The sequence below is a fragment of the Leptodactylus fuscus genome, chromosome 8 (genome assembly GCF_031893055.1).
Source record: "Leptodactylus fuscus isolate aLepFus1 chromosome 8, aLepFus1.hap2, whole genome shotgun sequence".
Classification (NCBI taxonomy): domain Eukaryota; kingdom Metazoa; phylum Chordata; class Amphibia; order Anura; family Leptodactylidae; genus Leptodactylus; species Leptodactylus fuscus.
This window is the reverse complement of record NC_134272.1, coordinates 23,203,829-23,275,917: the sequence shown is the minus strand read 5'-3', so window position 1 is coordinate 23,275,917 and position 72,089 is coordinate 23,203,829. Positions and strand designations below refer to the sequence as shown.

The 72,089-nt window shown below is 43.3% G+C and overlaps 2 protein-coding genes across 2 annotated transcripts; both read left to right on the top strand.

Annotated features, from left to right (window-relative positions):
• Nucleotides 1-17,867: 17,867 nt before the first annotated feature.
• Nucleotides 17,868-49,488, top strand: LOC142216527 (putative methyltransferase DDB_G0268948). The gene is made up of 7 exons (XM_075284401.1): nucleotides 17,868-18,275; nucleotides 25,166-25,317; nucleotides 30,051-30,214; nucleotides 31,207-31,420; nucleotides 36,604-36,704; nucleotides 42,069-42,206; nucleotides 48,519-49,488. The coding sequence occupies exons 2-7, from the start codon at nucleotides 25,207-25,209 to the stop codon at nucleotides 48,604-48,606; spliced, it is 816 nt and encodes a 271-aa protein (XP_075140502.1). The 5' UTR covers nucleotides 17,868-18,275; nucleotides 25,166-25,206; the 3' UTR covers nucleotides 48,607-49,488.
• A 10,096-nt stretch (nucleotides 49,489-59,584) lies between these two features.
• LOC142216531 (uncharacterized) lies at nucleotides 59,585-69,343 on the top strand. Its single transcript, XM_075284405.1, has 6 exons — nucleotides 59,585-59,695; nucleotides 61,358-61,521; nucleotides 61,612-61,825; nucleotides 62,964-63,070; nucleotides 66,320-66,457; nucleotides 69,256-69,343. The coding sequence occupies exons 1-6, from the start codon at nucleotides 59,585-59,587 to the stop codon at nucleotides 69,341-69,343; spliced, it is 822 nt and encodes a 273-aa protein (XP_075140506.1).
• Nucleotides 69,344-72,089: the final 2,746 nt, after the last annotated feature.

Sequence of the window (72,089 nt, the reverse complement as noted above, 5' to 3'; positions counted from 1 at the left end):
TGAGTATGTGACGTGGGAATACCCCCTTGAAAGTGTTTATGGTGTAGGCATTACAGATGGGTGATTCGACAAAAATATTCCAAATTGATCGGTTTTTAACTAAACAAACAATTTAGACACTGTCTCGGATGAGCTAAAATGTCCACATGGTAAATTATTACAGAGTATAATAATTTAGAGCTTTGTGATGCCCAGTCGCAGGCCTCAATGGTGACTCTTGGCGCATGACTTCGGGTTTGAACTGCACCGAACCGGGAGTCACTTTGTCCAAGTACAGGAAGAAATGAGACTTCTTGGGTTGTCCATCTTTAGTAGGCTCCTCATGTGGAAATTTTTCTCTACATTTCAATATGATAAATCTATGACCATATACAAGATTTGCAGACAGAAAACAAGCTGTGATCATCCAGACTCAATGTAGGAGCTACAGCTCTCAGATTAGATATATTGGCATCACAAGCTCATTTAGGAAAAATGAATTGGGGCGTGGGTATGACAAGCAATGTGACAGAAGCAAGACAGTGCTCCTACTAGCCATGGTCATTCTTGTATTTCAGGCACATCTACAATTAGCACCTGGACAACTTGCTGGTGGTGCAGTTGGTGGCATTCCAATTATTAGGTTCCCCTCTCTTTAGGCAACTAATGGTGCACACTCAGCCTTGGTGTAATAAATTTGGTGGGGTGATAACTTGTAAAAAAAAAAAAGCTTGAAGTTGGTGTTATGCATGGTCCGGAAAATGTCTGGGCATTAGAGCCATTCTTATTTGGCTACGCCTTCCCTTCTGGATTTGCAGTAACAGAATGGTCTGCCTCTTCACCACTTGATGTACAACTCATTGGAATTTTGCGTGGTATATCTGCGACCACCCCGGGAGAACCGTACAGGAAGCTGGACTGTCACGGTGACCTTATAGGCACCAGAACTCCCTGGAGAGCTGTACAAGGTAATAGGTAGAGTCAGATGTGATGCCAGTTGGAGCAATGAGACACACGCAGGTTCCAGGACTGAGATGGTTGGTGTCAGTGCTCCCCTCCAACTAGGAGCTTGTGCCCAGGGCTTAGCTGCAATGTCCAGGCCAGGATCAGTAGAAGTATTTACTTCTTTATTGTAACAGGTACCTGCTGGTTCACTTGTTCTGTAGCAGTGAGCTGTGGCACATTGGCTTTTAGCTAGCTGAAACCTTCTCTGCTTTTCAAATCTCCAGTGCCGCCTCTATCTGCGCTTGGAACGTCCTCTCCCTGCGTCTTCTTCCGGCGCTGGCTTCAAACTTTTAAGCATGCGCAGTTGGCTCTGCCGTTGGGTCTCAGGCAGAGCCAACTGCGCATGTTTGCAGCTATTTTCTTGTGGCCACTTACCCCAGATTACTGTGTAAGCAGCCACAAGAAAATGGCCGCTTACACCAGTTTACTGTGTAAGCGGCCACAGGAAATTTGCCCATGCTTCCTGGGTGATGTCAGGGAGTGTGGGGACTGTTTTAAGGGAGATGTCAGTGGTGTAACTAAAGTGTTGTGGGCCCCGGTCACAGTTTTCCCCAGGGCCACCAACTCCCTCTCTACAGCGAATTCTTGACTTGAAAGGATTACAACTATAAAACCCATAACAGCTATTATCAAGAATAAGATGAGTGACCAGCACAGAGCCCAGCATATAAACAATCCAGGGACCTGTGTTCTCTGGGAAACATCTGATCTGTGGCGGTCCTAACAGTCAGACCCCTGACAATGCAAATTTAATGGCCTATATTAATGCTAGACCATACATTTTTAAAAGGTGGATAACCTTGTGGCTTTCCAGTTCTTTTGGATTGATGATCTGTCTTCCAGATAGGTGATCAATAAGAGATCAGTCTGGGTCCAGCACCTGGGACCCCTGCTGATCAGCTGTTTGAAGGGACCGCTTTGAGTTTACTAAGACTGTGACACACTATTTACATTGCACAGTATCTGTTTCATAGAGGCCGTGCAATGTAATTACAGCCTGTAGTAACATTGCGCAGCTGCTAGAAAACAGATCTTATGCCAAGTATTGTGAAAGGGTCATGTTCGCACGAGCAACAAAGTCTCTTCAAGCAGCAGATCATCAGGGATCCCGGGTGTTGGACCCCCACTAATCTCTTATTGATGACCTATCCTGAAGATGTGTCATCAATAGCAGCTAATAGGAATAACCTGTTAGAGCAGACCTGGGCAAAGCATTGCCCCCGGGCCATATCCGGCCCTCTGACTGATTCAGACCGGCCCGCACAGCTTGTCTAGGGAGGCGTGTCTAGGGGCGTGTCTTAGTGCCGGCAGGACAGTGCTACAAGATGGAGACGTGTGGTGTGTGTCATAAGGTACTGAGGGGGGAATGTGAGATGCAGGGTGGAGCGCGTGTCTGTCTGAGCGCGTGTCTGAGGGGCAGTGTGGAAGGTGTGAGAAAAGGGTGAATGTGAAGGGTGTGGCTGAAAAGTGGAAAGTGATATAGAGGGAAGTATGTGAAACACAGTGTGTGAATTGTTACATAGAAAAAGGTAACACCTGATATGGAATGCATCAGAATAAAATATGTTGAATAAAAACTTAAAAGATACTGCCCATAAGAAGTGTTGTGATAAATTACACATAACAATGTAAAGTGAAACATTTCAACAACGATAATACAATATATACAGTCTAATAATATAAAAATGGTACATCATATATCCAATCAACAACAAAGCTGTGCGTGTATTATGTGACATAAGTCAATCTAAACCCCAATCAAGGAGTTGAAAAGTGAAATATTTTATTAATGAATGACGGAATAAAGATAAAGATAAAAAAATGAAAAAAATAAAAAAAATAAACATGGAAAATTGATAGGAGCGGTCTGGGAATTCTGCCAACATCCGGACAAAAAGTTTCATACTCTGTACAACTTTTTTTGTACATTTATCTGTGTGTTACTCGCATCATCTATTTTGTATAACTTTTTAATGTGATACTATTAATGTTTGTATATTCTTATTACGAGTTTTGGTCTATTTTTGAGCTCACTATTTTGAGTGTCTGTATACCTATTTCTTTGTTTTGTCTATTAGTTTGTGGTATAGACACGATTTTGGATGTAGGACCCTACTTTGGGAACATACTATGTGTCTCAAAACTATATTTAGTTTTTCCCTCTTATGTGCTAGGTTTGTTTTTACCCTACGGTTTAATGTCTGCTTCCAGCTTCCCAATTTTAATGTCCCCCTCTAGTTGCCCCCAGTTTCATGTCCCACTCCAGCTGTCAATTTATTGCCGCCCTCCAACTACCCCCACTGTTTAATGTCCCCCTCCAGCTGTCCCAGCTTCATGTCCCCTCTAGTTTCCACCAGTTTAAACTGGGGCACCAGGAGAGGGACTTAATACTGTGGGGCAGTTGGAAGGGAACATTATAATGTGGGGACATATAATGTACGGGTGACTGTAGGAGGATTATACTTTGTGGGGGCACATGGAAAGATGATTTGGAATGGGCGGAGTCAACATAGAAGTGGGTGGGGCTAAATTTGCAGTGGCGCGGCCCTCTAGCATAGTTTCAATTTCTTATGCGGCCCCATGGGAAAATTAATTGCCCACCCCTGTGTTAGAGGGTTTATTCACTGGGGCTTCCTTCGATTGTTGTTCTACTTCATGACAACAGTCGAGGGAAAGCCATGACTTCTTGTACCTCCATGTCACTTTTGCCCTCAGTTTGGCTGGCTGGATGTTTGGTGATGGCCATGTTCTCACGGCATGTGCCAATTACTAGAGATGAGCGAACAGTGTTCTATCGAACACATGTTCGATCGGATATCAGGGTGTTCGCCATGTTCGAATCGAATCGAACACCACGTGGTAAAGTGCGCCAAAATTCGATTCCCCTCCCACCTTCCCTGGCGCCTTTTTTGCACCAATAACAGCGCAGGGGAGGTGGGACAGGAACTACGACACTGGGGGCATTGAAAAAAATTGGAAAAAGTCATTGGCTGCCGAAATCAGGTGACCTCCATTTTAGACGAATAGTGGATTTCAAATCCGGGTCATATGAGAATGTGAACTTTGTGACTATGAGACAGGGATAGCTGTACAGGCAGGGATAGCTAGGGATAACCTTTATTTAGGGGGGAATGTTATTAAAAATAACTTTTTGGGGCTCTATCGGGTGTGTAATTGTGATTTTTGTGAGATAAACTTTTTCCCATAGGGATGCATTGGCCAGCGCTGATTGGCCGAATTCCGTACTCTGGCCAATCAGTGCTGGCCAATGCATTCTATTAGCTTGATGAAGCAGAGTGTGCACAAGGGTTCAAGCGCACCCTCGGCTCTGATGTAGCAGAGCTGAGGCTGCACAAGGGTTCAAGCGCACCCTCGGCTCTGATGTAGGAGAGCCGAGGGTGCACTTGAACCCTTGTGCACCCTCAGCTCTGCTACATCAGAGCCGAGGGTGCGCTTGAACCCTTGTGCACACTCTGCTTCATCAAGCTAATAGAATGCATTGGCCAGCGCTGATTGGCCAATGTATTCTATTAGCCTTATGAAGTAGAGCTGAATGTGTGTGCTAAGCACACACATTCAGCTCTACTTCATCGGGCTAATAGAATGCATTGGCCAGCGCTGATTGGCCAGAGTACGGAACTCGACCAATCAGCGCTGGCTCTGCTGGAGGAGGCGGAGTCTAAGATCGCTCCACACCAGTCTCCATTCAGGTCCGACCTTAGACTCCGCCTCCTCCGGCAGAGCCAGCGCTGATTGGCCGAAGGCTGGCCAATGCATTCCTATGCGAATGCAGAGACTTAGCAGTGCTGAGTCAGTTTTGCTCAACTACACATCTGATGCACACTCGGCACTGCTACATCAGATGTAGCAATCTGATGTAGCAGAGCCGAGGGTGCACTAGAACCCCTGTGCAAACTCAGTTCACGCTAATAGAATGCATTGGCCAGCGCTGATTGGCCAATGCATTCTATTAGCCCGATGAAGTAGAGCTGAATGTGTGTGCTAAGCACACACATTCAGCACTGCTTCATCACGCCAATACAATGCATTAGCCAGTGCTGATTGGCCAGAGTACGGAATTCGGCCAATCAGCGCTGGCTCTGCTGGAGGAGGCGGAGTCTAAGGTCGGACCTGAATGGAGACTGGTGTGGAGCGATCTTAGACTCCGCCTCCTCCAGCAGAGCCAGCGCTGATTGGTCGAGTTCCGTACTCTGGCCAATCAGCGCTGGCCAATGCATTCTATTAGCCCGATGAAGTAGAGCTGAATGTGTGTGCTTAGCACACACATTCAGCTCTACTTCATCAGGCTAATAGAATACATTGGCCAATCAGCGCTGGCCAATGCATTCTATTAGCTTGATGAAGCAGAGTGTGCACAAGGGTTCAAGCGCACCCTCGGCTCTGATGTAGCAGAGCCGAGGCTGCACAAGGGTTCAAGTGCACCCTCGGCTCTCCTACATCAGAGCCGAGGGTGCGCTTGAACCCTTGTGCAGCCTCGGCTCTGCTACATCAGAGCCGAGGGTGCGCTTGAACCCTTGTGCACACTCTGCTTCATCAAGCTAATAGAATGCATTGGCCAGCACTGATTGGCCAGAGTACGGAATTCGGCCAATCAGCGCTGGCCAATGCATTCTATTAGCCCGATGAAGTAGAGCTGAATGTGTGTGCTAAGCACACACATTCAGCACTGCTTCATCACGCCAATACAATGCATTAGCCAGTGCTGATTGGCCAGAGTACGGAATTCGGCCAATCAGCGCTGGCTCTGCTGGAGGAGGCGGAGTCTAAGATCGCTCCACACCAGTCTCCATTCAGGTCCGACCTTAGACTCCGCCTCCTCCAGCAGAGCCAGCGCTGATTGGCCGAATTCCGTACTCTGGCCAATCAGCACTGGCTAATGCATTGTATTGGCTTGATGAAGCAGTGCTGAATGTGTGTGCTTAGCACACACATTCAGCTCTACTTCATCGGGCTAATAGAATGCATTGGCCAGCGCTGATTGGCCGAATTCCGTACTCTGGCCAATCAGCACTGGCTAATGCATTGTATTGGCTTGATGAAGCAGTGCTGAATGTGTGTGCTTAGCACACACATTCAGCTCTACTTCATCGGGCTAATAGAATGCATTGGCCAATCAGCGCTGGCCAATGCATTCTATTAGCGTGAACTGAGTTTGCACAGGGGTTCTAGTGCACCCTCGGCTCTGCTACATCAGATTGCTACATCTGATGTAGCAGTGCCGAGTGTGCATCAGATGTGTAGTTGAGCAAAACTGACTCAGCACTGCTAAGTCTGCATTCGCATAGGAATGCATTGGCCAGCCTTCGGCCAATCAGCGCTGGCTCTGCCGGAGGAGGCGGAGTCTAAGGTCGGACCTGAATGGAGACTGGTGTGGAGCGACCTTAGACTCCGCCTCCTCCAGCAGAGCCAGCGCTGATTGGCCGAATTCCGTACTCTGGCCAATCAGCACTGGCTAATGCATTCTATTAGCGTGAACTGAGTTTGCACAGGGGTTCTAGTGCACCCTCGGCTCTGCTACATCAGATTGCTACATCTGATGTAGCAGTGCCGAGTGTGCATCAGATGTGTAGTTGAGCAAAACTGACTCAGCACTGCTAAGTCTGCATTCGCATAGGAATGCATTGGCCAGCCTTCGGCCAATCAGCGCTGGCTCTGCCGGAGGAGGCGGAGTCTAAGGTCGGACCTGAATGGAGACTGGTGTGGAGCTATCTTAGACTCCGCCTCCTCCAGCAGAGCCAGCGCTGATTGGTCGAGTTCCGTACTCTGGCCAATCAGCACTGGCCAATGCATTTCTATGGGGAAAAGTTAGCTTGCGAAAATCGCAAACTGACAGGGATTTCCATGAAATAAAGTGACTTTTATGCCCCCAGACATGCTTCCCCTGCTGTCCCAGTGTCATTCCAGGGTGTTGGTATCATTTCCTGGGGTGTCATAGTGGACTTGGTGACCCTCCAGACACGAATTTGGGTTTCCCCCTTAACGAGTTTATGTTCCCCATAGACTATAATGGGGTTCGAAACCCATTCGAACACTCGAACAGTGAGCGGCTGTTCGAATCGAATTTCGAACCTCGAACATTTTAGTGTTCGCTCATCTCTACCAATTACTCATGTGAACTTGGAGGAAATATGAGTATGTGCTCTTGCAACTGTTCTCCACCTGAAGCTTATCTGTCCCTCATTAGACTTCTTTAAAAGGTTCTATCAACCATTGGAGACACCAACCCCTGATGAAGGCGTAGTTGAAACGCACAGCAGGAGTGGTGCCAAGGCTCACTTTGGCACATCACCTGCTCAGTACATGGGCACTGTATGTTCTTTGAATGTTCCCTGCAGGTATTTTCTAATTAGATTTTGTTGTTTAACTGCTGAAATAGCTTTTTTAGTCTGGCTGGATAGTCAAGATACATATTACTAATTGGCATTTGCTGTGGGACATATCTATAGCTCTGATCTGCAGAATTACAAATTTACATCGCTTTAGCTATAATTTTCTGGTCATTGTGAAATAATTGCACTTACTATAGAACAACACTCATCTTGGCATATATATGTATATGAAGACTTCCATGATTTATTTCTGCAGTTTATGGGTGTAGATGTTTAACCCTTTAATGTCCGAGACAACTTTTGTTTTTGTATATCGTTTTTTTTCCTCCCCTCCAAAAGCCAAAATGTATTTTTTATTCTTGGGGTCCACCGTCACGTGATGGCTTATTGTTTGCAGGACAAATTTTACATTGTAATGGCACCATTCAATATGGGAAGCTGGAAATAATTAAATATTTAAAAAATTCAGAATGAGGTTGAATTGGAAAAAAAACACATTTGCGTCAGTTTCTTATAGGTTTAATTTTTATGGCATTCACTATGTGGTAAAAATGTTATCTGTATTCTGCAAGTCAGTACGATCACGGCGATACCAAATTTATATAGTATCTGTAATGTTTTGATACTTTCTAAAAAATGAAAAACTCTTTCCCTAAATCACGTATAAAAGTCAATAAACTAAAGTAAATGCGTTATAATGCCCAAACTATTAAAATATTTTTTCAACATGGTAAACGACATAGCCACAAAAAAAGGAAAAAACTAAATAGCAAAATTGCGTGTTTTTCAACTCTTTGCCTCCTATAAAAATTTGAATAAAAAGCGATCAAACCATCAGATCTTTCCCTAAATGGTTTCAGTAAAAACACCGCCTTGTCCCGCATAAAAGATACCTTACCCACCTCCATACATGTAAAGATGAAAAAGTTGCAGATGTCACAATATTGGGATACAATTTTTTTTTCTATTTTGTAAAGTTTTTCATCCAAACATTATAAATTTTATATAAAACTGGTATCGCTGTGTGCATACTGACCTGCAGAATACAGGTAACATGTTTTTACCACACAGTGAATGTTGTAAAAATTATATTCATATGAAATTGACACAAATGTATTTTTTTTTTCGAATTGCACCTCATTCTGAATTTTTTTCCATTGCACAGCAATTTGAATGGTGCCATTACGAAGTCCCGCAAACAATAAGCCATCACGTGACTCTGTGAGCTGAAACATTTAAAAAGGTATGGCTCTTGGGATGGGGGAGTAAAAAATGGATAAGCAAAAATAAAAATTGGCTGTGTACTTAAGGGGTTAAACTGAGGACAGATGAAGGAAGGACACTAAACTGGGGGAGATGAAGAGGAACATAAAACTAGGGGGCAGCTGAAGGAGGCATTCAAGTTGATTGTGTTTCTAATTGTTTCTTACTTGAGTGGGACTTGGCAGTTAGCCATTTCCCTAATCTGTTATTTTTGGTTTATTTATCATATACTCCTTTATGTAAAAATTAGAGATGAGCGAACAGTAAAATGTTTGAGGTTCGATATACGTTTCGAGTAGCCCCACAATATTCGACTACTCGAATCGAATATCGAATCCTATTATAGTCTATGGGGGGAAAATGCTCGTTTCAGGGGTAGGCAACATTCGATCAAATAGAACTTACCAAGTCCACGAGTGAGGGTCGGGCTGGATTCTCCGAGAAGTCTTTTCCATGCAGCGTCCCCGCGGCGTCTTCCGTCTCTGAATTCACTCTGCCAGGCACCGGGGCTGGGCAGAGCCGACTGCGCATGTCTGCACTAAAAGAAAATGGCCGCTTACAGTCAAAGCGGCCATTTTCTTGTAGCGTGGGCATGCGCAGTCGGCTCTGCCCAGGCCCGATGCCTGGCAGAGTGAACTCAGAGCCAGAAGACGCCGCGGGGAAGCTGCACGGAGAAGACTTCTAAAGGTAGGAGAAGAACCAGCGTTGATTGGCCGACTGTATAGCATTCGGCCAATCAACGCTGGTTCTGCATTGAATTTTTCCATTCGAATAGCGAGTAGTATTCGATCGAGCACGAGTATTTCGAATACCGTAGTATTCAATCGAATACCTACTCGATCGAATACTTCTCGCTCATCTCTAGTAAAAATCTTTCAATAAAAATTACAGTAAAAAAAAAAATGGAATTCCATATCTCTTATTTACAAGAAACTAGATCACACAGATCAAATTCATCTAAACGTTCCTCTCAGTCATATGGATCATTGTTCTCAAGAAGCCCAGTCCTGAGTGACAGAATACTAGAGGCCCACATAAATGCAGAGCAATCCAAAGTGAGACATTCCTACATTGAAAAAGAAGCTCTTGCAAGAGCAGAAGCAGAGACTCGGATAAAGATTCTTGAAACAGAGATGGAAGAGGAAATTGCATTGACTAAAATGAGACTACTTGAGCAGGCATTGAGCCAAGGTCTTAATCCCGTCTGCTCGCTGCCATAGGAGATAGACGATCCAGTTGACTGCACCAGTGACTATGTGCTGAAGCAGCTGACTGCGCTATCCCCTGTTTCCAGTAGTATCCAATCCAACAACGCTGAAACCTCCAAGTTAGCTCTACCTATGGTGCCATCGGCACCCACAGCACCCGAGCAAACTAAGAACCGCCACCTGGATATGCCTTCTTAAGGACAATTATTACAGCAAGATTGAATTCAGGTGTTTCCTGACCTACCTTCACAGCTCAAGCAGCAATCGTCAGAAGCTATAAAGGCTAAACCAGGGGTCCTCAAACTGCGGCCCGTGAGCCACATGCGGCCCGCCAAGCACTTCTGTCTGTCCCTGTCGACAATGCCGGCAGGCGTGCATTTATAATGAAGCTCCTGGGGAGCTCGGGCCAGGCCATGGAGCGCACTTCACTTTACCTATTGGAGGGCACCGCTCCCGATGTCTGTGCGACCTGCTCTGCCTCCGGCCCACTGTTTAAAAAGTTTGAGGACCCCTGGTCTAAACCATGGCTCAACTCTGCAGCATCATTCCACCCAGCAGCATCTCATCCTTTCAGACTTTTAGAGCAGCATGAGCGTCAGAAAGACTAACCTACCTGCAGTACCCACATATAAACAGTGCACTACCTCCTCAGGAGACAAGTCTTTCAACTGTGAATGTCCCATTTATAAAATAAAAAACCAAAGTCACTGAACAAATGCAGAGGGTTTAGATACAAAACCATACAGGAGCACAAAAAAGTCCTCACCAAGCTCAGGGTATGTTTCAGATGATGCACTTCATTGGAGCATATGGCCAGGAAAGACACCAACAGGACTGCATCAATACCACTACTACCAAGACTATTACAGCATTGTATTATCACTTGTCTCTGTTCTTGGGTCAATCAAACCCACGATGGTTCGTATAATTGAGTCTATGTTTGAATCCATAAATCTAAGCTCTTGCTGGTCCGGTCTGCTCCACTACTTGGATACGAAGGTAGGAAAGTCACACGGCCACTATCAGTGGAGACAGAACACAGCTTTGACCAGGGGGTCAAAGCGTCCAGGGGGTTAATGCCTGCAATGAGTCCGGGCATCAATCATGGGCATTGGTACTGGATCTTTGTTGTATAAAACAGCAGAGATCTGATGGCTATGATCGCCACTCAGCTCCCAAGTGGCTGCCATATTTAAATACCCGACATCCGCCATACTAATACAGTGGCTTTGGGAAGGGGTTAACAAAGATCTTTCACTGTCTGTTAAAACCCATTCCACAAGAGCTGTTGCAGTATCCTGGGCTCAGAAATCAACAGCATCTCTTAACCCTTTCCCGACATCCGCCGTAATAGTACGGCGGATGTCGGGTGTTTAACTATGGCGGCCGCCCAGGAGTTGGGCAGACGCCATAGCCGCCGGGTGTCTACTGTGTTACATAGTAGACAGCCAGCGGTAATGCCTCTGATCGATCCTGGACCAATTGGAGGCATTAACCCCGCCGGCGCCGTGTAAAGGCTCCCGGCTTGTCTGCAGTGATTTCCCTTTGCAGGCTGGTCTATGCAGCCTGCAAAAGAAATGATGATTTTTTTTGCAATGCATTAGCATTGTAATGCATTGCATTAGTGATCAGACCCCCTTGGGTTCAAGACCCCTAGGGGGTCTAATAAATGCAAAAAAATAAAAATAAAAAAAAGTTAAAAAAAATATAACATTTTTAAAAAAGTATTAAAAATTTAAATCACCCCCCTTTCCGTAGAACACATATAAAAGTAGTTAAATACTGTGAAACACATACATATTAGGTATCCCTGTGTCTGAAATCGCCCGCTCTACAAATTTATAAAAATATTTTTCCTGTACAGTAAACGCCGTATCGAGAAAAATAGTCAAAAATGCCAAACCGCCGTTTTTTTCACAGTTTTAATTCTGATAAAAATTTGAATAAAAAGTGATCAAAGCAATAACATTTCCCGAAAATGGTAGAACTAAAAAGTACACCCAGCCTCACAAAAAAAGACGCCCTATGCATCCCCGTACACGGATGTATAAAAAAGTTACGGCTGTCAGAATATGGCGACTTTTAGAAAAAAAACATTTTTTAACACAGTTTTGGATTTTTTTAAGGGGTTAAAATGTAAATAAAACCATATAAATTTGGTATCACCGGAATCATACCGAAAAACAGAATACAGGGGACATGTAATTTTGGCTGCACAGTGAACGCCGTAAAACCGAAGCCTGTTGCAGAAATGCATTTTTTCTTCAAATTCACCCCATTCTGAATTTTTTTCCTGCTTCCCAGTACATTACATAGAGTAATTAATGGTGGCATCATGAAGAAAAATTTGTCCTGCAAAGATTAAGACCTCATATTGCTCTGGGAGCGGAGAAATAAAAAAGTTATGGGGTTTAGAAGGAGGGGAGTCAAAAACAAAAAATGCCATCGCGGGAAGGGGTTAAACAGAGATGCAAAGCAGCAGTGTGGTCTACTCCCCATACATTCTTCAAGCACTGCAGGCTGGACCTGTCATGGTCTCAAGATCTCTCCTTTGGGCGTAAGATCTTGCAGGCAGTAGTCCCTCCCTAATTATCTGGCATTTCTCCACTTTTGTTGCTGTCATGGTGGCTAGGTGAAAGGTGAAATTATGCCTTACCAATAATTCGATTTCACAAGCCACCATGACAGCACCTCTGAATCTCCCTCCTTTGGATATATTATGGTACTCTATATGGGTGACCCTATTATTTATAAAGCCACTGAGGAGGTGAGGGGGGAGAGTGCTTTTAATCTCTGTGTCCCTGTTGCTCTAAGGATAAAGGGTCAAACTAAAATATAAAAAATATATTGTGCCCGACTTGTATCATAGATGAATGCTCTAAAAGCTGTTGTGCCCAGGATACCTGCTTACCAGTTTTTGGAGTGTCTCTGCTGACATAAGTTGGGCACAACATATCGGGCTCTGAAATGGCAAATCTCTGGAAAATTTTCATTTTTAACTTCTCATTATCAGTTGCGATTTCATTTCTGGAAACTAAATAAATGCAACACTCATAAAAATGCATTCTACGCCACTTGATAAATTCCATCAGTGGGGTAGTGTCCAAAATAGGGTGACATGTCTGCGGATTGCACTTTATTGGCTATTCAGGGGCTTTACAAAACTGGCATGATGTCCAAAAACCAAACTGTGCTCCAAAAAACAAAATAGCGCTCCTTCCCAAACTGCAGTTTATGCCACAATTGTGACACTGGTGTACCCGGGATAACGTACATAATGTCATATGTGGGTATAAACTGATATTAGGGCAGAGACCGGACACAGAAGGGAAGAAGGGTTATTGGGTTTTTGGAGCACAGACGGTTTGGTTTTTGGATGCCATGACACTTTTGCAGAGACCCTAAACTTGCCCCTACAGAATGGGGTTTACAGTTACCTCCAGGTCTCTCCAAAAGCAACAGGGCCCCCAGAAAGTCCCTCTAAATCTGTACCCCAAAAGCTAAAAAGCGCAGTGCTCCTTCCCTTCTGAGCCCTGCTGTGTGCCCAAGCAGCAGTTTACACCCACATATATAATTTTTTGCCCCTCAGGATGGCACACTTAATAGTTTTAGGAGTGCAGATCTCTGACAACACAAAGTAGGTGCAATGTATTGGGCACCAAAATGGCATATTTCTTCTTCTTTCAATTTTCATTTTGCACATTAATTTTTGGGAAGCATTTTAGACACAAAATGATAATGTCAGGATACGGAGTCGCCGCGGTCTCCTTGCTGCGCGGCGTCTCCCTGGGAGACGTGTTAGGAGTTCTATTGGGTGTGCTTAGGTCATTAAGGGTTAATCTTTTCCTTGCCTTCAGTCTCCATGCCATTAGCCATCAGGTGTGTTTCTCTGCTGCTATTTTAACCCCACCCAGGCATGGATCCTTGCCAGCCATTCACTTTGGGTTTCCTGGTCCTCTGCTCAGTCAGATTCCTGTCTGTTCATCTTCTGTCTGTTTTCTTGGTTTATTTACCCTGCTTGTATTTTTGACTATCCCTTGTCTTTTGATTTGGTACCTTTATTATATCTCCTGGCTTGACCTCTTGCTCGTCTGACCTCGCCTTCTCTTCTGTGTCTTGCTGGGACTTGTGGTCCTCCCTGGTTCCATGCTGTTTAGTGTTTTGTTTTGCATTGCATTGACACTGTGCTTTCTGTTTAGGTGTGACCCCGTGACTCCAGTTCCTAGGACTTTCAGGGCCTCCTCTCCCGTTATCCTAGCCGCCGGATAGAAGGTTAGGAGCCGTGGTAGGCGCACTTCAATTAGGAAGTAGGGTCAAAATGTTCACTATACCCCTTGATGAATTCTGTGAGGGGTGTAGATTCTAAAATGGGGTCACTTTTGGGGGATTTCCATTGTTTTGGTACTCTAGGGGCACTGCAAATGAGACATGGTGCATGAAAACTATTCTAGCAAATTCTGCTTTTCAAACATCCAGTGTCGCTCCTTCCCTTCCATGCACTGCCGTGTACCCAAAAATCAGTTTACACCCACATGTGGGATATTTCTGTGCACGGGAGAAATTGCATAACAAAATGTGAGATGCATTTTCTCCTTTAACCCTTTGTGGATGTGTTAATTTTAGGTCTAAATGAATGTATTAGTGGAAAAAAATGAAATGTCTAAATTTCACCTCCATATTATTCTTATTCTTATGAAATGCTTAAAGGTTTAACAGACATCCCAAATGCTGTTTTGAATAATTTGAGGGGTGTAGTTTTGAAAATGGGGTGATTTGGGGGTGTTTCTATTATACAGGCCTTTATAATTCCTTACAGAACTGAAGCGGTCCCTAAAAAATTGGTTTGGGGAATTTTCTTGTGAATCTAGAAAATTGCTGTTACAATTGTAAGCCTTGTAACATCAAAAATAAATTAAAAGACAATCAAAAGATGATGCCAATATAAAGCAGAGATATGGGAGATAATATTTATTCATGCATTTGGGTGGTATGACTATCTGCCTGAAAAGCAGAGAATTTCACATTTTGAAAATTGCAACTTTTTCAAAATTTCCATCAAATTTCCTAGTTTTTTTTATAAATAAATACAAATATATTGATTAATGTTTACCACTAACATGAAGTATAATGTGTTACAAAAAAAAACATTTTCAAAATCACTTGTGTAAGTTAAATCATCTCAAAGTTATTGCCATTTAAAGTGACACATGGCAGTTTTGAAAAAAAAAAGGCCTGGTGTTTAACATACTTTTGGGCCCGGTCCTTAACCGGTTAATAAGGATTGAAGTGCCAAAACTCGTCACTCCTGTTTGTTTGATGGATTTAATAATAGTATTTGCATAAATATTCAATACGAATCTTTCTGGAAGCTTAAAAGATGCTGAGATTTGCTTAATAGTAACTGGGAGGCTGAAGTGCAGGTTGGTAAGTACACTAGTACTTGGATTTTTCTGAGTTAGTATATTTTTGTTAAATAATACACATTAATAGCTTAATATATGTTTTTGGATTATTTTATTCACTGTACTTACTGATAGAATGGATCTAATTATATAATCTAAGTATATATTTAGATTTATTGTCTCTTTCAAATGGCGTCCCTCAGATATTTATTCATTAATGGGGAGTATCTTAGCCCATTCTGTGACTTATGTATCATAAGTGGAGATGAGTGAGTACTATTCGAAACAGTAGTTTCAAAAAGCACGCTCCCGTAGGAATAAATGTTAAGCGGCAGGACGCTGGCCCAGGCTGCCTGCCGGCTGCGTTCATTCATTCCTATGGGAGAGTGCTATTCGAAACTACTGTTTTGAATAGTACTCGCTCATCTCTAATCATAAGGACTAGAGCGCCTCTTAGGAGTAAAATCTGTCAATGTTTTTTCCCCTCCGTTCAACTCTGTTCAGAAGAATCTTAAGGAGGTATATACAAATACAGTGGAACCTTGACATATGAGCTGCTCCACATACGAGTAATCCAAGTTTACGAGCCTCGATGCGAGCAAAATTTCTGTTCAAGACACAAGCTCAAATTCGGGATACAAGCCCATGTGTGTCCGACAGCTAGTGTCCGCATAATCTTGTGCGGATATTAGCATCGGACACTAGCTGTCGGACACTGACGCTAGTGTGAACACTCCCTTTGTCCTGCAGTCAACTCGTCCTTCCTCCCCCTGACTCGTCGTTCCTCCCCCTCCCCCCTCCGCTCGTCCTTGCTCCTCCTTCCTCCCCCCCTCCGCTCGTCCTTCCTCCTTTCTCCCCCCTCCGCTCATCCTTCCTCCTTCCTCCCCCCTTGCTCGTCCTTCCTCCCCTCACTCCGTTAGCCACACTTGTCTTTCGCCAATGAAAGATTACAGCACTGTACTGTACCGTGTACATTTAATTAAAAATGTGGTTTTTTTTCAGCATTTTGGCTAATTTTTGGACTTTTTAGAGGGTTGGAACCAATTAGATTTATTTACATTATTTTCTATGGGAAAAGTCCGTTCGAGATACGAGTAGCTCGACTTACGAGCTCAGGTCTGGAACGGATTAAACTCATATGTCGAGGTACCACTGTATACTAAATGGTAGACGCTGGTATTTGAGTGGAAAGCCGCACATTACTCCAACTATACATTCATAATGATTCAGGGTGCACTTATTGACCAATTGGAGAATTTAGACATAGATTTCATGACAATGTGGGAAACATCCTTCGGGAGGAGGATCGACCCCTCATTACACTTATGTGGGAAAAGCATAACAGGACCCACGCTCCTGGTGGGGAAGGGCACATCTACAATTAGCACCTGGACAACTTGCTGGTGGTGCAGTTGGTGGCATTCCAATTGCCAATTGCCTTAAGGCAACTAATGGTGCACACTCAGCCTTGATGTCATAAATTTGGTGGGGTGATAACTTGTAAAAAAAAAAAAAGTTTTAAAGTAGATGTTATGAACTCTGTACAAGAATCCAGGGACGTCATTTAAGGCTCAAGGGCCTTGGTGCAAAAGCTCAGCTTTGGACCCCCTAACCAAATTCTCCTCATGACCATTAGCTGCATCATCTGTACATTTTAGCAGCACAGCATTTATATTTCCTTTTCCTTTCTCTATCTTGCTCAGTCTGCCATGAAGACTTGTTTACAACATATCCATGCACACAAGTGGGAAGCAGCTTCAGCCTAGTTACAATGTCTGCTTCCGGGGTGACGTCAGGGAGTGAGGGGACTGTTTAGAGGGAGATGTCAATAACTTCCAGGAAGCAGTGGTGTAACTCAAGTGTTGTGGGCCTGGTCACAGATTTCACCGGGGCCACCTATCCCCTCTCTACAGTGAATTCTTGACTTGAAAGGGTTACAACTATAATACCCATAACAGCTGTTATCAGTGACGTAACTAGGAATGGTGGGGCCCGTGGCAAACTTTTGACATGCCCCCCCTTCCCCAACTGATGCTGAAGACCCTGACCGACCCCCTCCTCCCGCATTCCTGCACGCTCTATTATGTCCCATAGTGGCCCCTGTACACACTATTATGCACCATAGTAGCCCCTGCACACAGTATTATACCCCACAGTGGCCCCTGCACATAGTATTATGCCCCATAGTGAGTCCTGCACATAGTACTATGAACCATAGTAGCCCCTGCACACAGTATTATACCCCACAGTGGCCCCTGTACACACTATTATGCCCCATAGTGAGTCCTGCACATAGTACTATGAACCATAGTAGCCCCTGCACACAGTATTATACCCCACAGTGGCCCCTGTACACACTATTATGCCCCATAGTGAGTCCTGCACACAGTATTATGCCCCACAGTTGCCCCTGCACATAGTATTATACCCCATAGTGCCCCCTGCACATAGTATTAAGATCCATAGCGACCTCTGCACACACTATTATACCCCATTGTGAACACCCATGAACAATTATTATACTCTGGGTTGTGAAAAGACCCAAGAGTATAATAATTGGAGACTGAGAAGGGGTACTCATGTAAGGGTGTGATGTAGTAAACTGTCAGTAACTAACTTTGGTCAGTAGGTGGCAGCAAATTAATAAATGCCCATAGGGAATTAATGCAATTAATTCTTCAGAATGTAAATATTGTTCGAGGTTGCAAACTCTGATTACAGATAATTACTGGGACATTTTGGACTCCTACAAGTCTGGCAGTGTGCTGGGATTGCAGTTTTGATACCTTGCACTGGAGATAGTCATTTGCATCATCCATTACCAGGAAACAGGAAGTAGAGTTCTGTGGAGAGAAGGGTCCTGGCTGGAGGTGATGTGCTGAGGGGACAGTGGAGACCTGACATGCTGGAAGGCAGCCTGTGCTCTGCTGGATGGAAGAACTGCCATGCTGGCTGTGGACTGAGTCTGGAGACACAGAGTCTGTGGTGCTACTTTTGGGACTGAGTCTGGAAAGCTCTGAAGCTCAGAAGGTAAAGGAGACCACATGAGAGGAAGGCCTCAAGGACTTGTAAGTACGGCTTGGCCGCGTCCACGTGTTCCACGTGGTGATATATAAGGGACTCTTACGCTGACACCTTATCATCTGGGAAATTGGCCTGTCTGTTAAGTGGAGAGCTGGAGCATAGGATATAACTGTACTTTTATGTGAAGACCCCATTTCACTGTGGATTACAAATAGTATTGCGCAATACTTAGGGTGCGCCCCAACGAGGGACCGATCCAGGAGAACCGTGTTCTTAAAGGACTTGTATCTGTTACCTGTTACGTAACTGTGGGAACTAGGAGTATAGTGTTAGTTTGCTGCAATATTCTGTTGCATATTAGTTTGTATTTCTTCTCTGTTTATACCGTGTTACATGTTTTCCCAGATCGCTATTCTGTGACTTATTCAGTAAACTTTGTCCTGGGGATTAAAACACTGTGTGCGTCTGTGTGGCATCGTGTACCTGCTGAACCTGTGGGCCCAGCCCTTGGTCCTCTTTCACTAACATAAAAAAAACACTCTTATTTACCTCTCCCTGGTTCCGCTGCACTCCTTGGTGGTGTCGGCCATCTTTAATGACGTACGGAACATCGCATGACCGGGGACACAGGCCCCGGTCAAGTGATGTCAGGGACGTCACAAAAGTAGGCCTGAAGCCTGTTTGGAACCCGTAGAGGTAATTAACAGTGTTTCTTATGTTCCCTTACCTCTCCCGGGCCTCCGATCATTGTACTCGGGGGTCTAAAAAAAGACACCTGAGTATAATAATAGTGTTTGTGGGGCCCGCGGCGTCACTTATCAATCCCGGCCCCTATCAGGATCGATAAGTAAATAGGGCCCATTACCGGCTGGAGTAACTCCATCTTGTCTGCGACAGTGTTCGTTAACAATGGATATCATTATTACTGTGTAACACAGCCCTTTCCGGTTTACTCTTTGCGCTTTAGTTCCACTTTTATATAGTAGTTATAGTACATGTATGCCATCCATTCTGAAATTGGGATTATAAATAGCACTGATTCATAGTGGTGATTTTGGTAATTCATCTACTTAAAGGGGGTTTCTCACTGTATGCACTGATGATTCTAATAAACTACTTCTACTACGGTTTCTTCTTTTTTTTTTACATGTATTCCATGTGTGTGTGTTTTTTTTTTTTTGTTTTTAAACCTAGTCCTACATGGAAGCATAATGTGTAAGGGACATGACTTGCCAGAAAAGTCTCAATTTAACCCCTTAAGGACGCAGGGTACTTTGGGCCTTAAGGCTCAGACCCTGTTTTTCAAATATGACATCTTTTACTTTATGTGAGGATAGCTTCATATTGCATTTACCTATCCAGGTGATTCCAAGATTGTTTTTTTGTGACACCTTCTACTTTATGTTGGTGGTAAATTTTGGTCATTATACTTTGTGTTTGTTTGTTAAAAAAAGGACAATGTACTGAAAATTTCATAAAATTATCAATTTTGAAAGTTTCTGATATTCTTGTAAAAAAACAGATCACACAAAAGTCTTCCTAATTAACATTTCCCATATGTCTACTTTATATTGGCATTGTTTCTTCAATGTCCTTTTACTTTTCTAGGAAGTTAGAAGGCTTATAACTTTAGTAGCAAATTTTCAAATTTTCAAAAAAATTTCAAGATTGTGTTTTCTAGGGACCTATTTAGTTGTGAAGTGACTTTGAGGGGCCTATATAATAGAAAACACCAATAAATGACCCCATTTTAGAAATTATAGCCTTCATACTATTCAAAATTGTATATAGGAACTTTGTTAACCCTTTAGGTGTTCCACAGGAATTAATGCAAAATGGAGGTGAAATTTCCAAAAGCCACTTTTTTTATGCACATTTTCCATTTCAAACTAGATTTTCCAGTAACAAAGACAGGGTTAATAGCAAAACATACCATAATATTTATTACTCTGATTCTGAAGTTTGTAGAAATATCCCATATGTGGCCCTTCTGTGTAAGTTGACTCAAAAACAGCCCTCAGAAATGAAAAAGCACCTTTGAGGATTTTGGTGCAGCAATTTCATTAGGATAGTTTTTAGACACCATGTTGCATTTGCAGAGCCCTAGAGGTACCATAAAAGTGGAAAACCCCCAAAAGTGACCCCATTTTGGAAACTAGACCCCTTAAGGAATTCATCTAGGGGTCATATGACCATTTTGAACGGCCAGAATTTTCACTGAACTTCTTTGAATTTGGCCGTCAGTTTAAAAAAAATGATAATTTCTACAGTTATATGCACTTTTTCATATTTTCTTTCCCTTTTACCAGGGAATAAAGTAGCCCATCTTTTTACCCAATTTCTCTCGAACACAGAAATGCCCCATTTGTGGTCAAAAACCGCTGTTTGGGCACAGAGGAGGGCTGAGAAGCAAAGGAGTGTTATTTCTCTTTTGGAGCTCTGATTTCACACAAATGATTTATAGGTGCCATGTTGCATTTGCAGAGCCCTAGAGGTACCACAACAGTGGAAAACCCTCAAAAGTGACCCCATTTTGGAAACTAGACTCCTTAAGGACTTCATCTAGGGGTATAGTGAGCATATTGACCCCACAGGCTTTTCCAAATGATACTGCATAGCAGACGGTGCAGAGTGAGAATTGCAATTTTCAAACCATATATGCCATTTCAGTGCCCTATATATAGTGCCCAGTACATGCCACAGGAGACATTGACCCCATAAAATGTAACATAGGTTCTGCTGGATATGGCAATACCCTACTTGTGGCAGTTGTATAATGCCTGATGACACGGCAGGGCTCAGAATGGGAAAGGACCCTGGATTTGGTAGCAGAAAGATATATCAGCTAAGGCATTTACATAAGGCCCCTGAGGTACCAGTACAGTTGAGACCCCCAAAAAGTGACTCCATTTTAAAAGCATAACCCCTTTAGGTACTCATCTAGGGGTATAGTGAGCATATTGACCCCACAGGCTTTTCCAAATGATACTGCATAGCAGATGGTGCAGAGTGAGAATTGCAATTTTCAAACCATATATGCCATTTCAGTGCCCTATATATAGTGCCCAGTACATGCCACAGGAGACATTGACCCCATAAAATGTAACGTAGGTTCTGCTGGATATGGCAATACCCTACATGTGGCAGTTGTATAATGCCTGATGACACGGCAGGGCTCAGAATGGAAGGGCCACTATTTAGACTACTGGAGCATGGACGTATTTTCAAAAGGTATTGTGCAGCAACTGGTGCACAGTGAAAATTGTAATTTTCGAATCATAAATGCCATTTCAGTGCCTGATATATTATGCCCAGCTTTTATTACCATAGATTTTCCTGGAAATGGCAATCCCCCATGGCTGCTATGTGATACCTGGGCACACAAGGGAAAGAGAAGGGAAAGAGGCAGCATGCGGCAAGGGGATAAGCTGTGCGGAGTGCATCAGGGTAAAATTAAATATCAAGGGATGTATGATAAATGCGAAAACATTCTTTCATACAGAGCCCTGGTTTTTCAGGACACGTATCACACTGGTATATAGTGTCCTTCCTTATCCCCCTCTTTGCACAGACTCGGCACCTCTTTTGATTCTTTCCCTTCTTGGAAGTTTGAGGAACTTCTCCTGGAAAGTGTTGTCCTGGAACTATGCGTGGGGCCTCGCTTCCAGATGTACTGGGTACCGTCCCTTCCTGGTCTCTAAACAGGAGGTTCTTGATAACCACCTCTTGAAAATCCAGGAAAGTTGCCCTCTGGCCTGCACATCGAAATAGCACGTACGCATTGTACATTGCCATCTCTACAATGTGCACAGCCAGTTTTTTATACCACACCCTTGATTTGCGCATGGCGCTGTAGGGCTTCAGGACTTGATCTGACAAGTCTACCCCTCCCATGTACCTATTGTAGTTCAGGATGCAATCTGGTTTGGGAGTCTCTGTACTGGTACCTACCTCGTACTGGTACATGGGTGCTGGTGTGGCCATGTATTGTTGTCAATACAAGGACGTCTCTCTTGTCCTTGACACACAATACATTGCTGGTACATTGAGCCCTGCTCTCACCCCTTCTGAGCGTTTGCCCAAGCAGGGTCTTAAGGAGGCCTCTCTGATTTTTTCGGACGGTGCCGCATGCTGCAGTATTTCTGGAGGCGAGGCTATTGAAGAGTGCCACGCTGGTATAAAAATTATCCAGGTAGAGGTGGTAACCCTGGTCCAGCAGTGGGTGTAGCAAATCCCACACAATTTTGGCACTAACTTTCAGGAAGGAGGGGCATTCTGGAGGATCAATTTTGGTGTCCTTCCCTTGGTATATCCTAAATCTGTAGGTATACCCTGATGCACTCTCGCACAGCTTATACATCTTCACGCCATACCTTGCCCTCTTGCTTGGCAGATATTGGCGGAATTTAAGCCTCCCTTTAAAATGTACCAGCGATTGATCAATAGAAATATACTTCTCTGAGGTGTATGCTTGGACAAACCGGGCACTGAAATGGTCTACTATGGGTCTCAATTTATATAAGCGATCAAAACTGGGGTCATCACGGGGTGGGCACTGTTCATTGTCTGCATAGTGCAGGAATCGAAGTATAGCCTCATAGCGCATCCTGGACATTCTAGTGCGATATAATGGGGTGTAGTATAATATGTCCGTGCTCCAGTAGTCTCTAAGGGACGGCTTTTTTACAAGCCCCATGTTTAACAAGAGTCCCCAGAATATGTACATTTCATTTACTGTTACAGGTGTCCACCTGTGGGGTTGCGAAAGAAATGCACCAGGGTTTTTGGTTTTGTACTGTTCGGCGTACAAATTCGTCTGCACCACCATGAGCTCTATGAGGTCCTCAGAGAAAAAAAAATTAAAGAAATCAAATTCTCTGAGCCCTGCCGTGTCAAATTTAATCCCTGGGGTGCCTGTGTACTCGGGGATCTGGGGAACATAGTTCTCAGGAACCGAAGTCCAAATGGGGCAACTTTCCTCTGGGCAGAAGATTCGCTTTCAGAGGCGAGAAATTGATACGCCTCTTCAGCAGTAAAGGAGCGTTTGGACATTTTTGTACGTAATGTGTGTTCACAGTTTATTATATTTGTGTGTTCACAGTATACAGTATATTGGTGTGTTCACAGTAAACTGTATATACAGTAAAAACTGTATAAAGAAAAAAAATAATATACCCCAAAAAATCAGGTATATAAATGAAGATTGGACTTCCCTACACTACACTAAGGATTCCCTAAACTACACTACACTACACTACACTTAATTTTATTTATTCCCTGATGCTAAACCTAACTAACCTAACTAAATTTTTTGCAAATTCCCTGACACTGACTATAATAATAAAAAAAAAAGACAGACAGACAAGATGCAGGGGGTAGACAGACGGTAAACGCACCTAACTAACACTGAACTAATCCCTATTACTAAAACTAAGGTGACGGGTTCCTAACACTAATCTACTATTACTGTATTATTATTATTATATAAAAAAAAAAACACAAAAACCCACAAAAAAACAAGGACAAACAGACAAAGATGGGACACAGGTAAGGAGGTGGACGGACGGGGAAATGCAGGTGGTGCAATAAGGAGGTGGGCAGAGGGAGAAATTCAGATGGAACACAGTGGGCACAAACGCACAGGAACAGAGTTTTCAATATATCTCAAAATAGCACAGCAACCACTAGCAACCTCTCTCAACGACTGACTAAACCCAACAGAGAAGATGGAGGAGGGTGCAAGATGTAGTAGCAGTTCTGTGACATCACTGATCACTCCTATTGGTCAGTAGTCAGTGACTAACCAATAGTGGCGATCAGGAGGCAGGACTACTACTACAGTAGCCAATCACAGCATGGGCGCCAATGCACATCTGGATAGATGCAAGCAGCAGCATATCGCTCACATATGCAATGGCGTTGATTCACAGCAGGATAAACATGCATTTGCATATTGGCGATTGCTGCCATTGCAGACATTGCAGACATTGTTCAGATGTCTGCAAAGTCTGCAATGGCGGCGATCGCCAATATGTTCACGATCCTAACAGGCGACCGCCGCCACTTTTCTCTTGCGCCTCATGCCTCATGCTGGCGTCTCATACCGGGGTTTGGTGCATCATACTGGGGCCTCATCTTGCATGCTGTGATGACTGCTGTCCCTTACAGCAGCTATCACAGCAGGAATTTTATTTGCAGCGACGAGACTCACATGGCAGGGGTCGCACTTCCGCGGTCGCCGCCATTACCCACGTGACTAATGGCCGCGATCGCCGAAGTGGGACCACTGCCATTTGTCACCTGGCAGTTAGCTGGGATGGTCTGCTGTCTCAGACCATCCCAGCTTGTACGCATAATGAAACAAAATAGCAGCGATCCAACTTCGGCGATCGCCGCCATTAGTATTCTATCAGTCAGTGACTAATAGCGGCGATCGCTAATGTGAGACCTCCACCATTTGTCTTTTTTTACTTGCCTGTGATGGTCTGCTGTAGGGAACAGCAGCCATCACAACTTTTTTCGGTGAAACGGAGGCAGGAGGGTGAGGGGAAGCTGGTCAGTAATAGTACTGACCTGAGCGTTAACGTAGTACATGCGAGGACGTACTATTACTGACCAGAGCGTTAAGGGGTTAAAGGGGTTGTGCAGGATTAGGAAACATGGCTGATTTGTTTCTCCATATGTTAAATCATATCTGTTGGTCACATGGCCACAGTGCATTTCAGTCTCATATATATTATTAGGACTGAGCTGTAGCGTTACTATGCTTGTAATGGACATGCGATCACTTCCTGAGAAGATGGAAGCAGCCATGTCTACTTGTCTTGCACAACCCCTTTAAGAAGGGACAATAGTAGTATGGTTATAATAGTCTCATCAGTCTTGTCTAGGGTGCAGTCTAAATTTTCCCCAATGTTTTTATGTATTTTGACAGATTTTACATTATAACTAGCAGCAGCCAAAGCTCATATCATCATGGCAGCCCAACAGTTCAAGAAGACGGCATTTTCTCCAGTATATCAAAAATATATGATTCCAGTCTCTAATGAAATCATGAATTTGGTTCTATCGTATGTGAAGGATAAAGTAAGTGACTCCCCCAGCCATATTGGCCAATTGTGTTTAAACCGGGTAATTTTGTCTTGACTTGAAGATATTTTTTCATAAAGGGGATGTCTACTTGTTTTTGAAAAAAATAACAAAAATGAGGTGAGCTAGCTTAGGGTCATATACCAACAACTGAGGGGGCGTTCACAATTGCGCCCATATCCGCCCACATACGGACACTGGCAAGCCGTCCCCTATGCAGTTTCTCAAGGGAATAGGGCAGAGACCTGGAAAGCAGACATGGGTGCAAGTATCACCAGATTTGTATCACCCTATTTCATGTTTGTTCTATGTTGTTTTACAGTACGTATATTATTGAATTCCCAAGAATATATAACCTAACGCTAGGTTCACACTAGGTTCACTGAAGGGTACAAATTCCCAAAATTGGAAATGGATATACAGTCCTATGAAAAAGTTTGGGCACCCCTATTAATCTTAATCATTTTTAGTTCTAAATATTTTGGTGTTTGCAGCAGCCATTTCAGTTTGATATATCTAATAACTGATGGACACAGTAATATTTCAGGATTGAAATGAGGTTTATTGTTCTAACAGAAAATGTGCAATATGCATTAAACCAAAATTTGACCGGTGCAAAAGTATGGGCACCTCAACAGAAAAGTGACATTAATATTTAGTAGATCCCCCTTTTGCAAAGATAACAGCCTCTAGTCGCTTCCTGTAGCTTTTAATCAGTTCCTGGATCCTGGATGAAGGGATTTTGGACAAACAATTCAAGTTCAGTTAAGTTAGATGGTCGCCGAGCATGGACAGCCCGCTTCAAATCATCCCACAGATGTTCAATGATATTCAGGTCTGGGGACTGGGATGGCCATTCCAGAACATTGTAATTGTTCCTCCGCATGAATGCCTGAGTCGATTTGGAGCGGTGTTTTGGATCATTGTCTTGCTGAAATATCCATCCCCGGCGTAACTTCAACTTCGTCACTGATTCTTGAACATTATTCTCAAGAATCTGCTGATACTGAGTGGATTCCATGCGACCCTCAACTTTAACAAGATTCCCGATGCCGGCATTGGCCACACAGCCCCAAAGCATGATGGAACCTCCACCAAATTTTACAGTGGGTAGCATGTGTTTTTCTTGGAATGCTGTTTCTTTTTGGACGCCATGCATAACGCCTTTTTTTAATAACCAAACAACTCAATTTTTGTTTCCAAAATGAAGCTGCCTTGTCCAAATGTGCTTTTTCATACCTCAGGCAACTCTATTTTTGGCGTACGTGCAGAAACGGCTTCTTTCTCATCACTCTCCCATACAGCTTCTCCTTGTGCAAAGTGTGCTGTATAGTTGACCGATGCACAGTGACACCATCTGCAGCAAGATGATGCTGCAGCTCTTTGGAGGTGGTCTGTGGATTGTCCTTGACTGTTCTCACCATTCTTCTTCTCTGCCTTTCTGATATTTTTCTTGGCCTGCCACTTCTGGGCTTAACAAGAACTATCCCTGTGGTCTTCCATTTCCTTACTATGTTCCTCACAGTGGAAACTGACAGGTTAAATCTCTGAGACAACGTTTTGTATCCTTCCCCTGAACAACTATGTTGAACAATCTTTGTTTTCAGATCATTTGAGAGCGGGCTGTCCATGTTCGGCGACCATCAAACTTAACTGAACTTGAATTGTTTTGTAGAAAGAAATGGTCCAAAATACCTTCATCCAGGATCCAGGAACTGATTAAAAGCTACAGGAAGCGACTAGAGGCTGTTATCTTTGCAAAAGGAGGATGTACTAAATATTAATGTCACTTTTCTGTTGAGGTGCCCATATTTTTGCACCGGTCAAATTTTGGTTTAATGCATATTGCGCATTTTCTGTTAGTACAATAAACCTCATTTCAATCCTGAAATATTACTGTGTCCATCAGTTATTAGATATATCAAACTGAAATGGCTGTTGCAAACACCAAAATATTTAGAACTAAAAATGATTAAGATTAATAGGGGTGCCCAAACTTTTTCATAGGTCTGTATATATAAAACTTCACCTTTATTAATTGATAATTAAAAATATATGAAAGGTTAAAACATTTTGTCGCCCGAGGCGAACTACAGAAAGCTGCCCCCCCCCCCCCCCGGGAGGAGGGGGCGGAGCGGAGCGTGAAGGGGGCGGGACGATGCAAAGGGAGCGGGGCTTAGCGGCGTTCGCAGGCAGACAGCAGGCAGGGAGAGGACCTGCTCTCTGCCTGAGCGTGAGGGGAGGCTGATGGAGCTGCACTGCTTCAGCGGCCTCCCCAATCCACCGCTCGGTGTTAAGCCAGTCCAGGACAGCTTGTCCTGGACTGGCTTAGGTAATCAAAAATGCCACCCTCCCTAGGGCCCTGACATAGCGCCGCCTGAAGCGGTCGCTTCAGGTCGCCTCATGGGAGGTGCGGCACTGATTGCACCTGCAGTAAGTCCTCTATTAATTACTTAGCTATATAAAGTCCTTTTTTCAATTCAGTCAGTGTCCCCTGATATATAGCACAGTAATGATGTACTTTATTATCTCTCATGTAATTTACCAACTTAAAAATGGGAGGTGATAGGGCCTCATAATTGGCAGAGCCTAGGGCCTCCTTCCATCTAAATGTGGCCCTGATCCTCAGAGCGTCTGGGTGTGTGCACTTAAATCTATGTCAGCTCATACCTGGTATAATTTCAGGCATCATTATCATTTCTTGAGATAGATGTTAGTTCCATTTCTGAGACCAGGGCCGGCGTTAGAGGGCGGGGCAAACTGCGCAAATGCCCAGGGCCCCCGTCTCCTAAGGGGCCTCAGGATCCACAGCACCAGATGTTTGGTCTGGTGACCGGGATCAGGGCAGCCTTAGCAAGCTATAAAGTCCCTGTGCTGACATAGATGACTATGTAAGGGACAGGATGGAGTGTGATGACGTCACTACATCGTGCCACCGGAGTGGAGCCACTAGCAGGGAGAGACCTCTGCTTCAGGATTCAGCGGGGGAGTGTGGAAAGGTGAGTAAAACGTTTTTATTATTTTATGAGCGATAAAGGGGCGATATAGCTAAAAAAAAAAAGAAAAAAGGGGGAGCACATATTTATAATAGTTCCCCTACTAAATTTACTATTAATAGTTCCTTTTTTATAAATCTCTCCTTATATAAAAGATCTCCTAGTCTTATTAATAATAGTCTCCTTATAAATAGCTATATATATATATATATATATATATATATATATATATATATACAGTGCATATAATATAAAATAAGGAGGATTTATTATTAAAAAGGCTAGGGGAACTATTACCCCCCCCCCCCCATTAATAATCGTTCCCCCACTACATTTATGGTTGATAGTTACTTTTTATACAGTACAGACCAAAAGTTTGGACACACCTTCTCATTTACAGAGTCCTGTCCACAAGCAGTGTCTGGTATCCGGAAGCAGCTAATAAAGCTGATCTGTGTGGGGGTTCAGGTGTCAAACCCTGACAGATTATATACTGACATACTGATGAGTTGCCCTGTGAATAGATTATCAGTATAAAACAAATAGGCCGAAAAAGCCCTTGTACTTGATCTGATGCTTGTTAGGATAGAAGTCTGTGCAGTGGGGGCAACATGGTAGCTCGGTGGTTAGCACTGGAGTTCTGGGTTTGAATCCCACCAGGAACAACACGTGCAAGGAGTTTGTATGTTCCCCCCCCGTGTTTGCGTGGATTTCCTCCCATTCTACAAAGACATACTGTTAGGAAAAAAAAATGTACATTGTGATCCCTATATGGGGGCTCACAATCTACATACAAAAAAAAAGAAGTCTGTGCAGTGCACGACTACCTCCTGGAGGTCATCATCGTGTGGAGGTGGTGTGTTACAAGGGCCTAGTATGGAGGTTTTAGAGGTCTTTATATGATGTGTTTTGTTTGGTAAATCTCTGTATAGTGGTAATTATTCTTCCCAGTATAGCGATACACTCATAATGGTTTCACATGGTGGTTTCACAACTATATGTATGTTTACTATTTCTTTCCCCTCCCCCGATCTTTTAAGACTATATCAATGCTGCTGCAAGTGCAACCTTGACTAAATGAAACGGTGTTGTTGATGTGTCTGGATTTGGGACCCTGCTTTTAATTTTATCCAGGACCCCATTTTGTCTAAAACCAGCTGTGTCTGAGATCCACATCCATTGCCCATTGGCATATCCTGTAGATATCCTGAAGAATATATGAGACAAGGACACTCTTTTAAGAAGACAAAAGTGGATTTTTGATTTTTTATATCCCGCAGAGCCAATATTTTGTTTAGGGACAGGGAAACCACTACCATGTACTAAATCAGTTCTCCATGTTAAGGTCATTGTGGTTCCCATATACTGCACATTAGATTAAAGGCATTGTCACCATAGGAATGTATCACTTAATCTCAGGATAGGTTAAAATTGGTGATAGTTATGGTCTAACCGCCGACACCCCCATTCATGCCAAAAACATATTCCCATCTCCACCATGAATATGGAGTAGCAAGTCCCTCGTGTGCATTTCCATAGCTGATCCTGATGGATATAGTAATAATGCTTATACATATGAATAGATAATTCTTTGCCATTTAAGCAACTAAGTGGACAAAAAAAAGGAAACCAAATGATACCTGTATATACCTACCATTTTCCATATCAGTATAACAAATCTAATATTTCAGAAAAACATTTTGATCTATAAATATACTCTGGCCTTTTCTTTAGACAAATGGACGGCCACTTGAAATGGCGGTGGATGTCGGCTGTGGGACTGGACGTTACACTTTACCTCTAGCTCCTCATTTCAAGAATGTCCTGGGAACAGACTTTAGTGACTCCCAAATAAATGTGGCTAAACAGTATAGTTCAGCAAAAAATGTGTCGTATATGTGAGTATTACACTGGATTTACATCAGTTCTGTTGGTATAATAGGATTACCGTATTTTTCAGACTATAATACGCACTTTTTCCCCAAAAATTTGGGGGGAAAAGAAGGGTGCGTATTATAGTCCGAATGTGTCTGCAATACAGACCCGGCATCCGCTGTAATAAGAAGGCGGATGCCGGTGAGGGTTAGACGCCGACACAGGTGCCGGGGCCTGAGACATCGCTACGCTCCTGCCCTGCATGAAGCCAGCAGCGGCAGGAGCGATGCTGCTATTCCGCTTCTCCGTCCCTCCCTGCAATAGCAGCATCGCTCTTGCCGCTGCTGGCTTCATGCAGGGCAGGAGCGTAGCAATGTCTCACGCCCCGGCACATGTGCTGGCGTCTAACCCTCCCCGGCATCCGCCTATTACAGTGGATACCGGGTCTGTATTGGCGGCCCCTTACCCTCCCCCCCAAAGTATAAACTACCCCTCCCGGGGCCGTTCCCCACCGGCCCCATACCTGTAAAGTTGCAGGCCGGCTCCTGCATGGCGATGGAGCCGACCTGATCGGGTGACAGCCGAAGGCTCCCAGGCCTGTCATTGCTATATTACCATTGCAGCTAGTCTATGACCAGCCGTAATAGTAATACAGAATGTCCCATAGATGGCAATACAGTTGTATTGCCGTCTATGGGACTTACAATCAAATGACTGCAGGTTCAAGCCCCCTAGGAACTAATAAAATAGTAAAAAAAAAAAAAAAGCTTTAAAAATATCTAATAAAAAAAATGAAATAAATAAGAGTTCTAAATCACCTCCTTTCCCTTGAATACAATGTGGCCTTGCAGCTGTTGCAAAACTACAACTCCCATATATTAAATATTTTACCATTTTTTGCTTCAAAATTTTTTTTCCCTATTTTCCTCCTCTAAAATCTAGGTGCGTCTTATAGTCCGAAAAATACGGTAGATGATATAAATCACATTGGTAATCCTCTTTCTTCTATCTATAGGGTGGCCCCGGCTGAGAAGTTGCCCCTGAGGACGGCTTCTGTGGACCTGGTGACTGCTGCTCTTGCTGCTCATTGGTTCAAACTAGATGAATTTTCCGGTGAAGCAGTCCGAGTACTGAAGACTAAAGGATGCTTGGCTCTGCATGGGGGTTATCCAGCCACTGAGCTTGAATACAAGGACTTGTCACATGACCTAAATGTAGTAATGTTAGAGGTAACATACTGGTTAGAATTAGAGATGAGCGAACGGCGTTCGATCAAATTCATATTCAATCGAATATCAGGGCGTTCGAGGTATTCGATCCTAATCGAATACCACGAGGCAAACGCACTAAAAATTCGTATCCCCTCCCACCTTCCCTGGCGCTTTTTTGCACCAATAACTGTGCAGGGGAGGTGGGACAGAAACTACGACAAAGGAGGCATCGAAAAAAGGAAAAAGTAATTGGCTGGCTAAATCAGGTGACCTCCAATTTATATGAATGGTGGCTTTCAGATTCGGGTAATATGAAACTCTGAACTATGTGACTGTGAGACAGGGATAGATGTACTGGCAGGGTTAGCTAGGGATTACTTTTATTTAGGGGGGAATGTTACTCATACAGCTCTTTGGGGCTCTATCTCATTGGGATCCCTGTCAGCTTGCGATATGCGGGAGCTGACTTTTCCCATAGGAATGCATTGACCAGCGTTGATTGGCCAAATGCCATACAGAGTACAGCATTTGGCCAATCAACACTGGTGCTGCCGGAGGCTCATCTGTGAGGAGGTGGAGTCTAAGATCGGTCCACAGCAGTCTCCATTGTGGTCCGATCTTAGACTCCGCCTCCTCTGGCAGAACCATCGTTGATTGGCCGAATGCTATACTCTGTATGGCATTCGGCCAATCAACGCTGGCCTATGGGAAAAAGTCAGCTCCGCATATCGCAAGCTGACAGGGATCCCAACGAGATAGTGGCGTAATACAGGTACTTGGGCATGATGTAGCAGAGCTGAGTGTGCGCTGAGCTCTACTCTTACTGTGTGTGACAGTAGGAGTAGGCATGTGACACTCCATTCGGACGGTATCGATAGTAACACCCAGGAAACTCAAGCAGGAGAATGGACCCTCGTTTTTTTCTGGTGCTAAGGAACCCCAAAATGCACCGCCACCCATTCAAGGGTCTGGAGCAAAGCAAGGCAGACCAAAGAGTCCTTAGGACCCAGGCACAAAAAAATCATCCAAGTAGTGAATGACGGACCCGACCTCTGCCAGGTCTTGCACCACCCACTCCAAGAATGAGCGGAAGTCCTTGAAATAAGCACAAGAGATTGAGCACCCCGTAGGGAGGCACGATCCACAAAATATGACGCCCTCCCCCCCCAAAAAAAACATGTACATGTAGACAACAGAACAAGGACAAGGACATGTAGACAACAGAACTTAATTCAGGATCAATGCTATCATTGAATGAGTCCCCCCTTTGGGGTGTGACAAATGATGGATCATCCTGAACTTATTAGGTTCCTTTTGGGAACCATCCCTAGTTGGGAAACTATTAAGTCTGCAAACAGAAAATGACTCACCATACACCCCAGGGAAACCTCTTTGGCCAACTTTTTGCTCATCACAACAGGATTCTGGTAAGAAAAGGCCAAATTCCTTTTGGACAAATGGGCCCCCTGAACCGAGGACGGAATCCTAAAACCCTGACTGAAACCATCATGCAATAACTGGGCCCTAAGACTTAGATTGGGCTCCATCTCGCCCAGCTTCACGGCCATCTGCCCCCTGGCTGTCATCCCTTCCCCTTCTTAAAGCATCGTGCCGACCGATGGGAGGTGCCCCCGCACACAAGCAAGTGTGTTTGATCTTGCAGGTAGTCCTGAATTTACACTGGCCCTCGTTATACTGCCAGCAAAAACCCGACGTACCCCTGCCCCTTGACATACGGCGGACTGACTAGCTTGGCCGAAGGATCCAGCCCCTCCCTGAAAGAACTGACCAAAACGATCAGGGGCCATGACCCACAACTACAACCCAATGTCCTTCTGGTCCCACCATATGGTAGGGCGAACCACCTTACGCTAACAGAACTGCTCATCATAGCGCAGCCACATCTGACCCCCATACACCCGATAGGCCTCCCCTATGGTGTCTAGATAGTAGAACAATCCCCAGGAATTGTCAGGAGCCTTTTCCCCGATTATATTAGCGAGAAAGGCGAAAGTTTGCAGCCAGTTAGAAAAAGTCTGCGGAATTAAGCACCAAGACTGTTTCTCCTCCTCCTTCTTCTTGGACTAGTCCCACTTTCCCTTGTCTAAATTAAATTTCTCTAATGGGAGCAAAGAGAAGATTTCAATGTACTCATTGCGCCAAATTTTCTCCTTAACCTCTTTCTTTAAGTGGCCACCTAGGGGACCTTCAAAACATACGTAGACCTCCCCACGGGCCCTATTGTCCAGGTGAATGTCGCCCCCCCTACTTTTCAGTCTGCATGGACACCGGTACCCCCCGCCTTCTTACGAATCAGGCTATCAAATGGTATCACAATCACCGGAGGGGGCAGGGAGCCCTCAACCCAGGCTGACACCAGGGACTCACCGGTCCTCTCCCCCCACCCGAACGTGCCAAGACGTCATGCAGCCCACCAAAAGCACCCTCAGCTCCTCACTTAGCTCCCCCTGCGAACCTGCCGCCGTGATATCTCCCCCTACCGACACATCCAGACCCTCCCCACCCGCTTGCCGCCTGGGACCTAAAAACTGCTAGGACAGAACAAGACAAGGACAAACACTCACCAGGCTGCGCAGAAGCTGTGATACCCTCAGTACCGAATCCACCCGCTGAGAAGAATCCAGGAAGTCGTCCACATCAAAGTCATGAAAGCACCAGAAGTTGCACGCCACCAGCACATCCAGCATACGAAGGGCAACCCTGCTGTGAGGACATCAGAAGACCAGAAGAAGAGGAACGTGCAGAGGCACATCCACCATGAGCAGCCCGCACGTCTGCTAGTGCCACCGAACGCCCAGCCATGCCAGCAGACCAAAGTCTCTCCCTATAGGACTGACAAAGGTGGTACAATGCAGTGATGTTGCCTGCACCCTGATGTCCTGTGAGTTACCGTTGGTCCTGTATGGCAGAGCAGGGACCTTTTCCAATCACCCACAATAGCACCCAGAGAGACGATCTGATTTTAGTGCTAGTGGTGACATAACAGTTATTACAATGCAGTAATATTTTGTGCAGTAATAATTACAGGAGACATCTTCTCACATCTCCCGTCTCTTCCCTCTGGACCACTATGACTTCTTCCTCCAGCTGTAGACATCTTTGACACCTCACTTCTCCATGCACTCAACCTATATATATATATATATATATATATATATATATATATATATATATATATATATATATATATATAGTCCCACAGTGGCCCCTGCAACTTATACTATGGCACAATAGACTGTGGGGCATAATAGAGGTTGCAGGGGGCCACTGTGGGGCATAACAGAGGTTGCATGGGGCCATAGTGGACCCTGCAACCTCCATTATGCCCCACAGTTGCCCACTCATTATCTATTATTATTGTAACATCTCTGCCTGTTCGGGTCACTGCACCACCCTCTGCTCGCATGCTGCGGCGCAGGAGGCGTGTGCAGTTTGAGAATCTGCTTAAAGTTTTTAGTTGCACTGTGTGAACACGGCTCTAGTCCTTAATTGGATTTGCACCACACCCGTCTTCTGCCAAGGTTGCCTCTGTCCATTAAGTGTTAATCTGGCCTTGCCCTATGATTGACAGCTGCCTTTCTGTGAACTCCATGGGCGGGTTCTTCCTCCCTATTTAGCCTTGGTTCCCATTCACACCAGTGCTTGTTATTGCCGTGCGCATACCTGCTCTTACTGTACCTGTTGCTTATACTATTATACCTGACCTTTGGCTTTTCTCATTGACTATTCTCTTTACTCCGATTTGGCACTGCATCGCTCTCCTGTTACCGAACCCTGGCTAGCTGACCTCCCTTTGTTGTTGTTCGTCTTGTCTGCGTTTTGTGTTTCACATATTCAGGGAGGGATTGTCCTCGTGGTTGTCGCCTATTAGGGCCTGGCAATAGGAAGGGAAAGCGGGGGGGCTTCAGCTTAGGGCTCACTGTCTCTTGTGCCCCTCCCAGGGTTTAACAGTTCTGGGAATTGCTGTCTTAGCAATTCCCTTACAATTATACTCAAGGGGTCTTTTCAGACCCCTCAAGTATATTTATCGGAGACCCAGGGAAGGTTAGGGAACATAAAACAGTTTTACTCATTTCTTCAGGATCCGATGTTACTCCTAGCAGGCTTTGGGCCTGTATGGTAATGTCCCAGACCACTTGACATCATGATAATGTACCAGATGTCTGGGACATTACCATACAGGCCCAAAGCCTGTGCAAGCAGTATCAGCCTGTTACCATACAGGCCCAAAGCCTGTGCTAGTAGTAACAGTCTGTTACTACTAGCACAGGCTTCGGGGCTGTATGGTACTGATAGCGCAGGCTTCGGTCCTGTATGGTAGTATCCCAGACCACATGACATCTGGGACATTACTGTACAGGCCCGAAGCCTGCTAGGATTAACATTGTTTCCCTGAGAGGTGAGTAACACTGTTTATTATGTTCCCTCATGTCCCCTAGGGCTCGGATTGTTATACTGAAAAGACCCCGAGTATAATAATAGTGGTAGTGGGATCACAGCCTGGACCGGGGCCTGCTTACTGCCGCCCTTCATGGCCTATGTAGAAGGGGAAGCGGCGGGCGGGCCCAGGCAGGTAGGTAATTAAGCCACTACCTGCTGGGGATACTCCAACAGGTAGCAGCTAATAAAAAAATATATATATTTTACTTACCTACCTCACTGCTGCTCCCGCTGCTGCCGCCTCCTTCTCCTGCTTCTCCACCCAGGCAGCGTGATGATGCCACCTGTGCTGAGACGCAGAGGTCTAAACCAGCACAGGAGAGGGCTGCTTGGCTTATTTTGAGAGCAGCCCCTCTCCTGCGCTAGTTTAAAACTCCAGAGTGCTGCCTAAGGCCGCTGCCTCACCTTGCCTCATTAGAGGCGCGGACCTGCTGCTCTGTCATACGATTAAACGGTGATACAGCTGTTGAGCTCCTGGGCTTCATGTTATTAGGCTGAAAGCTGGATTCTCCCGATCCCGGGGGCCTTTTGGTGATGGGGGCTCTTAGGAAATTGCCCCTTCTGCTCCCCCTAATGCTGGCCCTGATGCTACCTTTTATATCGCCCCTCCTAACCCTTGGATCCCTTTGGGGACCTATAATGTTAGGGGCTTATTGTGCTAGGGTTATGAGACAAAACTATGAATTATTATTTTTATTCATGATTTTTTTTTATAATTTTTTTATTTATTTTTTTTGCAGGTGTGGAATACCTTGTTTCAATATAATGCTAAAAAAATAGAACATATGCTTTGCCAGTATAAAACCATATATCAGGCTATTCCACTACAAGACAAGGAATGGTAAGCTTTATGTATTTGATGTCTGCTATAGCGCTCAGCTCTAATGTGAACATATTATTTCATTCTTTGGGAACCGTTGGAGATAACTAGAGTAGCAACACATCTGTGTATAAGGAGGTTAAGGGTGAAGGAGTCTGCCTCCAGAACCCCACATATCAACATATCAACCCAACCCTGCAGATAGATAGGTTAGGATTACCAGAATTTGATAGGCTGGATTTTCGTGACTCCCTTTAACCTCCTAAACCACCTTCAGTAGGTGACCGTAGATGGTCATATACTGTGTCCTCAATCTAGACAAATGATCATTATCTCAGAAATGGTGTTTATTCGAGGTTATGTGTGATCAAAACGGTCTGGATATACAGTGTAACCACTGCTGTAAAGCCTACAGTACATGGCTGGATTTTCTTTGCAGGTGTAATGTGTAGAGGTGTATTCTTGAGTGCATTTAGTTTTTGCACCACTGGAGTTGGTGTTTGGCACATTAGTGATATGACCCTATGCTAGCCATGGAGTGAGGTTTGGATTTTTCTGGGGAGAAGGCACGCTGTATAAAAGCATACTTGGTGTCTTTTCGGACAGTCATATGCAGCGTCTCTTCAGGTGGTCTATCTACAGTGGGGCAAAAAAGTATTTAGTCAGTCACCAATAGTGCAAGTTCCACCACTTAAAAAGATGAGAGGTGTCTGTAATTTACATCATAGGTAGACCTCAACTATGAGAGACAAAATGAGAAAACAAATCCAGAAAATCACATTGTCTGATTTTGTAAGAATTTATTTTCAAATTATGGTGGAAAATAAGTATTTGGTCAGTAACAAAATTTCATCTCAATACTTTGTTATATATCCTTTGTTGGCAATGACAGAGGTCAAACGTTTTCTGTAAGTCTTCACAAGGTTGGCACACACTGTTGTTGATATGTTGGCCCATTCCTCCATGCAGATCTCCTCTAGAGCAGTGATGTTTTGGGGCTGTTACTTGGCAACACGGACTTTCAACTCCCTCCAAAGGTTTTCTATAGGGTTGAGATCTGGAGACTGGCTAGGCCACTCCAGGACCTTGAAATGCTTCTTACAAAGCCACTCCTTCGTTGCCCTAGCGGTGTGCTTTGGATCATTGTCATGTTGAAAGACCCAGCCACGTTTCATCTTCAATGCCCTTGCTGATGGAAGGAGGTTTGCACTCAAAATCTCACGATACATGGCCCCATTCATTCTTTCATGTACCCGGATCAGTTGTCCTGGCCCCTTTGCAGAGAAACAGCCCCAAAGCATGATGTTTCCACCCCCATGCTTTACAGTAGGTATGGTGTTTGATGAATGCAACTCAGTATTCTTTTTCCTCCAAACACGAAAAGTTGTGTTTCTACCAAACAGTTCCAGTTTGGTTTCATCAGACCATAGGACATTCTCCCAATACTCTTCTGGATCATCCAAATGCTCTCTAACAAACTTCAGACGGTCCCGGACATGTACTGGCTTAAGCAGTGGGACACGTCTGGCACTGCAGGATCTGAGTCCCTGGCGGCGTAGTGTGTTACTGATGGTAGGCTTTGTTACATTGGTCCCAGCTCTCTGCAGTTCATTCACTAGGTCCCCCCGCGTGGTTCTGGGATTTTTGCTCACGGTACTTGTGATCATTTTGACCCCACGGGGTGAGATTTTGCATGGAGCCCCAGATCGAGGGTGATTATCAGTGGTCTTGTATTTCTTCCATTTTCTAATTATTGCTCCCACAGTTGATTTCTTCAATCCAAGCTGGTTGCCTATTGCAGATTCAGTCTTCCCAGCCTGGTGCAGGGCTACAATTTTGTTTCTGGTGTCCTTTGACAGCTCTTTGGTCTTCACCATAGTGGAGTTTGGAGTCTGACTGTTTGAGGGTGTGCACAGGTGTCTTTTTATACTGATAACAAGTTTAAACAGGTGCCATTACTACAGGTAATGAGTGGAGGAAAGAGGAGACTTAAAGAAGAAGTTACAGGTCTGTGAGAGCCAGAAATCTTGATTGTTTGTAGGTGACCAAATACTTATTTTCCACCATAATTTGCAAATAAATTCTTACAAAATCAGACAATGTGATTTTCTGGATTTGTTTTCTCATTTTGTCTCTCATAGTTGAGGTCTACCTATGATGTAAATTACAGACGCCTCTCATCTTTTTAAGTGGTGGAACTTGCACTAATGGTGACTGACTAAATACTTTTTTGCCCCACTGTATGTTTGTTCCTGAAAGCAGCTATTGTTTCACAAGGAACCGAAGGGCTAGGCAATAAACGTGGACATTGCCTGTGGGAACAGGAATAACACCCATCGGCTCATGTGGTTACTGAAGTCACTTTTAGTAGCCGCTTTTCTGGGTATTGCAAGGCCATCCCATTCACTTGAACAGGGCATCTCTGCAATATCCAGAAAAGCCACTATGCATGGGGCCTAGCTGGGGAGAATCAACCTAGGCATATACCATGAGTGCTGGTTGTTGGCTAATTTTACTTGCAGAATAAGGGCAGTGAATGGAATCTTTGCCTTGGGTGAAGCCAAGTTATAGCTCTGCATTATATAAGATTCAGAGAACGGACAGAACAAGAACCTGCTATCAATGGTGAAGAGACCACACCATCTGCACCAGCACCATGACCTCTTAAAATAGAGATAAAAAGTGCCTCATAAATACTAGAGATGAGCGAACAGTGTTCTATCGAACACATGTTCGATCGGATATCAGGCTGTTCGATGTGTTCGATTCGAATCGAACATCACGTGGCAAACTCCAAAAAAATTCGATTCCCCTCCCACCTTCCCTGGTGCTTTTTTTGCACCAATAACAGCGCAGGGGAGGTGGGACAGGAACTACGACACCGGAGGCATCGAAAAAAATCGGAAAAAGTCATTGGCTGCCGAAATCAGGTGACCTCCATTTTAGACGAATAGTGGATTTCAAATCCGGGTCATATGAGAATGTGAACTTTGTGACTAAGAGACAGGGATAGCTGTACAGGCAGAGATAGCTAGGGATAACCTTTATTTAGGGGGGAATGTTATTAAAAATAACTTTTTGGGGCTCTATCGGGTGTGTAATTGTGATTTTTGTGACATAAACTTTTTCCAATAGGAATGCATTGGACAGCGCTGATTGGCCAGAGTACGGAATTCGACCAATCAGCGCTGGCTCTGCTGGAGGAGGCGGAGTCTAAGATCGCTCCACACCAGTCTCCATTCAGGTCCGACCTTAGACTCCGCCTCCTCCGGCAGAGCCAGCGCTGATTGGCCGAAGGCTGGCCAATGCATTCCTATGCGAATGCAGAGACTTAGCAGTGCTGAGCCAGTTCTGCTCAACTACACATCTGATGCAAACTCGGCTCTGCTACATCTGATGCACACTCGGCTCTGCTGCTGCATCAGATGTAGCAGAGCCGAGTGTGCATCAGATGTAGCAGACCGAGTGTGCACACTCGGCTCTGCTACATCAGATGTAGCAATCTGATGTAGCAGAGTCGAGGGTGCACTAGAACCCCTGTGCAAACTCAGCTCACGCTAATAGAATGCATTGGCCAGCGCTGATTGGCCAGAGTACGGAATTCGACCAATCAGCACTGGCTCTGCTGGAGGAGGCGGAGTCTAAGATCGCTCCACACCAGTCTCCATTCAAGTCCGACCTTAGACTCCGCCTCCTCCGGCAGAGCCAGCACTGATTGGCCGAAGGCTGGCCAATGCATTCCTATTCGAATGCAGAGACTTAGCAGTGCTGAGCCAGTTCTGCTCAACTACACATCTGATGTAGCAGAGCCGAGTTTGCATCAGATGTGTAGTTGAGCCTCCGCCTCCTCCAGCAGAGACAGTGCTGACTGGTCGAATTCCGTACTCTGGCCAATCAGCGCTGGCCAATGCATTCTATTAGCCCGATGAAGTAGAGCTGAATGTGTGTGCTTAGCACACACATTCAGCTCTACTTCATCGGGCTAATAGAATGCATTGGCCAATCAGCGCTGGCCAATGCATTCTATTAGCGTGAGCTGAGTTTGCACAGGGGTTCTAGTGCACCCTCGACTCTGCTACATCAGATTGCTACATCTGATGTAGCAGAGCCGAGTGTGCACACTCGGCTCTGCTACATCTGATGCACACTCGGCTCTGCTACATCTGATGCAGCAGCAGAGCCGAGTGTGCATCAGATGTAGCAGAGCCGAGTTTGCATCAGATGTGTAGTTGAGCAGAACTGGCTCAGCACTGCTAAGTCTCTGCATTCGCATAGGAATGCATTGGCCAGCCTTCGGCCAATCAGCGCTGGCTCTGCCGGAGGAGGCAGAGTCTAAGGTCGGACCTGAATGGAGACTGGTGTGGAGCGATCTTAGACTCCGCCTCCTCCAGCAGAGCCAGCGCTGATTGGTCGAATTCCGTACTCTGGCCAATCAGCGCTGGCCAATGCATTTCTATGGGGAAAAGTTAGCTTGCGAAAATCGCAAGCTGACAGGGATTTCCATGAAATAAAGTGACTTTTATGCCCCCAGACATGCTTCCCCTGCTGTCCCAGTGTCATTCCAGTGTGTTGGTATCATTTCCTGGGGTGTCATAGTGGACTTGGTGACCCTCCAGACACGGATTTGGGTTTCCCCCTTAACGAGTATCTGTTCCCCATAGACTATAATGGGGTTCGAAACCTGTTCGAACACACAAACAGTGAGCGGCTGTTCGAATCGAATTTCGAACCTCGAACATTTTAGTGTTCGCTCATCTCTAATAAATACATATCAAATTAAATTTCCGCGCACAGTGTAAATGCTGGTACATCAGATGAGCAAACAGAATTGTCACAAGTCAGGTACACGCCGCGGTTGTTCCTGAAGCACTTTAGTTCAGCGCTTCAGTTTCATAAACTGAAAAAAAAAACATCAATAGATTTCAGTCAACTGCTGCTGTACATCTCTTAATTTCACAGTGCACATGCATGTCTGTCTAGTCACAGTATCCACCTTATGGAACCCACATCTATCTCTAAAAAAATGTCCACCCAACCCCAAGACTCCATCCCCAAGCCCGTATCTAACTTGCAACCTCGCTGACTTTGAAACCCAGAATATCCTCGATGGTTGGGATTTACGGAAACAGCGTACCCCTCTCCTGAGAGTTACAGAAACAGTGTAGCACCTCATGTTCAAGTTTTTGTTATATATTTGATGGAAACTCCCTTGTCTGAATTTTGCCACATTTTGCTTAGTAACTATTTCCCATTCTGTTGTTCTTATCAATGTATATACGTATACCTGTTAATTACAATGGGATTTTGGAGGTTTTTTTGTGCAATTTTTCAGATATATACAAATTAAATCACCTTCTGAATAAATCACCAGACTATATTTTTCAGGATCAAAGATATACCGGTCAAGACTGAGATGTCCATTTCTGAAATTATTGGACTTATCCAGTCAGTGGTTATGTTTCAGACATTCAAAGAGAAAGATATGAAAAAAGCCGAACAATTTCTTATACAGACTGAAAACAGGTACAGTATACATAGGATATATGCTTTCATGACATCCTTTTCATTTTTGCATTGTGTGGATTCCACATGAATTTGCCTGCCTATCTCAGTTTAATGGTCACTTACTGATATAGGGAATGTTGATTCCTAGTGTTACTGAACAAGAAACGTGCGACATACAAACACATGGGAGAAATCTCTCTATATTATAAAAATGAATTCTTGTCTGTCTGTTCTCTAATGCAAACCAAACGACAGGACCGATGTTCACCAAATTTGGTACAGAGATACTTCAGGTATCCAGGAAAGTTTAAGATGAGACTCCAACTCACTCAGACGTACCGTTGCTGAGATACAGCATTCCAAACACAATGTGTGACATATAAAAATGTAGAGAACAGGGCACTCACCCACCACGGGATACATAAAACATTCGTTTTTATTTCATCCTCTTTAAAAAGGTCAAACCTTGACCATCGGGGTACAGAAGGCGGAATGATGTAAAGAACAAAACAGCGACGATCGTTTCGTGCTTAGCGCACTTCGTCAGGCCTGACCTTCTGTACCCCGATGGTCAAGGTTTGACCTTTTTAAAGAGGATGAAATAAAAACGAATGTTTTATGTATCACGTGGTGGGTGAGTGTCCTGTTTTCTACATTTTTATATGTCACTGCCTGTTTAGGATTTTTCACAGTGAGCACCACCCTGGGATTTAATCTAATCCATGGTTTTGGCTGCTAGCCAGCCGGAAGATTTGCCAACATATATACAAAGTTGTGAATATGAGCGTTGTTGCAGTAGTGCCGCTGACTACTTTGTTTTTTGCAATTCCAAACACAATGCTTCCCCTTTAGCCAATACAAACCTGCAAGTCTTTCACTCACATTCCAAGTGCCATACACACGGTCACTCCACATGCACAATACAACACTGATATCCAAACTGAGATACACGCATCAAGGATTAGATACACAGATCAGCACACAGTACTACATGCCAGAGAATTAGATACGCGTCTCAGCACACAGTACCACACGGGGGAGGATTAGATACGCCCATCTGCACACAGTACTACATGCCAGAGGATTAGATACATGCGTCTTCACACAATACCATACAGAAAAGGACCTATCCAACCAACTTCTACAGAAGTATCAAATGGATAAAAGGATCCGCGCTTACCAACCGTAGTTCTTGTTGCATTCGTTTATTAAAGCCTCACACACAACGCGTTTCCAAACCGGAAGCTGGTTTCTTCTTCAGGTGCACAAAGGACATAGATACTGAGAGCATAGAACATGCGCCCCCATAGTGACCTCATCATTTTACAATTGTAGCAAAAAAAACATCAAATGGACAAATGACAACCAATAAATAGTTAAGAAACAGAATAAGACTAACATTATGTCAGCAATACAATAAAAAACTACAAACATTTATGCAGTATATTGAAAATCTCTCCAGCATCCAGGCATATCTACCTGCGCATGTATTCATAAAAAGCCCGCCCTAAAGTATAATTATGCGTCATAGCCCATTGCTTGGGACGCATATGTGTCTCACATGCCGGAACTACTCTTGGAGCGCACATGCGTTCCATATACCGGATGTAGTTAGAAATAGTTAGAAATAGTAAACCGCATAGACTACATGTTACATTCTAACTACATCCGGTATATGGAACGCATGTGCGCTCCAAGAGTAGTTCCGGCATGTGAGACACATATGCGTCCCAAGCAATGGGCTATGACGCATAATTATACTTTAGGGCGGGCTTTTTATGAATACATGCGCAGGTAGATATGCCTGGATGCTGGAGAGATTTTCAATATACTGCATAAATGTTTGTAGTTTTTTATTGTATTGCTGACATAATGTTAGTCTTATTCTGTTTCTTAACTATTTATTGGTTGTCATTTGTCCATTTGATGTTTTTTTTGCTACAATTGTAAAATGATGAGGTCACTATAGGGGCGCATGTTCTATGCTCTCAGTATCTATGTCCTTTGTGCACCTGAAGAAGAAACCAGCTTCCGGTTTCGAAACGCGTTGTGTGTGAGGCTTTAATAAACGAATGCAACAAGAACTACGGTTGGTAAGCGCGGATCCTTTTATCCATTTGATACTTCTGTAGAAGTTGGTTGGATAGGTCCTTTTCTGTATAGTACCATGCATACGTGTTTTCACGGTTAAGATCTGCCAGCTACTAGCCATTTTGTCTATGAAGTGATATTTGAGTGCTGTGATCACTTCACAGCGCTTAAAGGTGATTATATGTTGAATAATACTTTGTGGAATCACTTTAAAAGGGTAATGCACAAGGTGCCGCGCGGTGCTCTCTCTTCTGTTTTCACACAATACCACACACTGGAGGCAAAGCAACGTACATGGAAATAGAAAAAAAATTAAATATTGTATTTTGGCAATGGAAAAAAAATTAAAACATTTTCAAAGTTTTGAATTTTTCTAATGGTTTTAAAACTTAAAAAATTGTTTTTTAAAAATGTGTACCGCCATGATCATGAGGACCTGTAAAATATAGTTAACGTGGCATTAACGCTGTAAAAATGTGCAATTGTGCAATTTTTCCAGTTCTGCTGCTTTCTGAAAAAATTTCCAGATTCCCAGTAAAACACATGGGAAAATTAAATGGTACTACCATAAAATAAAATTTCTCAATGTGGGTAATGCTACTGGATCTGTGCTTTATAATACAGCGGAGGCATCTATGGAGGTCACTCAGGTCATGACTGGCAGTCATAGTTAAATGGGTTATTTTACAGTTTGCAAATATGCCTCTGCTCAGATTTGGTGCCCCATTTTTTATGTAAATAGCAGATTTATTCATAAGCAAATTAAGGCAAAGTGCTTTGTGAGCATGCCATAACTTGTTGGGCTTTGGTCGGCTGAAAATCTTTGGAATGATCATCTACTTTATTTGCATAGACTGCTTTCCTGATCGGGCTGTTTGGCTAAGGCCCCACGTAGCAGACAGAAGAAAATCCACAGCGGTTTCCTTTGTCGACTTTCTGCTTCCATTATTCCTATAGGGAAACCGCCAGCGTTTCCGTAGGTTTAATTGACATGCATGATAGTTTAGGAAATTGCAGTGTTCGCTAGAATCACATACACTCTGCAGGGATGTTTCTGTCATGGCCAAACAGCAATGTTTACGCCACGTGGGGCCTCGGCATTAATGTTGGGATTCTTATCAAGGGAGAAGACCCCATCAGTGCTCACCCTTTAGTTATGTTAGTCTAAGTCACCTGGAATATTACAGGAATATTAAATCACTGCTTGGTAAACCACTATAGGTAATGTTTAGAGATGAGAGGGGATAGAAGATCCCAGAAAGTTGAAGGATACTCAGCATATATCAAAACATAACTTTTATTTATGAAAAATTCACATGACTTAAAATAGACACATAGGACACTATAGTCCACAAACAGGGTAACCAACAGGTACGGAAAGGTATTATAGCATAATAGATGTCCAAGGTGATAACATCATGAACTTGTAACTGCTCAAAGATACATCCCTTCTATACAGATTAAATAATCTATCACATAAACACCCTCAAACTGAGGGAATACATGGGTGAGATGTAATAGAAGAGAGCAACAAGGAGCTGTGTATGTCCAGCGGAATGAAACAAATAAATATATAAGACAAGTGTCAAGTAGTGAGGAAAAACTCCATTACTATAGGAAATGTAAGAAACCTCCATACAGACAAAGCATCCTGTAGAAAAACTATAATCAAACCCAGACACAAAGTATCTTACCCATTGCTAAGATAGTAAAACACACGCTTCCGTAGCTGCAGGCACCCTGACCCGACGCGCGTTTCGGCACGTGACCAGCCTTCTTTCGGGGGTGGAGTAAGGTAGGTGTGAGTACAAATAAATACTACCCAACATAAGCCTAAGAGCCAATAAGGAGACAATAAGTCTAAAAACCCAGATGTACATAGTAGAACTTTCCATTGGTGGAACAGTGTGCCGAAGGAAAATAGCTCCGCCCATCTCGACGCATGCCCGCTGAGTGAACCAGCTTGGTCCGATCACATGACCGGCAGACTGAAACCGAGGCGCGGTCAAAAGACCAAGCCTCGATTTCGTCCGCCGCACGCGAACGGGCCAGCTAACAGGCGCATGCGTACACGGCAGAAGGTAAGTTATCGACAATGCAGATAGATTAAAGCATCCATTGATCCGTGAATACAAGACAGAGTGCAAAGTGATAAATGAAAGGTGAAAAAGTGACAAAGATAAAGAAAGAAAAAAGTGAAAAATAAGTGAAAAATATAAAATGTGACCAATTGAAATGTGCAGATATTACTGTTGCAATAGTGCAAGTTTATTATCTCCTAACAAGAGATTACCATGATATATATCTATTGTGATAAAGTACAGACTATCCATAAATATCCATACAGAACCGACAAAACCATATAAAGATATAAAAATACACATACAAAAATAATTAATATTGACAAAATATACAAAATGCATTATAAAAATCAGCGGAACAAGTATATAACACTCACTGAAATTTCATAGATGTCAATATAAGTGAATTATAAATAAATAAATAAATAAAAATGAAAAAACAAATAAATAAAAATATACATATATATATATATATATAAGTCCATAAGTGTGAGGTCAAAGACAGCCGAAAAAAACAGGCGGAGTATCATTTACATCCGAAAAAATATTTTGTCAATCCACGGCTCACACGGAAGTTAAGATGTTCAAAAATCCGATGAAACTTCATTGACCACAACAGGATTACTATGTAAACATCCGGGTTCAAGGAAAATTTACATTGGCTCTAAACTATAAAAAGAAAACATAATTAACAAACAAATAACACAAAACCATGAAAGTACACACACCAAACCATACACAAAGACAAAAGACGATAAAAACGTTATATCAAAAAAATTATTAATTAAAAACACATGTAGAAAGACATACATAGAAAAATCCCAGGACATGGAGGACACCCAGGTAAGGACACAGGTCAAAGAAAGACGCCAAAATTCATCGCTTCATTTAAGCCATATGGGGTCATTGTTCCCAAGGTCCATATCCACCGCAACTCCATCTGTGCAAGACGTTTTTTAATATCTCCTCCTCTAATGGTGGGTATAATGCAATCGATCCCCCGAACCTGTAATAAAGTGGGGTCACTATTGTGGCAAGCCGCAAAATGTCTTGCCACAGGTTTTAACCGATCAGTATTACTCTCAGTTTTAGCCAAAATATCCCGTACATGTTCCCTCACTCTTATTTTCAATTCCCTACTGGTCAGTCCAATGTAGATCTTATTACATGGACATGTAGCGTAATAGACAACATATTTAGTCTGGCATGTAATACGTCTCTTAATGTAAAAGGTTTTATCTCCCTTAGAGTTCATAAAATCATTAGCCCTAATAATGTTCGGACAGGCTATGCACCTGCCACATGGTACACATCCCGGGGGATGTTTTCAATGTTTAGAGATGAGCGAGTAGTACTCAATCGAGTAGGTATTCGATTGAATACTACGGTATTCGAAATACTTGTACTTGATCGAGTACCACTCACTATTCGAATGGAAAAGTTTGATGCAGAACCAGCATTGATTGGCCGAATGCTATACAGTCGGCCAATCAACGCTGGTTCTTCTCCTACCTTTAGAAGTCTTCTCCGTGCAGCTTCCCCACGGCGTCTTCCGGCTCTGAATTCACTCTGCCAGGCATCGGGCCTGGGCAGAGCCGACTGCGCATGTCCGCTTGTAGTGCGGGCATGCGCAGTCGGCTCTGCCCAGGCCCGATGCCTGGCAGAGTGAATTCAGAGCCGGAAGATGCTGCAGGGACGCTGCAAGGAGAAGACTTCTTGGAGGATCCAGCCCGACCCTCACTCGTGGACTTGGTAAGTATAATTTGATCGAAAGTTGCCTACCCCTGAAACGAGCATTTTCCCCCCGTAGACTATAATAGGGTTCGATATTCGAATCGAGTAGTCAAATATTGAGGGGCTACTCGAAACGAATATCGAACCTCGAACATTTTACTGTTCGCTCATCTCTAGTAATGTTATTTGACCTGCATGTTGACGGATAGCAGAGAATAATTTGAGTTACAATAGGTAAAACAAGAATTAGATTTTTTTTTTTACCAGACCCCAATGCACATAGAGTCCTGCTTTAAAGCCTTTGAGTTTGCTTTTTGTGAAGGTAGACCTACAATATATCACAATTGAAAGGTTAAACAGCATGTAACAGTCTTATAAAATACTGTATTTGACTTCAGTTTCATTCAATAATTTCTTGTTACAGATTCCGGGAGATACTTGGAGAAGAGGCCGATTCTGTCCGGCTAACTGCATATTTCAAGCACTACTGTGTCCTGGCTTGCAAACATTAAGATGGGGACTAGAGGGGCATTATAGAGGGCTGAGGTAGCATTATACTATGTGGGGGCACTTAGTGTGCTACCTGAAGAAGGATACTATTACTGTATGAAACACAAAAGAACTGGGTGGGACCAGGCAGGGTTAAGGTGCGCATAGGTGTGGCTTATGATGCATACATTTACTGCAACAATTGGGCAATTTGCAATCTGCTCATTTGTACAAGGATTACAAGGTGATTATGCTTTGAGCTTCAACAACATATAAGTGGTTTAGAAGTGACTTTGGTGGCAGTAGATTCCTAAAAAAAACAAAAAAAACCCCCCATCTATAATCTAGTTGTGTATACACAATTTTCTAATGAATGTCATAACACAAGATATCAGTGGTAGCTATATAGAAATAGAACACACAAGCCTAGAGTCAGGTCATATTTTACAATTATTATATGTTTATCTGGTTTCTAATACTGATGGCCTATCCTAAGATCTAATACTGATGGCCTATCCTAAGATATAAGGCTGGGTTCACACGATGTATTTTGGCTCATAATGTGGCACGTAGACGGCGCGAAAGCTTTTGCGGGCCGTATACACTCCCATTGATTTCAATGGGAGCGTGGATCGTATACGCGGCGCTATTTTGCGGCCGTGATTTTGCGGGGTAATGTGGGAGCTGGAACAGAGGAGGGTTAGATTTTTGGGGATTCTAATTATGGTACGGAAGGGTTTACATTAGGAATTGTGATAGGCCTGTCTGAAAAGATGCGTCTTTAGTTTGCATTTGAAGCCCCATAGACTTATACTTTACTACAGTCTCACATTGAAGCCTATAAACACAATTTACATAAAGTACCAGTTTTTATGAAGAATATATTCGGTTCTCTCAGTTGGATCGCTGTGGTTTATCTGCTTTTTTGTGAATCCGCTGAGATTACATTTTAGATACTTATTTCTTTGTAATTATCTTTTATATGTTAAATAAACATAAAATTTAATAAACCTATTGCCACCTATTCTGACTATTCTGTTGTTTACAATATTTTGAGTAATTTTTTTTTTTTTTTTGTAGAGTTTCAAATTTGATCATTTTTTTTCTGTACACAGTAGGTGCTAACAGAGAAATGCAGTTTTTAGAACCAAGATGTTTACATTATTGTTTTGGACACTGATATGCATCAATGACTATGAGAGGAACTACATAAAGGTAATGTATTGTGGAAAGACTTGTATCTAGAGATGGACAAATTTCTCAAAGTTTTCTTTTTTTGGGTTTGGTTGGCTTGAGTCCCTAGTTTGTTTTTAGTCACACAAGATTAGTACTAGCCACACTTTAAATTGCCTTACAACAAAATATAGGACACTGTCAGGGCTCCTAGGAATCTATCTATAAAACATAGTATAGAACACTATCAGGGCTCCTAGGAACCTATCTATAAAACATAGTATAGAACACTATCAGGGCTCCTAGGAACCTATCTATAAAACATAGTGTATGACACTGTCACTGTCAGGGCTCCTAGGAACCTATCTATAAAACATAGTATAGAACACTATCAGGGCTCCTAGGAACCTATCTATAAAACATAGTGTAGAACACTGTCAGGGCTCCTAGGAACCTATCTATAAAACATAGTATAGAACACTATCAGGGCTCCTAGGAACCTATCTATAAAACATAGTGTATGTCACTGTCAGGGCTCCTAAGGGGCCACACGGTGGCTTAGTGGTTAGCACTGCAGCCTTGCAGCGCTGGAGTCCTGGTGTTCAAATCCCGCCAAGGGCATAAAACCATCTGCAAGGAGTTTGTATGTTCTCCCCGTGTTTTCATGGATTTCCATCCCATATTCCAAAAAAGACATAATGATAGGGAAAAATGTACATTGTGAGCGCTATGTGGGGCTCACAATATACATTAAAAAAAAAAAAAAGAACACTGTCAGGGCTCCTAGGAACCTATCTATAAAACATAGTATAGAACACTATCAGGGCTCCTAGGAACCTATCTATAAAACATAGTGTAGAAAACTGTCAGGGCTCCTAGGAACCTATCTATAAAACATAGTATCGAACACTGTCAGGGCTCCTAGGAACCTATCTATAAAACATAGTGTATAGCACTGTCAGGGCTCCTAGGAACCTATCTATAAAACATAGTGTAGAAAACTGTCAGGGCTCCTAGGAACCTATCTATAAAACATAGTATCGAACACTGTCAGGGCTCCTAGGAACCTATCTATAAAACATAGTGTATGACACTGTCAGGGCTCATAGGAACCTATCTATCCAATTTCTAGCTCTCAAAAGCAAACTTAGCTGAAGTTATGTCAAAGTGAATGTGACTTGTATGTCTATGGAAAAAGGAAAAGTAAGCAGAAGAATCAAAGTCAGAGGTTAACCATACACTGCACTGCCACTCGCTTTTTATGTATTTAACATTTAAAACACTACAAATAACCTATTTATTAGGGAAAGGGTTATGCCTGTGGCTTTTTAGACACATATGGTGGTTATGTTGCAAAAAACAATGTTGTTGTTTTTTTGTTTTGTTTAGAAAAATTTGCATTTTTATTGCGCTTTTTTGAGGCAAAGCCATTGGTGGGTTGAGCAAAAGGTAGACTTATAAGAACTCCTTGTATATTTCCCATTCCTTTTGTAGCCACTCTTGGCTTTGACTCAAAAAAACCTCAGCAAAATCTACAAAAAAAACTGCGTCTCTGAAACGTGGGGCCTCAGCCCAAAAGGGATATAAAATTGGCTTTAACTATTACGTGACGCAGACATTTTTCATTTTTGTATTTTGTTTTTTTTTTAACTGCATTTTAAAAGCCATAGCTGTCTCATTATTCCATTTACTTAGTCATATGAGGGCTTGATTTTTGCGTGACAAACTCTGTTTCAAATTGGTGCCATTTATTACTCTATACAATGTATTAGGAAGAAGGAAAAAAATTCAGAATGAGGCAGAAATGAAAAAAGAAAATGCAGTGCTGCCATGTAGGGTTTTTACAGTTTCCATTTTGCAGTAAACAAGCTGTTAGCTTTATTCTCCAGACCAGTACCATCATGATGATACCATATTTATATAGGTTTTTTTATGCTTTAATAACTGTATAAAAATTCTAAATTTGGAAGAAAAAAAATGTGATTAGTGTAGTGGTCCAGGGCACAGAACATGCCTGCTTGAGTGGAGGCAGCTGTGGTAACATGTGTGGCAGAGACTAATATGATGGACCAGGTTACAGGACGTGTCTGCCTGAGTGGTGGTAAGTAGAGATGAGTGAATAGTATTCGAAACTGCAGTTTCGAATACCTCGCTCCATAGGAATGAATGGGAGCGGCCGCGCGCTTAACCCCTTGCAGTTCTCCTGCTCCCAATCATTCCTATGGGAGCGAGTTATTCGAAACTAGAGTTTTGAATAGTATTCACTCATCTTTAGTGGTAAGTAGAGATGAGCGAACAGTAAAATGTCCGAGGTTCAATATTCGTTTCGAGTAGCCCCTCAATATTCGACTACTCGAATCGAATATCGAACCCTATTATAGTCTATGGAGGGAAAATGCTTGTTTCAGGGGTAGGCAACATTCGATCAAATTACACTTACCAAGTCCACGAGTGAGGGTCGGGCTGGATCCTCCGTGCAGTCTTCTCTTTGCAGCGTCCCCGCGGCATCTTCTGGCTCTTCATTCACTCTGCCAGGCATCGGGCCTGGGCAGAGCTGACTGCGCATGCCCGCACTACAAGCCTGATGCCTGGCAGAGTGAATGAAGAGCCGGAAGACGCCGCGGGGAAGCTGCACGGAGAAGACTTCTAAAGGTAGGAGAAGAACCAGCATTGATTGGCTGACTGTATAGCATTCGGCCAATCAATGCTGGTTCTGCAACGAACTTTTACATTCGAACAGCGAGTGGTTTGGAGATATTTGGTTTTCTTTGATGTAACATAGGACTAGGGGTTGCAATTGGCACCATGGGAGTCCTTTGTGTAGCAGTTTTCCAGTGCATGAACTCCCATTGTAGTTGACCCTCTGTCCCTCTCATCTGTTTTCTGTAATCTTATCTTATGTCATTCTATTATATTTTTGTGTGTTATTTAATGTACACTTTTAATTTTTCCATTCTGACTATTTTTGATTTGTTATAGTCTGTTGATTTGGGTTGTGATGATTGGGTAGAGATGAGCGAAGAACTCAAGATCTCAAGTTCTGTTTGGCAGCTCGGGTCCCTTATTTGTTTAGGTCAAACAAGTTTGGTACGAACGACACCTTCAATTGGCTTAAAACATATGTTCTGAGGAGCCCTACGAGTGTCCTACACTATCTATCCAATTTCTAGCTCTATAAGGAAAACACAGCCAAAGTTATGTCAATATGAAAGTGACATCTCTTCAGACCCCAAAGTGTAATAGGTAGAGGCCCAGGAGAGGTGTAAAAAAAAAAGCAAAAAAAAAAAAAAAAAAAAAAAAAACGAACAAAAAAACCCCTTTCATACTCTCCTTCCTTTAAATCTTTTTCCTCACTGTGTCCCATGCTCTTCTGGGGACTTCTGGCGCTATTCTGTGACATCATTGACCTGAGGGTCACTGCTGAGGTCTCTGAATGGGCCACCAGCGGTCACATGGCACACCCTATGGGAGGTAGAAATAGCCCTGAGAGGAAGATATATAGCACGATGGGGTGATACGCATTGGAAAGTTACATTGGTACCTTCTGTGCCTGCTGGGGGAGACAGTGTTGCATGGAGCATTTCTTTATGGGTTGGGGCAGGGTGCAGGCAGCCACGTGAAATATCCTGGCAGCAGGGACTGCGGAGAAGAGTGGAACCCAAGATTGATGTTACACACACTCTCTGAGTTACCAGACTTCTGTAGCTCTACCCTCTATTATTGGACAGACCATCCATCCTTTGCTTACAGTCTGTATGGAGCTTTTATGAAATAGAGAACTGGCACCCTCTGCTGGCTCAATGGAGTGACATACTTATATCTTTATGGAACAGGAAGAAAAAAAGTTAACAGGTCAAATAGCTAATGTGGCAGTATGAATGCTGGATAGAGATGAGCGAGTAGTATTCGATCGAGTAGGTGTTCGATTGAATACTACGGTATTCGAAATACTCGTACTCGATCGAGTACCACTCGCTATTCGAATGGAAAAATTTGATGCAGAACCAGCGTTGATTGGCCGAATGCTATACAGTCGGCCAATCAATGCTGGTTCTTCTCCTACCTTTAGAAGTCTTCTCTGCGCAGCATCCCCGAGGAGTCTTCCCCGCGGCATCTTCCGGATCTGAATTCACTCTGTCAGGCATTGGGCTTGGGCAGAGCCGACTACAAGAAAATGGACGCTTTAACTGTAAGCGGCCATTTTCTTGTAGTGCGGACATGCGCAGTTGGCTCTGCTCAGGCCCAATGCCTGGCAGAGTGAATTCAGAGCCAGAAGACGCCGCGGGGACGCTGCGCGGAGAAGACTTCTTGGAGAATCCAGCCCGACCCTCACTCGTGGACTTGGTAAGTTCAATTTGATCGAATGTTGCCTACCCCTGAAACGAGCATTTTTCCCCCATAGACTATAATAGGATTCGATATTCGATTTGAGTAGTCGAATATTGAGGGGCTACTCGAAACGAATATCGAGAATTTAACTACTCACTCATCTCTAATGCTGGAGAAAGCAGGTTGGGAGAGACAAAAATAACCAACCTTGTAATGTGTAGTCCCAAATCTCCAGTCAGCAGGTGTTGGGGGGAAAAGAAAAATGAAGTGTTAGGAGTTGGGCCAGAGCCTTCGCAGCGGCGTGCGGGGGTTGCCATCCCCTCCTGAACCCAACCACAGACTTCTGGGGCAGGGGGTTATACAGCGAGCCAGAGCTTATTTAAGTTGGGCTCTTGCTCTGGCTCGCCGCTGGCTATTCAGTTTCTGCTAGTTAGCTCCCTCTGCAGTGTTGTCTTGTGTGCCTCTGTTTTTGACCTCTTGATTCTGCTCTCTTGACTCTGCCTTTGCCTTACGATTTTGTACTGCGCCATCATCGCCCTGTTGACGACCCCAGCTTGCCTTTAGACCTCTGCTCCTTGAACTTGTTTTTGTACTGCTACTCTCTCCTGTTACCGACCCGGCCTGCTTGACCTCCCTTCTGGATCATCCTTCTGTACTGCGCTGACCTCACGTTGACGACCCTGATTGGACAACTACCCTTTGGTGTACTGCTGCCATCTACTGGCTACCACTAATCACTGTCTTCTGGTTCTTCATCTGACCTTCGTCTCCACTCAGTACCAAACTATATATCAGGCTATTCCATCAAATAACAAGGATTGGTAAGTTGTTACACAGCTGAATGCTATAACAGACTTAAAATATCTCTGGCAGTGAAAAAGAGTTGAAGGCAGTAGCAGCGCGTCTGTGTGACCACTGGTCTATGGAGCCTTGTCCTTCTGAACAGTGGGGAGTCCAACAGTCGGATCTCACAGACACTTATCACTTATCCTTTGGAGGTTGATATTTTGGAATTCTAGATTTGATATTTTTGTTTTCCAGGTTTCTTACATGTTGATCCACTCAAAATTAATGTATTATTTTTTGCAGTTTTAGAATATTCAGTTTATTTTAAAATTACATGATTCAGATCTGTGGAAATCAGATAAAACATTTTCATGCAAATTTGCCACTGAGAAAATGGACACCTGCCAGTAGCGGCAGGGAGGGACACGTCACTAAGCAGTCTGTAAGGACTTGTATTTTAGAAGTCAGTGCAACTTCCCTAGCCTTCCCATCTTAAGTTGTGTTGCTAGAGCAATACAATGGCCTTGGACGACTGCTTTATGTTCCCAAAGGAAAGAACCACAGAGACCAAGTTTTTAATTCTAAAGTAATGAATCAGATATGTATATAGTATGGTACGCGTGGTCGGTGGATGCAGGAGAGATTAAGATGCCCATAGCAATATCTAATCAGAACTGGTGTAGAAGATGGGGAAACAGTTACAGGGGTCCGACCATGAGAAAACCTAATGTTCACATCAGTAAGAAGGCGAAGGGCAAGGGTATTACCAAAAAACATTTGAAAAATCCTGGAGTGTGTGTTGTTAGGATGGGAGAAAAAGGTATAGGAGTTTGCAGTAGGATTGTTAATACTCCAAAGGTCATAGAGGGCTGAGGACCTAATCAGATGGTGGAATTCCCTGGCAAGCCGGGACTGTAAGGCACACATCGAGATGTCACTCATGGACAATCGGTCCACATGTTCAAAGAAGATCATATTAAAATCTCCACCAAACAGCCAGGCCAAATCAGAGAAAGCCCTGGAGGAAGGCAACATCCGTCCAGAGGGACCGAAGCTCCCCCCGAGTGGGAGAGTAGCCCAGATCATTGGACTAAGAGAGGTGAACTGAGAGGTGAAAAGGAGGAAATTCCACCCTGCCTGCCAATATAAATGCATGTTACTAGCAAAAGTAGAGGGAATCAAGAGACAATAAATGCAAACAGTATGCCATGGGTACAGATAATAACTGCATGAGAATGCTAGCAGAAGGGTTCCAGGTGCCTAGAAAAGGAAAGAAGGTTAGTGAAGGATATCACTGAGGCTGCAGTTCGACTCATGGTAGGGCTGAGGGAACCTGGAGGGTCCACCCCAGGATTCATAGGAGATGCTGGGCGTACATGACCGACCTGAGGAACTGGTGGGGAAGCCCTGATACTGCATGCTGTAGAAGTCAGGGCACTGTGAGGAAGTGCTGGAGGCAAAGATGGCATGGAGAGCAGGATCCTAGGAAGATGCAGAGTTGGCACTGGTTACGATTGTAGGAAGCCCGGAGAAGTTGCAGCAGCACTGAAGAGGATGCTATGGAACTCCGGAATCAGGTGATGGAAGCTGGGACATCAGGGCTGCAGGCATATTGGACAGTGAAAGCCTGACGTCTGAGGATATAGCCGTCCAAGATGGCTGCCAATGTATGGAGAACCGGAATGGTGAAAGCGTCATTAGGAGGTAAATAGAAAGTGACAGCTTTAGTGTTCGGTCTTGGGAGGAAGGGATCCCTGGGGTAGTCTTCCTTGGGTAGTTTCTTAGCCTCTATCTACCTGCATTGCTATTTAGAGGCCTATTTAGAGCACACAGGGGAGCAGCTCACAGAAGTGAACCCTACTCCATTGGTGCGGGAAGTCATTCCCAGCAATGTACTTTTTAATACTACCGTATTGAATTATTAGATCTGATTCTAACTGCCGTGAAATGTTCTTTTCAACAGACTTGAGAAGAAATGCTTCCAAATGCTCAGCACTATGGGGGTCCTAAATCTGTTCTTCAGAAATTTGAGTGTTGAAAAACTTCTTACATAGGTGCCGCTTCCCCAAAGACCACGGCCATGGAGCACTACATGTCTGTGCAACATTATAGTGAGGGAGCTGTGACACAGGCACAGTAAACATTGTTTGCTGCACACAGTATAGTATATTCCAGTTTGTCTCCCAAACAAAGTATAATATGTTCCACAATGTCTCCCAAGCACAGTATAATATGCTCCATAGTGGCCCCCACACAGTATAATATACTCCCCAGGGTCACCTCACTCAGTATATGCTCCACTGTGGCCCCACACAGTAACAGTAAACATCCCAAGAGACACTCCCCCCCTCCCCCATTACCCACAGTATAATATACTTTGAAAATCTAGTACTGTTTCAGGCGTATTTCAAAAAAATTGTTTTGACCTGTAAGACACACACATAAGAGCACAATTTGTTCATTAAAACAATAACATCATGTGACCACAGTTCCTATTGTTCACTGGTCAATAAACACTATTAACCCTGTTCTTTTTAGCACATAAAACCCCAGCATGCACTACAGTTGAGACTTCACTTCTGAGATTTGTGCGCCAGAGTTCAGGGACAGGTCTTTTTGCAGGACTAAGAGTTACGTGGTGAATAATGTAAGTTACATTTTTTCTTTACATTACAAAGAAATAGTCAAGTCACACAATGGGACTGAGGGCCCTGCTCGCAAGAGCTTACAATCTATGAGGTGGAGGGGGTGACACAAGAGGTAGCAGGGGCGGCATCGGAGGTAGCATTGCTTATACAGTGGTCAGACAATTTTGTAATGGGGGTTGTAATGGAGAGAGAGAGAGGTTAAATATTTTTGTAAGGTAAGTCGTGACAGCAGGTGACAGAAATTGGAGAAGCTGTGAGGGGAAGGGGTCACAACTGCAGGTCGTAGGGCGAAATGAAGAAAGTAGCTGGGAGACTTCCTCTTCGGTAATAGGTTTAAAAGATGAGAATGGACAGTCTGAAGTGTGGTGAGGGGATCACTGACACCGGGCGATGAGGCAGTTATTTCCTGACGATCTTATCAATTCTGTTATGGAAATAAGTGGCCAGGTCATCAGCACTAAGGTGTGAGTAAGGCGTGAAAAGTTTCAAAAAGTCTTTTAGGGTTACTGGAGAGAGAAGAGATGAGAGCGGTGAAATAGGCTTGTTTGACTAGGTAAAGGGCAGAACTATAGGTTTGAGTATAAATTTGAAGTGGAGGAAATCTGCAGGTGAACGTGATTTTCTCCACAGACGTTCGGCACACCTAGAGCCTGAGGTGTGTGCCAGGGTTGCTGCCTCCTATGTCAAGCTTTATGAGTGGAGGGGGCCACCTCATCCAATGCACTTTTAAGGGTTTCATTATAGTGACTGGTGGCCAGATTAGGACAGGAGATTGAGGAGATGTGGGACAGAGAGGACTGTAGAGTATCTGAGAGGTTCTGGGTGTTAATAGCACATACATTCCTATATGTGTGATGGGTAGCTGTATTCTGTGAAGGGGAGAGGGCACTGATAGTGAGAGACAGACAGCTATGATCAGAGAGCGGCAGAGAAGACTTAGTAAATTTAGGAAGTGTGAGGAGTTGATGGAAGACAAGATCAATTATGTTGCCATCTATGCATGGTGGAAGAGGAGAATTGTGAAAGACCTAAAGAAGTGGTTATTGAGAGAAACTGAACAGCTGGGGAGACAGGGGTGTGAATAGGGGGAGTCAGTAGGGATGTTAAATTCACCCATGATGTAAGTATTATAACCACGCCCAGGATCCACCAAGAACGTTACTTGGCGTTCTCCAATTGGTCACGCCCCCCTCTATTGTTATGCTGCGTTTCTGAGGGCGTGGGTGAATCGAACACCAAATCATGCATAGACTCTAATGAGAATAATTAAGCATGTTAAATAAATGACTGAAGAATACGAGGTATAACCCTGTATTTAGCGCTCTCAATAAGGGGTTTATAGCTGCATCCACCACTACCACCCCCCGTCCTCTGGTTCTCTCCATCTGGGCAGCGCCAGTATTAGTTATCAACGGATAACACTATTACTTCCCTGTGTACAAACCCATTCAGGTTTGCTCATTGGCCTTTAGTTCTACTTTTATATAGTAGTTATAGTACATGTATACCATCCTTTCTGAATTTAGGATCACAAAGCATTGGGGTTTTACGTAGCACTGAATAAAAGGGGGTTTATCACTGTATACACTTATGGTTCTAATACACTACTTCTACTACTGTTTCTTTTTTATTACATGTATTCCAATTTTAAGACCTACTGTAGTCCTACATGGACGCCATAACATGTAAGGGTTGTACAGGATTAGGAAACATGGCTGATTTGTTTCTCCAGATGTGACATCACGTCACATGGCCATGCTGCAGTTCAGTCTCTTATATTTAATGTAGCATTGCCAGGTCTCCAATGGACGAGAGATCACTCCCTGAGCCATGTCTTCTAGTCCTGCACAAACCCTTTAAGATGAGACAATGGCAACCAAAATTGACTACACAGTCTAAAGATGAACTAGATTTATCATCCTGCATCAGCCACTGTGATAAATCTGGCACATAATAGACTGTCCTCGCCTGTCTAGTCTAGGGTGTAGTCTAAATTTTCCCCAATGTTTTTATGTATTTGACAGATTTTACATTATTAGTAGCAGCAGCCAAAGCTCATATCATCATGGCAGCCCAACTGTTCAAGAAGACGGCATATTCTTCAGTATATCAAAAGTATATGATCCCAGTCTCTAATGAAATCATGAATTTGGTTCTATCGTATGTGAAAGATAAAGTAAGTGACTCCTCCGCCATATTTAGGAAGACCAACTGGATTACATATCTCCTGCACCAGCAGAGAACTCAGCTGATTTTATGACTAAGTTCTCACCTCCTCATATAAAAGGAGCATCCTGAGTGCGTGAGCACTGAAATCTATGCCAGCTCGTAGCTGATATAATTTCAGACATCATTTATGCCAGAAGACTGGCATAAATTGTGGCCCTACTACAAACATACCCTCACCATGACCCCTTTTCAGATATGGAGAGGGCAGAGTAAGAACTCTAGTTGGCAACAATCTTTGATACAACTGTTGGTTTTAAAAAAAAAAACAAAAACATTGCAAACCCTTCACTTCACATCACCAGCAGGAAGATCTCTACTTTAGAATATTGAATAGCAGGGAGCTTTGGCAATTTTCAGAATACTTGAATGGAGAAGATATATGCATTCATGGCCAACTCTCCATTCTCAGTAGCAGAGAGGGTGGGGTCAGGAGATCCTTGTTCTTGAGATAGATGTTAGTTCACACAGATGTTAGTTCACACAGGGGTCCGCGGAGGCCGCCTCAGGTTCTGGACCAAAATACAGGTAGTTGTAACTGGATGCTGGTGCAGTGCACTGGCATCTAGTCACGCACTCCGCTCCGGATTAGGCCTAAATGAATGGGCCTATTCGAGAGGGAGTGTCTTCAGGTGGATGTTACAAGGTGAATCCGCCTGAAAGAATGAACATCTAGCTTCTGGTTCCCGGAAAAAAGAACTGACCATCTCCCACTGATTTCAATGGGAGCCGTCTTTTTTGGTCAGGATTTTGAGGCGGATACGGCCTCAAAATCCTGACCAAAAAACCCTGTGTGAACTTACCCTTAGTCCCATTTCTGAGACCCACACCCATTGCCCATTGGCATATCCTGTAGATATCCCGTAGAATGCATGAGACTGGATTACTCTTTTAAGAAGACAAAAGTGGATTTTTTAACCTATTATTTTGTTTAGGGACAGGGAAATCTGCATCAACCACTTAATAACCGCCATATACTAAATCAGTTCTCCATATGAAGGTCATTGTGGTTCCCATATACTGCACATTAGAATAAAGGAGTTGTCCCCATAGGAATTTATCACTTATCCTCAGGATAGGTCAAAATTGGTGATAGTTATGGACCAACCACTGGTACCCCCATACATGCCAAGAACATATTCCTATCTCCATCATGTTAATGAAGTAGCAAGTCCCACATGTGCATTGCCATTGCTGCTCCATTTATTTTTGGAGTCTACTGGAGATTGCTGGGTACTGCCCTTGACAATCTCTAGCCATAGAGAATGAATGGAAAAATAATGAGAACACACAACTTGGTGGCACAATCCCTTTAACGTTAGAAGAACCTGCCAATTTTGTCAGTGCTAGACAACTATTGATGGTGACCACTGTAAATATATAATTTCCCACTTGAATTAATACATTTTCAATTCACTATATACAGTAGTTTTCTTTACTAATGTATCTAAGATGTCTTATAATATACTGTCCATTTTTGGTAAATATTCCTCAATTGTACTAAGTGGACAAAAAACCCAGAAACCAAATGATACCTGCATGTACCTACTATTTGCCATGTCAGTGTGACAAACATAATATATCTATAAATATACTCTGGCTTTCTCTTTAGACAAATGGGCAACCACTAGAAATGGCGGTGGATGTCGGCTGTGGGTATGGACGTTACACTTTACCTCTAGCTCCTCACTTCAAGAAGGTCCTGGGAACAGACCATAGTGAATCCCAAATAAATCTGGCTAAACAGTATAGTTCAGCAAACAATGTGTCGTACATGTGAGTATTACACTGGATTTACATCAGTTCTGGTGATATAGAATTAGTTGGCATCAATCACATTGGTAATCCTCTTTCTTCAATCTATAGGGTGGCCGCGGCTGAGAAGTTGCCCCTGGAAGATGCTTCTGTGGACCTGGTGACTGCTGCTCTTGCTGCTCATTGGTTCACAGTAGATAAATTTGCCCATGAAGCAGTCCGAGTACTGAAGACAAAAGGATGCTTTGCTGCGCATGCTTTTTATCCAACCAATGAGGTTGAATACAAGGACTTGTCACATGACCTAAATGTAGTAATGTCAGAGGTAACATACTGGTTAAACTTAAGATGCCGATACAATTTATATACCTTCATCTAGTTTATTAGAATTCTGATAAATGGATTCCCAATGAACCCTCATCAGGTATTACTTTGTCAAATCTGTGGGGTCTGAACCCTGGGATCTCCACTGATTATTGGAATTAGGGTAAGTTCACACTGGGTTTTTTGGTCCGGACCCTGAGGCGGCCTCCGGTCCAAAAGCCAGGTAGCCGCGGCTGAAAGCCGGTGCACAGCACTGGCATTCAGCCACACTCCGCTCCGGATTAGCCAAATGAATGGGCCTAGTCGGGAAGAGGGAGTATCTTCAGGTCGAATTGCGAGAAACTCTCCTTGAAGAATGAGCACCTCACTTCTTTTTTCCGGGAGCCAGAAGAAACGGTTCTGAGTGGCTCCTATTGATTTCATGGCATCAGGAAGGGACTATGTCCTGAAACGCGTAGCAATTGTCATTAGCGATATGCTGGATCTGCCGATACAGCACCTCTAGGATTATGGAATGAATATTTTTTATATGAAGAAATAAAGAAAAGGTTTTTATATTATCTTCTTGTGAGTATTTAACCCCTTAGATGCCACAGTTAATAACAGCAACATGTAGTGAGTTGCTGTCTGCTCATCGGCCACTCTTGTATCCCAGTTGGGGGGCGCTGATGTGTTGAGGCAGGACCTAATAGGTTGGCCGTTAGCATTATGCTGACCACAATAATATGCTGCTATAAACTAGTATTGCAGTGTATTTTTAGAATAATGTAGTCTAGTCTGCTGCTACAACAAAAAAAGTAGAAAAATAATAAAACTAAATCTTTAAAAATATAAAACAATATACAAAAAATTCATAAAAATTGTGCTATTGAAAAATGCAACTCATCTCACAAAAACAATGGTCAAAGTTATGATCTTTATAACATGACAATGAAGAAAAACTAATAATTTTCTGTATACTGAATGCAAATACTGGGTCTAAAGTTGACACCAAATTGGGTAATCCTGTATTGTACCTCATGGGGACCTATAATGTTAGGGGCTTATTGTGCTAGGGTAGTGGGGCGGTCCAAACCTGATCAAAACTATTAATCTATATTATTTTATTCATGCGTTTTGAATGCAATTTTTTTCTGCAGGTGTGGGATACTTTATTCCAATACAATGTTAATGCTGAAGCCGTAGGACATCCCCTTTGTCAGTATAAAACCATATATGAGGCTATTCCACTACAGGACAAGGAATGGTAAGCTTTATGTATCTGCTATAGCGCTCAGCCATAACATCAACATGTCCGTCAACTCCAGCAGTTCCCAAAGAATGAAATGGAGTAACAGCACATCTGTGTATAAGGAGGTAAAGGGAGTTTATCATCAGAACCTGTCATATCAACCCAATCCTATAGATAGATAGGTTAGCGTTACCTGAATTTGTCTATCTGTGGGGTTAGGTAGATAGGCTGGGTTCTGGTGACTCCCTTTAACCTCCTTAAGTAAGCAACCATCAGTGGATGACCTTAGATGGCCATATAGAGAGTCCCCACCTTAGATTAGTGAGCATCTTCTGAGTAACAATGTTTATTCCAGGTTATGTTTGATCATAGCTGTCCGGATATACAGTGTAACCACTGCTGTAAAGCCAACAGTATATGGCTGTATTGTCTTTGCAGGCACAATGTGTAGAGGTGGAATGTTGCATGCATCTGGTTGTTGCACCACTGGAGTTGATGTTTGGCACATTAGTGATATGAACCTATGCTAGCCGTGGAGTGAGGTTTGGGTTACACTATGGAGAAGACACTGTATAAGGAGCATCCTTGGTGTCCTTTCATATGCAGCGTCTGTTCAGGGAGTCCATCTATGTTGTCTTGGAAAGCAGTTTTGTGTCATAGGGAACTTAAGGGCTAGTCAGTGAATGTGGTAGACATTGCCTGTGGGAACAGCAGTAATGTGGTTACTGAAGCCCCTTTTAGTAGCAGTTATTCTGGTCATTCCAAGGTTGTCCCATTCATTTAAACAGGGCATCTCTGCAATACCCATAACAGCCACTATGCAGGGGACATAGCTGGGGGAGCCCACCAAGGCATATATCCTGAGTGCTGGTTGTTGGGAAGGTGGATACCCTATAAGCTAATTTTTTGTATCCAGAGTAGAATGCAGTGAATAGAATCTTTGCCTTGGGTGAAGACTAGCTCTAGCTCTGCATTATGAGAGGTATGTTGTTCACAGTACTGAAGGAACCAGGACCTGATGTAGATGGTGAAAAGGCCGCAGCGACTGCACAAGCGCCATGACCACTGCAAAAAGAGATGAAAAGTTCCACATAATTACATATAGAATTAATCTTCAGTGCTCGGTATAAATACTGGAACATTAGTAGAGATGGGCGAACTGATTTGTCACGAGCTGGGTATGACCCGAATATTACAGATTTTGTTTTTTTTTTTAACTAAATCAAATGCTGATTTATCTCTGACTAACTAAAATTGCCAACCCCACATGTATTGCACCAGAAAAATACAGAAGGGACAGCCTCTCAGCCATTGGTAGGTGGACACCTTACAGTTCTGATGTCATCCTACTAATATTATAACTGTGAAGATTTTGTGTTAGGATGTTTGTGTGTTTGGATGTTTGTTCCTCAATCACAGCCATACAGCTGAACAGATTGGGCTCAGATTTTACACCAACCCAAGATATTTGTCAGGAAGGAAACAGGCTACTTGGCAAGCCATGCACTCCGCCGACAGGCCCACCACGACCGACGAAACAGAGTCCCTGCTCCGCTGCGGGACCTGAGATGACGTCTTCACAGATCTGTTAGCAGGGGTCCGATTGCCTGGGGGCGGGCCGGTGGAGAAGTGACGTGGCCGGATACGTCCGCGCCAGTCTGCAGCCAAGCCACGTGGCTCTGCAGCGCATGATGAAGCCATCGGCGGCAGCAAGTGAGCGGCACAGTTCACGCAGCGACGAAGACAAGCAGCTAAATTCTGCGGGATAGAAAATGGCACTCGTCTGTGCCGGCTGGGTAAATATCCCGGCAGACTTTAGAGTGCGGGTACGGCAGCCCAAATTCGTGTCCGTGGCCAAGGTGTGCAGTGGGCCAGGGCAGCGCCACAGGACTCGGCTGTGCCAGCTGGGTAAGTACCCCGCCAGACTGTAGGGTGCAACTACGGTGGCCCAACCGTGGGGCCACAGTCAAGGTGTGAAGGGGGCCTGGGCAGCGCCGAAGGACTATATAACTTGGGGGCAGTGGGCCAACAGGCAAGCTATTTGGGGGCCTGGGATGCACACAGGAGGCTGGTGTGCAGGACAGAGTTTAGGGGGTACAAGGAGGGTGCCTGGGCCTGCGGGGCAGAAAGGGCAGGTCAGTAGGGTTTCCACGGGAGTGCAGGGGCGTGGATGTAGAGTGGGCCTTGGGAGGGGGGCCCAGAGGAGGGTGCGGGAGCCGACGTGGGATGGGGGTTCCGGGGAGGAAGGAGGGAGGGTGGTCCGGGGGCCACGGTAAATGCAGGGGGGGGAGAGCAATACAGGGGTAAAGGGGGGCCGCCATTGCGCAAGGTGGATCTTCTCCGCCAGCAACTGTACGCAGTTCGATGCCACTGCCAACCCGCAGACGAAGTCGTGGGCAGATGCTAGTATACAGTATATAAGGTGGTGTGGTCTTGAAAACGAGGCATTGCAGTAATGGTGGAAGTAGGGATGGATGTGTTATTCATACCACTGCATGATACAGAGCACTGAGCTGGAGATTCTTAGGGAGTAGGAGACAGATTAGTGGTATTTAATCAATTAATACAGGCAGATTAGGGATTGATTCATAACTAGGTATGATGGAGAATATCTGTGCTGTTGTTAGCCTGACTGCAGCAGCCTGTAGTAATACAGACAAAGGACAGTAAAACCTTTCACTGCCAATGATCCAGTTTTGTCCACCAGTAAACCAGACATATCTTGTGGCCTTGTCCATTATATCATTCCACCACATGGAAAAAGCACAAGCTAATGCAAAAAGACAATAATCAACCAATATATATAAAAAATGTATCAAATATTTTATTACACATTAAATAGCAGATTATTATTAAAAACAATAATGTACAAAAACAGAAACAGTGTAGCACTTCATGTTCAAGTGGTTAGTATATACTTGGCGGAAACTCCCTTGTCTGAATTTCGCCACATTTTGTTTAATAACTATTTGGGTCCATTCACACTGAGGAAAATGGTGAGGAATTTGGTGTGGAATTTCAGCGCTGAAAAAAACCCTCCGGTTCCTTTTTCTGCTTTTTTTTCAGCGCCATGCAGATTCCACACCAAATTCAGCGCCATTTTCCTCCATGTGAATGCACCCTTTCCCTTATTTTTATCATTGTGTATACCTGTTAATTGAAATGCGTGTATGGACGCTGTTTTTTTTTATGTGCAATTTTCCAGATAATATACAAATAAAATAAAATTTCCTTCCACCTAAATCACCAGACTATATTTTTCAGGATCACGGATATACCAGTCAAAATTGAGATGTCCATTCATGAAATTATTGGATTTATCCAGTTATTGGTTATGTTTCAGATATTAATCGAGAAAGATATGAAAAAAACAGAACAATTTCTTATACAGATGGAAAAAAGGTACCGTATAAATATGATACATGCTTTCATGACATCCTTTTTCATTATTGCATTTTGTGTATTCAATATGGTCACTTACTGATATAGGGAATTTTGAGTTCCACACACTGAAGAATTAGATATGTGCGTCTGCACACAGTTCCACAAGCCGAAGGATTAGATACACGCGTCTGCACACAGTACCAAAAGCCAGAGGATTGGATATGCGCATCTGCACACAGTTCCACACACCAGATGATTAGATACGCAAGTCTGCACACAGTACCACATGCCATAGGATTATATACGCACATCTGAACACAGTTCCACACGCCAGAGGATTAGATATGCACGTCTGCACACAGTTGTACACATCATAGGATTAGATACACGCGTCTGCACACAGTACCATATGCTGTAGGATTAGATACACGCGTCTACACACAGTTCCACACGCCGCAGGATTAGATGCGCGCCTCTTCATACAATACCACACAGGGGAGGATTGTATATGTGCGTTTGCACACAGTACCACACAACCGAGGATTAGATATGTGCGTCTGCACACAGTTCCACATGCTGAAGGATTAGATATGTGTGTCTGCACAAAGTACCACACAGGGGAGGATTAGATACACACCTCTTCACACAATACCACACAGGGGAGGATTAGATATGCACATCTGCACAGAGTTCAACATGCCAGAGGATTAGATACGCATGTCTTCACATAGTACCATCGCCAGAGGATTAGATACGCGCATGTACACACAGTACCACTCGGGGGATGATTAGATACGCGCATCTGCACATAGTACCACACGCCAGAGGATCAGAAATGCACGTCTGTACACAGTACCACATGCCGTAGTATTAGATACGCGCGTCTACACACAGTTTCACACGCCGGGGGATTGGATACATGCGTCTGCACACGCATTTAACGTGCGTAACACATTGAAATCAATGGGTTAAAAAGCCTCCCATTGATTTCAATGTGTTAGTGCGCTAAACAGAACCCATTAAAGTCAATGGAATTCTGTTTTGCAGCGCTGATTCTGACACGAGTTTACGTGATAGCATCAGCCCCGCGTTACATTGTGTGAATGCCCCCTAAATGGCACCACTATGAAGTACAATTTGTCCCACAAAAAATAAGCCCCAATATGAGTCTGTGAGCAGAAAAGTAATACAATTGAAAAAAAAAAGTTATACCTTTTGGCAAGTGGCAAGGGGGAAAAACCCAAATGCAAAATCCGAAATGTGGCTTAAGCGGTTAATAATTCTCAGATTAGAAGTTTTAAGTATTGATAATAGAAAAGATAATGATACAAAATCAAATAAAAATCAAGATGTTTCATGGTATGAATTCACAGAAATTTCAGAGTTTATATTAGTACAGCAGATTAGTTTACAGGACATACACTCTCTCTCTCTTTTGAGATACACCATCTAATGGCAGAGTCCTCTTCTGGGGTCCCTATCAACACCTACTAACACCTACTCGACATTTGATGGACATAATCATATGAAGTGAGCTCAGAAGCAGATCAATAGTGGCCATGGCATGTGGGCTGTATGGTTGCTCTGCAACATAATCCTCCAAGGAACGCCATTTTAGTACATTGTTCACATCCTCCCAACACCAAATGTGCACCAAATACGCAAATGTCCACCAAATATTCCACTGAAAATCTGTATGTTGGAGAGACCGGACAGCAACTTAGAATGCATATGAATTCACATCGCCATACAATTAGAGAACAAAGAATGGACCTTCCCGTATCAAAACATTTCTGCAATGAGGATCATAATATCACCGATCACATGAAAATTTTGGTTTTAAGAGGGAATTTTAAATCAAAGAAAGAGCGACGGATTTATGAGTAAAAGCTTATGACCCTGCTTCAAACACTGGAGAAGGGGTTAAATCTGTCACATGGTTTTATGGTATCTTACAGAAATCACTGACCTGAGACCCTGAGAACTGATAAGAACCTAGAATGTTTACACTGTTTCTACCAATTACTAATAACCCCCCCCCCCCCTCCCTCCTGGAATTCTATCCCTATGTGCCCTTTTGTGCATAAATATGCATCATTCAGAAATGGTTTTTAAATTTGCTTGAGAAAGGAGCCGAGTGTTCTGAAACATCATAAATCTGTCATCATTATTAGTTAGCCATTAAAAAGGTATCAACTACTGAAGACTATCAAGTTTACATATATATATATATATATATATATATATATATATATATATATATATATATATATATATCCTCCCAACAGTAATGTTTGATAGGAACTGTATAGCCTATATGGATATAGCCTATATGGATATAGCCAGAATACATAACAAAATTACACACCAAGTACATAAACAATTATTTTATTAGATACACACCAGCACTAAAATAAAAGCAATTAAAAATAACATACCAGGTAAAAGTCCCATTCCACGCCCAATATGGCCGAAGTATATATGCCCGACACAAAGTCCGACATGTGCTGAAAAAAACGGTTTCCCCGTGGACAGGCAGAAGGCGCACACAGATGGTCACCTTTACAAACCCATTCAAGTGAATGAGTTTTAAAACTGACTGCCAGGTTTGCTTACCCTGTCCAAGAATGCACAAACTCGACAGTGGGCGCAAGTGTGAACTGCCCCTAAAGTTATCCAATTTTCCCATACTATGTACCAAATAAATTCTAAGATATGTCTTGTAAAGGAAAGACCTACAATATATCACAATAGAAAGGTTAAACAGCATGTAACAGTCTTATAAAATAATTGACTTATATAAATTATTGTTACAGATTCCGGGAGATACTTGGAGAAGAGGCCGATTCTGCCCGGCTAACTGCACATTTCAAGCACTTCTGTGTCTTGGCTTGCAAACATTAAGATGGGGACTAGAGGGGCATTATGGAGGGCTAAGGTAGCATTATACTGTGTGGGGGCACTTAGTGGGCTTCAGCGCTTTGTTTGTTATCCAAAGAAGAATACTATTACTGTATGAGGATCACAAGAACTGGGTGGGCTTAAGCAGGGTTAAAGTGCGCATAGGTGTAGTTTATGATACATAAATTTACTGCGGTCAGATTCAGTTCTCTGAAAATTGGACAATTTGATTAAAAGTTGGGGGTCCAGTGACCTATAACAGCATAGAAATGGTTTAGAAGCGGCTTTGGTGGGGGCAGACTCCTATCTATCTATAATATATCTATGTATACACAATATTCTAATGAATGTCACAACACAAGATACCAGTGGTGGCTATATACTATGATATATATATATATATATATACAGTCCTATGAAAAAGTTTGGGCACCCCTATTAATCTTAATCATTTTTAGTTCTAAATATTTTGGTGTTTGCAACAGCCATTTCAGTTTGATATATCTAATAACTGATGGACACAGTAATATTTCAGGATTGAAATGAGGTTTATTGTACTAACAGAAAATGCGCAATATGCATTAAACCAAAATTTGACCGGTGCAAAAGTATGGGCACCCCAACAGAAAAGTGACATTAATATTTAGTAGATCCTCCTTTTGCAAAGATAACAGCCTCTAGTTGCTTCCTGTAGCTTTTAATCAGTTCCTGGATCCTGGATAAAGGTATTTTGGACCATTTCTTTCTACAAAACAATTCAAGTTCAGTTAAGTTAGATGGTCGCCGAACATGGACAGCCCGCTCTCAAATGATCTGAAAACAAAGATTGTTCAACATAGTTGTTCAGGGGAAGGATACAAAACGTTGTCTCAGAGATTTAACCTGTCAGTTTCCACTGTGAGGAACATAGTAAGGAAATGGAAGAGCACAGGGACAGTTCTTGTTAAGCCCAGAAGTGGCAGGCCAAGAAAAATATCAGAAAGGCAGAGAAGAAGAATGGTGAGAACAGTCAAGGACAATCCACAGACCACCTCCAAAGAGCTGCAGCATCATCTTGCTGCAGATGGTGTCACTGTGCATCGGTCAACTATACAGCGCACTTTGCACAAATAGAAGCTGTATGGGAGAGTGATGAGAAAGAAGCCGTTTCTGCACGTACGCCACAAATAGAGTTGCCTGAGGTATGCAAAAGCACATTTGGAGAAGCCAACTTCATTTTGGAAACAGATTGAGTTGTTTGGTTATAAAAAAAAGGCGTTATGCATGGCGTCCAAAAAGAAACAGCATTCCAAGAAAAACACTTGCTACCCACTGTAAAATTTGGTGGAGGTTCCATCATGCTTTGGGGCTGTGTGGCCAATGCCGGCATCGGGAATCTTGTTAAAGTTGAGGGTCGCATGGATTCCACTCAGTATCAGCAGATTCTTGAGAATAATGTTCAAGAATCAGTGACGAAGTTGAAGTTACGCCGGGGATGGATATTTCAGCAAGACAATGATCCAAAACACTGCTCCAAATCCTCAGGGATTCATGCAGAGGAACAATTACAATGTTCTGGAATGGCCATCCCAGTCCCCAGACCTGAATATCATTGAACATCTGTGGGATGATTTGAAGCGGGCTGTCCATGCTCGGCGACCATCTAACTTAACTGAACTTGAATTGTTTGTCCAAAATACCTTCATCCAGGATCCAGGAACTGATTAAAAGCTACAGGAAGCGACTAGAGGCTGTTATCTTTGCAAAAGGAGGATCTACTAAATATTAATATCACTTTTCTGTTGAGGTGCCCATATTTTTGCACCGGTCAAATTTTGGTTTAATGCATATTGCACATTTTCTGTTAGTACAATAAACCTCATTTCAATCCTGAAATATTACTGTGTCCATCAGTTATTAGATATATCAAACTGAAATGGCTGTTGCAAATAACAAAATATTTAGAACTAAAAATGATTAAGATTAATAGGGGTGCCCAAACTTTTTCATAGGACTGTATATATATATATATACTGTATATTACAGTCATAGAATCTGGTCATATTTTACAGTTGATAAAATGTTTTTCCGTTTTCTAATACCGATGGCCTATTCCAAGGTCTAATATTGATGGGCTATCACTGATACAGAGCCGTGCTGCTTCATTTGCTGTACAAACTGCTCCATAGACTTCTATTTTACTACATTGAATCCTATAAACACAATTTACATAAAGGACTGATCTTTATTATAAATATATCCGATTCTGTCAGTTGGATCTCGGTGGTTTCACCTGCTTTTTGGGAGGTTACATATTTAGATGCTTATTTCTTTGTAACTACATTTTATGTGTTAGATTAACAAACAAAATTCAATGAAATAAACCTGTTTGTCTATTCTGTTTTTTTCTGGTGTTTTTGTGTTAGTTTCCTAAATAAAATTAAAGTCAACTCTTTTAGAACATGTTTATGAACTGGGCCCGTTACCTGCTGAGGCCTATGTTATTAAAAAAAAAAAAAAAAAAAAAAAACAGCAGGGGCACACTGAGCCCCCTAAGATCACAGGTAGAGATGAGCAAATTTTTCAAAAATTTGATTCGGCTGCTTCACTGAATTTCCCTAAATGATTCGATCCGAATTTGCAGCAATTCGTGTTAACCCCCCCCCCCCCCCCAGCTATTTCCTGGATGCAGAGAACCTGTATAGCGGTGTAGAACACTGTACCTTCAAGTAGCACGCATAGGAACTCTGGTGTGGTAGCGAAACAATAC

What these genes read in the sequence shown, in the direction of transcription:
- LOC142216531 (XM_075284405.1), top strand. Translation starts at nt 59,585, where the DNA reads ATGGCAGCCCAACTGTTCAAGAAGACGGCATATTCTTCAGTATATCAA. An exon ending in TATCGTATGTGAAAGATAAA is followed by an intron (nt 59,696 to 61,357) that starts GTAAGTGACTCC and finishes CTTTCTCTTTAG; the next exon opens with ACAAATGGGCAACCACTAGA. An exon ending in CTTATACAGATGGAAAAAAG is followed by an intron (nt 66,458 to 69,255) that starts GTACCGTATAAA and finishes TTATTGTTACAG; the next exon opens with ATTCCGGGAGATACTTGGAG.
- LOC142216527 (XM_075284401.1), top strand. Translation starts at nt 25,207, where the DNA reads ATGGCAGCCCAACAGTTCAAGAAGACGGCATTTTCTCCAGTATATCAA. An exon ending in TATCGTATGTGAAGGATAAA is followed by an intron (nt 25,318 to 30,050) that starts GTAAGTGACTCC and finishes CCTTTTCTTTAG; the next exon opens with ACAAATGGACGGCCACTTGA. An exon ending in CTTATACAGACTGAAAACAG is followed by an intron (nt 42,207 to 48,518) that starts GTACAGTATACA and finishes TTCTTGTTACAG; the next exon opens with ATTCCGGGAGATACTTGGAG.